Source organism: Porites lutea, chromosome 1 (genome assembly GCF_958299795.1).
Source record: "Porites lutea chromosome 1, jaPorLute2.1, whole genome shotgun sequence".
NCBI lineage: Eukaryota > Metazoa > Cnidaria > Anthozoa > Scleractinia > Poritidae > Porites > Porites lutea.
Window position 1 is genome coordinate 7,004,162 of NC_133201.1, and position 72,089 is coordinate 7,076,250.

A 72,089-nucleotide genomic window follows, 5' to 3' on the forward strand; every position below is an offset into this window, starting at 1 on the left:
TGCCATATTTATAGTACATGCGTTTTGTTCAGTGAGAGCAAGCTAGGTGAAACGGGACTACACATGTTTACGTTGTAATTAAATCAACTTTGTGTATTCTTCACAGGATGCGTTCAGCGGTTGTCAGATCCTGCCATGCTCTCACAAGGTCCATAAAGAGTGTGCTATTGCCATGATTCAGTACGGAGTGTAAGTGGCCAACAGCAGTAGATAAACAAATGATAAATAATCATGATTTATAGAATATCTACATAATGGTGCTTTATCGGCCATTTCTCATTTAATTTGAATCTGGAAGTGTAGTTTTTGAGGTGATGGAAAAACCGGAGTACCAAGAAAAAACCCCACGGATCAATAGAAGGGCGTGCACCAAAACTCAACTCCCTCTAGCGGCTTACGAGTGCTTTTACCACTTCGCAGCCCCTGCACGGCAGAGCCAGGGGGTGGAAGGGGTTGGGCGGATTTAGCCTTTCCCCACTATTTCCAGACAGACAGATAGCCTGTTCTAGGCTAAAAGATAGTGCAGTAGAAAGTGGTGGAAAAAATGCGCGGGGTTTGGAGAGAGAAGGGCGCCAGATCGGGCGCATCTTATTAATTTCCCTTGGTTTGTTTAACTATCGCGATGTCTCTTCCATCTGAAAGGTTGGCCAAGCTAACAGACAGAAAGACAAACAGACGGACATTTTATTTCAATACGAAGTTTCTTCAACTTTCTTTCTTGGACTTACAAAGAGGAGGGTCTCTGCAACCCCTTCTGACGTCAACCCCGATACCGAAGTGTTGCAGATAAATGTTAATTGGTTTGCTTTTCTGTGTTTCAGACGAAACTGTCCGATATGTCGCCACCCTTTGTTTAGCCAAAACTCACAGTAAAGATGAAGAACCAAAGAATCAGTGAACGTTCAGGAAAACTGTCCGGATTTTCAAAGATTTCTGTTACTGCAGTCGCCAAAGATGCGAATTGTACGATTAAGAGAAGAAGAAGAAGACAGTTCATTTGTTTTCAGAACAATGTCTGTTAAAACTTGAGTCCGGTTTTCTTTCGCAAAAGCAAAACAGATAAAAAGTTTCAAACAGTGTCAAAGTTATCCAAAAAAAGGCCAATATTCGAAATACAGCAGTTATCAGGTCTTAGCAATACTTTAACCTAAAATAAATATAGTTGTTTACTGCAAAGTTACGAGTCAAAGCTCACCAAACAAAGCAGTCCGCCTTGAGCAAAGCCATGACTTTATCAATTTAAGTAAGGAGAATAGCTCGAGGAACAAACAAAAAAATAAGAATAGAAAAAAAAAGGACGCCCTTTACTGTTTTTGGTACGTTGAGGTTTTTCAACTTTATCGTTGTGGTTTTATTGGCTGAAGGTTGGCTTAAGCAATTCTAAAACGAATAATTATCTCGCTTAATTATTGGTTTGTGGCTCTTGGTTTTAGTTCAAACTATCTGGAATTTAATTTGATACTATGGTATCTTAACAAGTTTACTACGAATATATAATAATTATATGTCAGTATTTATTATAGTAAATATAATTGATAAATAAATCGCATCAGATTTTTATTCAGTAAAGTATATTTATACACCCTTATATAAAAGAAGGTGAGATATCTCCACCTTACGGGCAATGGTTTCTCCAGTCAGGACGCTACGCTACGAAGAAAGAGAAACGTTTCGTAGTGTCCGGCCTGGAGAAACCACAGCTCGGAGGGTAAGATATACCTAAAGCGCCCATTATATCAGTTTGGGCGACAGCTTTATTCAGCCCAAATTATCTTCAATTTATTTATCTGTAATATATAGATTTAGCCAGGGCTAGAAGCGAAGCGCTCATTAATGAATTTATAATTTAAATCAAACAATAAACTTGAAATCAACAAATCAGTTAACTTAAGGGCACATTCATGCGAGGGAAATTAGGCTAAGTGATTTTGGAGTGAAACATCTTACATCGAGTTGATAGCCTTATATGTGCACCCAAAAAATAGTCATCTTCAATCACGTTCAAGAGCCATAACTGAATTTTGGCTCTTGATCACAGTAGATTAGGCCTTAAAACATAAACTTAAGCTTTAAGACTCAGGACTTTTAGAAAAACTTTAATACTTGTCTTCAGGAATGAAAATTGTTGTCTCTGTAAATGTTTCACCGAATTATATTTCTTTTATTGATTGTTAGTAGCCTCTCGCAATTTTAATCGCTGTGCCGTTTGTTTTCGGTCGTTCATCAACATCGCTTGCAGGAGTAATCAAAATGTCGCGCGTATCAAACGCTTTCTAAGATTACACATCGTTATAAGACAAAACCATTAAATAATAATAAAAAAACATAATAAATTCTTTATTATGTTGAAGCTTAACTCTATTAATGTTCACTGCAAATTTGGCGCTCGTCAAAAGTGAGAACTGGCTGGCCGTATAGGTGATTTTGGAAATTTTTTGAACGGTTTCGCTAAAAGCCCACGATTGATCGTCGTGAATTTTGACTGAGTGCAATTTGTCTCGAAAAAGTGTGAAATACTGCATTCTGTCCGAGGTCTGTATGATAAATAGCACTGTTTCGCCTCAGACTGTGTGATGTATAAAAAGTATAAAAGGTTGTTTTACACACCCCCAGATTTGTTGGCAAGATTTTGTAAAGCAAACTTGTCGAAAGCAAAAAATTCGGACTGATTTGTTTTCCAGGAATATGTTTTCCAGGCCTAATCTACTTTGATCAAGAGCCATCAGTTATGATTGTTTTTTGTTCAAGAAAATATTTGAAGCTTCTGGTTTTCCAGTAATTACGCCTTCCCTGCGTTTTCGCAGTTTAAAATTTCTTAACTTAAACGGAGGTCAAATGCTACGTTTATTAGTCATACGGCAAATCCAGGTTTTCAGGCTTTTAGGATGCATGCAGTAATCCTTGATTATATCATCTCTTGCTTCTCTAAAAGAGGTTAGTACGACTTAGTAAAAGCGAAAGCAATTGAGCTAGAAACGCCGTAGTCACTGTTTCTACGCCGCTTGCTTAAAGTTCCAATTTGGCGGGCGATGGTGACGTACTCTCCCCTGGACTCCGTATCCATGACCACCGTAGTACAGGTCGCCGTAGTGATTTGCTTTACATGCAAGTCCCTAATATTAAAAGTGAAACCACTGTTCTTACTCTGAATCCAATTTCTAAGCCAATGGCAAAAATATGAAGTACAGTCGAAACTCTCTACAACGGCCACCTAGGGAAGAGAAGAAAGTGGCAGTTGCAGAGAGGTTTTAAACAAGAGTCAATGCACGGATTTTTTGTCCGCCGGGACGAATAATGATAATAACAAAAAATCATCAAGATACTAGCTAAGGAGCCATGAAGTCAACAGCAGTCACATGAAGTCTGAATTGTTTTGTCTTTGTAAACTTGTCATTACAGGTTCCAACGCTTTTGTGGTTCTCCCGTGTAGCACTGTTTGTTACTCTGATTAGTGCATATAAAGCACCATCAGTAGATAATAACACTTTCACCAGAGAGTTGTTAAATGTTTTGGATAATGCTACAAAACACAGTGAGAATATTTTATGCGTCGGCGACCTGAATTGTGATATCCTTCACCCTACGATGGTAATAAACCTTGGGATTCTATCTTTACGTTCCTACTGAACCGCCATTTTACGTGATCACCCAAGCAACGCGATGGTCCAGCCGTTCGCAGAGCGAAGAGTACCTTCATTTCTCAGTTATTTGACGAACCTGATTATTAATGCGTTAACTTTCGTCATTACATATTCACTTACATGTTTCTTGAAGCAGGTAAATGTCGTACCCAGATCTTACTCTGTCTTAGGATCTGGGTACTATAGGTCAGGAACAGGCGTTAAGACTGCGGAAATGAATATTTTTTCAATTGTTATTTTCCTCAGAGATTTCTCTGGCGTATGATTTTTATAAAATTATTTGTCAAGTTTGCTGACTGGATGAAAATGTGGGGGGTAAAAGATCGTACACTTACTGCAGCTGATTAATCACGTTATCACGTAAGTTTCCACTGAATATATATTCTTCTTGCTAGACAGTAGTAGACAGTGTTTTCAATAACAGCAGGTGCATGTCTTGAGTTATTGAAAATCACTCACCGTTCTCCCTATATGATGTTGAACCTCTACTTCCAGTACACCTCGCCTGAAATACTTACTATCACTAAAGGCCGTGAAAACAATTTCCTTTCTAAGTCTTTAGTCGTTCTTTTTCTTCAGTTCATGTCAAAACCTCTCGCTGATTCCGCCTTTAGCCACGAGGAAGTTGCTTATGCAGTATTTATGTCTTGTATTTCACTTTCTACGTTAATTTTCTTTAATGCATGATCACAGGACAATCTTTATAATCAACTCCAGAAGAATGCATGCATTACAGTCCAATCTTAATCTTGGCATAACACGGCAGGAAAAAATATTTTTTACCTAGATTTCCGCCTCCAACTTTTGGGGTTTGGATTGTGAACGATATTAAACTTGTTCTTTAGAGATATAAAATCGCAGCAACCTTCAGGCTGAGGTAGGCGGAAATACAAAAACTTACTGCTGGAAGAGGGCGCGTGAGAGAAACTTTGTACTTTCCGACGTTTTCACCCACGTAGTCGTCGTGGTATCTTAAACTCCCTGCTTGAGGCATTGACGCCCGGCGCACATGCTGACCTGAACAGAAAACTCGCGTCGACAAAGGCATAAGACGTTGCTAAGAATCAGCGATTTAATTTAAGATCGGCTATAACAATATGCTTTCGATATAATCAGATTCTTACACAAGAGTAGGAATGGATGTCAAAATAGCAATTGTGCTCGACTAAATATTAACTCTGCAGCGAGGCGTTCTTTGCCGCGAAAGTAGGCTCGATTACCAGCCGCTGTTCGGGAAATGAGCCCGCGCTCCTCCCCCAAAATATGACTTCGCTATTGTCAATTACTTCCAATCAGATCGTTGCCTGCTCTTTACTTCTGGAGCAGATTTCAAACGACGGATGCCTAGGTGTAGTTTGATATGGCGTGCGATCGTGGTTTACAGCGTTTTAAGCTTAGAAACCTTAAGTATTTACAAAGAAAAGTATTAACTTAGAGAAGCTGGCAAATGGATGAGTTATGTTTTTGAAATTCAACCAACCAGAACTGGATCATTAATTATTTTTCAGTCTGTATCGATGGTTGTTGACATCTAACGTGAAAGTCTATCAGTAATGCAAGATCAATGTAAATACAATCAGTACGTGTTTCTGTTGCTTTTTATGGGAAATACCAAAGCGACGACGAGGCAAAGCACAAAAAAATGACATTTCCCACCCGGATTTCCCATTTCCGATGATTTGTAATGAGGCATAAATTAAATTTTGAATTTACGGTCACACTCACGCGTCCAGCCGTCTCTTCTGGGGAGGACCGAGAGAGCGGCGGAAATCCAGCCCTCCCCGTAAAAGCTGTTAACCCTTTCACTGCCAAATGTGGCCAAAGGCAAATTTCGACCAAATTTCCAGATTTCATTTTCTAAAATTTTGAAAAACAAATAGCGTCATGTGCAAGTACAGGCAGAGAGCTTTCATTTGAATGGTCACATCATAGGATTTCGTCTGCAGACTCAAAAGTTAGAATCGCCTTACAAAACTCCATCAAACACTCTGGCAGTGAAGGGGTTAATACGAAATGTATGATATAACAAACCTCTATCCGCAGGCAGGTCCTTGTCACAAAAACTATGGTGCATTTTAATGGCGACCCGGTGGAGAGCGGAAGATGGCATGCGAGAAGTGATTCCGTTGCTCTCACAACGTCATCGGAAGAAGTTGAAGTGGAATTCTCTGATTTCTGGAAGCTCATTGGCTAATTGAATTGTTTTCGGCTAAACATAGTTCATAGGCCATTTTTACTTTTGCACAGCAAAGCACTCATTGTGAATATCAAAAGGCTCAGAAAATTCTTGTTCGAGCTTCGCCGCCAATATAATGAAACTGAGGATTTTTGTTTCATGCCTTTTCATCCAACTTTTTCGTTTGAGTATGTATTCTCTCTCTTCCCCCAATGTTGGATTAGCGTTTACATAAATCAACATTGCCGGGGATAATTCAACATTGAAGAGGGGTAACAACTTGATTTTCAGCAAATGTAACGAGTATTGTAACTATAAATTCTTTCACTTCTTAGTCACTGTATCTTATAAGACTTTATCAGTATGGCTGAATCCGTGAGGGGGCAAGATAAAGTGAATATTACGTTCTGATTAGCTAAAGTGGGAAATCCCAAGCATCTTGTTCGATATCCTCGTCAATACCAAGGATTTTACATTACGTGGTCCCGCAAGAAAAAAGTTTTCTTGGCGGAAATATAATAAATCCTTTATTTCCAAGCTTGCTCGGTGAAAATAGACTGAAGAATAGTGGCCTATTTTCCTTTTTGCGTTTTTATTGACCTTGACTTCGTCTTAGTCCAATTAAAACGTAAAAAAAATCTTGGCCAATATCCAGCCATTTTGACCTCACGCCTGGTCAGTAAAGTACCGTAATAATACTTTTTCCTGCGGATATGATACGTACTGCATTTATGTAATAGCATAAATTGCAATCATGCTTTCATGAATTCATGTTCAACTGTCCATGGTTAAATACACTAAGCAATGGTGAGTTTTGAGGTAAGTTACATACATTCCTTCAAACGGAGAGTTAGACAAACTTTTATGAAAGTATCAGTGTCTTCCACCAATCAGGTTTGACTAAGCATTAACCAATAGGAAACTGTAAAGCGTAAAACGATTACAGTACCATTCCAAATCAGTATTTTAACGTCACTTCATATACATTAGATCTGCACGGTGAATCCACGCAACTAAGTTCATTAAATTAATATTTAGTGACTGTATGAGTAACTCGCTCGCTTAGCGAGAAGGTACTCAGAATCTTCTATTACATCTTTGTCTTCACTTGTTTATTTTTCTTTAACAGCTAACTCCTACAACTCATTACTAAACTCCTAACGACTCCTAATAAACTCTTACTGAACCTCTTACCAAATAAAAAGCCGAATAGTAGCGGTTAAAATAGCCAAACCTAGACATGGTTGGGTTAGCTGATCGTGAGATTAAAAACGAGGCAATCCTGCATGGCGTGGACAATGTTTTGGCATCACTGAACCTACACGGCTGATCGTGATCGGCAAGAAGCTGCAAACCCGCAATGAAAAAGCAGAAATCCTGGTTAACAAACCCGAACAGGAACTTCAACGGGACTGGTTGAACCAAGGTCAGATTTAACCTCCCAACTGCGAAAATCTTACATCCGGCAAGGCCAAGGCAAGACTGTTCAAAACTGACAAACTATGAAAAGTATATTGATTTCGCGAATTAAGCATAAATTCAAGTACGGAAAAATCAAAAGAAAAAACTCATGTGGAGAAAATCCTTACTAACCTCAAACCACCCAATAAACCAAATACCAACTTAAAAGATAAGATAGATTTTTCAAACAAACTTCACAGTACTTCATAACATTAGCTGGATAGTTATTAAGGAGAATAGTGTATTTATATGATGCACTTGCCGGGGTTAGTAAGTATTATTTGTGGATTTGAATTATAGTTTGGTACAGTTGACTTATTTCAATAGCAGGTGGTTGATGTAGTCTTTTAGACTTTTGTGTCGTAGCTGTTACAATTGGTTAGCTAAAGTTGATCGTGATATGGGGTTATTGTTGTAAATAGTTGTCCGGAAATACTTCAACGTACTATAATAACTACACTCACGTCTGTAAATCAACACGGCTTACGGATTATACCCTACTGGACGAAAAACGGATTTGCCCCGAATCTGCTCAGGGCAAAGATGATGCAAAAAAGGGGAAAACTGAAGAGTATTAATAATTATAATGCCATATTTGCTTCGCATAAACATAACAACTTTCTTTAATTTACCAGACATGTTTCGACGCTACATCTGTCATCTTCAGTGTTAGATATTTTGAAATCGCTGTTGAATTTAAATCGCGCGCGATGTTACAAAGTTCGTTACATTGCGACAGGCTGGCAACATTGCGTTCTGAAAAGTTTAAAATTAGTGACACTTAGCGACTTGCAGGGAGAGAGTCAGGTTTATGTGTTTCACCTGCTGGTTGAAGTCGGGTTTCTCCCATTTTATGAACATATAGATTTTTTGAGCTTCACTTGGTATTTAGTAGCTGCAGAGTCCAGCATCTGGAAGCAATCCAATCTCCAGGATGTTCGGCAAGACTCTGAACTCTGCAGATGGGGTCTAGAAAAATGTCGGCTGGTTTCACCAACATAACAAGCATTACAACTTGCAGACGAAAATTTATAAACCACACGGGTGCGAAAGGTTTTGATTAACCCCAGTTTGTAGCTAAAGGGGAAGAAACTCATATTTGCTTTCTAATAGACTACGTGTGCTAATGTGGCAATTACTATATTTGCCCCTTACACTCTTTTTTTTTAATAAGAATGTTGTTTTTCCGGCCCAGGCTGAATACCGGTATTCTTATTCTTCTGCCGATTTTAGGCTGAAAATATTCTAGTATTATTCTTAGTTTATAGCTCATGACATTTCCGTTTTAGACTATTTTGGGGGTATCAGTTATAGTTAGTGCATGTTTTCTCGTTTTGTTGCCTAGTTTTCCCCTTTAGAGAATGGAATAAGTGGAAAACATATAATTGTATTGTATTTACAGCTTTTGAACCCAAAAATATATCCTTTTCAATATCTCAGTCTGGGGTTTATTCTAAAAATATTCTTAAAATTTTGCGAATTTCAGCCTTGATATTCTTATAAAATATATTCTTATAGAAAAAAAAAGAGTGTAAAGACAAGCCTTACATCAATAGGTTTACTTAACTGATTAGCAAGTTTGCGAATACTTCTCCGTGCCGTGACTGAGAAATGCTCAACGTAAGAGATTTTAAAATAGAACTTAGGCGTTTCCTGGGGCTCGACTCCTGAGTGAGGTTGTGTTTTCCCTCCCTTGGCTACTGTCTGAATATATTAGAAATTTATTTGTTTATAAAGTTCTCAGGGAAGAGATTCCGTAGAATGACAGACAGTTTTTAGAGGTCAGTGGGAACCTCATCAAAGTGTTGTTTATCTTAAAGGTTCTATCAATCAAGGTTTTGATTAACCCCAATTTGTAGGTAAAAGGGAAGAAACTCATATTTGCTTTCTAATAGACAACGTGTGCTAATGTGGCAATTACTATATTTGCCCCTTAGTTCCTAAATTTGTACTTTTATGAGCCACTTTATTCTCTCGCCCGGAACGGACGCTTCTGCTAGCGCTCTACGTTCTCGCATTTGTGTGGCTGACGTGAGGCTATTTTATCAGTAGCCTCTAGTCGTTACTGTGAATTTTAGTTTTTTAGGTCTCTTGTCACTTTTAGTTGTATTTATTTCCCCAAAACATGACCCGCCTAGATTACCATAGCTACCCGTGGGCATGTTACAATTGTACTTCTATATTAAAATACAAATAAAGAAATGTATGTATTTATGTAAAGTAAGGCAAAGTGTCTTTGCCGTTAAGTGCCTTTCCAGTTACGTTTTGTCGACTTTAAAAGGGGAAACTGAAACTTTACCAACCCCAGCGTCTGCAAGCAATGTTGTATTGCTGTGCTGGCTACCTCCCTGAAGTAAGAACCAACACGCTAACTTTGAATAGAGGGGTTTGGACATGTTGAAGGGGGAGGGTGAAGACTGTTTTACTCTCCTAAGTACCCCATTTGAGAATAGTTGTAGATTAAGTCGTACACTAAGAGGCAGTCACAAGAGTGTTCGTCTAAGAAAGGGTTGAAGTTATTCAGTCGACATCCCAATACCAAGAACTTCTATATTATGAAAGTGCGGTTAATGGTAAAGCATGGCTGCCCATTTTGCGGGGAGTGGACCACCAGTTAGAGGAAATGTAAGTAGTAGTCATCAGAGCTGGGGCCCGTTTCTCGAAAGTCCCGGTAACTTTACGGGCCCGAAATCAAAGAATGAGAGCGCGGGTCCTGGCTAGCAAACTACTCCATTTTGTTTCATTAACTGACAGTTTTATCATGTTAGATGCAAAACTATTGAAACCTCGATCTTTAATGCAAACGGAGACAGCTTACCGGGCCCGTTAATTATCGGGACTTTCGAGAAACGATCCCCTGGGCTCCAAGAACAAGAGAAAACACACGCGACACGAGGTGATGCGCTTCGTCGACAAATTTGATTGACACTTCATCGCAGGGTAGGCTCGACAAAGATTTTATGTATCTTGCGCGCGCGGCGCTGCGCATTTTGAAAATTTACTGAAATTCTTGCAATTAACGTCATAACATATTAACAAATGTTTTCCTTATGAAGGAAGTATTGCCAAAACGCCGGGGTTTATATCTCAATTAACAGCGTCACGTTTGATCTTCAATTTTTCGTTACGTTCATAGCAATTTTGCCGCAATTGAAGTGAAATGTGTAGAGGAATAGATCCCTGACATAACGTATTAATAAAATCCAACTAATGGTCTATTATCAATGCTGCGTTCTGATTGGTTGAGGCTATATGTTATAGCCCACTAGTAGCGAGAAGCGCCGGATTTGAAAACCATACAATGGTCGCGTTTTGCTAGCTAAAGTTACTTTGTCTCGATATTTTGGACCAGCTTGTTGGATTACTAAAACAATTATTCCTCTCGCCCTCATGGCCTCTGAGTCAATGGCCCATTCGGGCTCAAGGAATAATTGTTAATTAAACGCCTTTTATATCTGACCGTGAAGGAATTTTCCGAGTCGACACCTAGCAGGGTTCGCCCAGTCTTGAAAAGTCCTTAAATTTCCAATAACAATCTTGTTCTACTACCCCACAGTGTTCCTTTCAAACAATTTTACGATCCTCAGGGCTTAAGTGAAAACTTTTCCCACCGACTAAGAAGCCTACGAAATACCCAGAAAAAGATTAAGATAGGGGAAGAAAAAGAAAGCCTGATATTTAGCATCAGAAACAGATTTCTAAATATAAACGGTGTTTCGGTAGAATTTGTCCTGTTGGCTAGAAAGTGACTAGTAAACGGCTCAGTGGACTAGCGTCAAAGGCGTTTCTCGGCAAAATCTCCGATGTGGCGAATGGGTTAGAATTAATCTTTTAGCTTTTGTTCAGCTTTCTCATCCCTTGCAGCCCCTACCACGAGGGTTCCATAAATGCCCACGAATTTGAAACCAGTTTTATTTTCAGGCGATTCCAATACTTGCTTAAAGTAGTATTCGTAATGCATATGGTAGTTCTTCAAACCGAAAGTAGCGCTGCATTTTGCAGCTCACCACTGTTTACATGAACCAATCAGCTGAGTGATAGTCGCTTCGATAACCATGGAGATAGGAGGGAGCTAGTTTCCGGTTCTTTTCTTTTAAGTTTTTCCAAGAAATCGCATCGGAAAATTGACAATTCGTAGAAATCAAGGAAACAAAATTAAAATACCGTTTATAACTCCTTACATTCTCTCTGTTGTGATATCTTTCGTCTCGTTAATTATTCGTTATTAGTGACTCCTTTCCGGAAAAAGGTGTGAAATGTAATTTGATTGGCTCGATGTTTGTTAGTGCTGGTTCGACTGGTCTTCAAGGAAAACAAAGGTAAGTAGAAATGTATACAGTCACCTGAAAATCGGTGATTTGCAAGGATAACTTTCAAGATCTCTATAAGGAGTTATAGGGACAGTTTTCGACACTTCTATTTATGCTGTATATTTTTAGTTCACTTTAGTTCACGTTACCATCTATTTATTAAGCTTAAAATATCCAAAAGCCGGAATCATTTGACTTGTACGACACAACGACAATCACATGAAATGATCATCACTCGTTGGGAAATCTTTTGATCCAAAACAGCCTTTTAGATATATTAAAATAGACAGCAATGATTGTGGTGACGATAGAAAACAGGGTCCCCAAAATATAACAGAAGTTTAAGACATTTAAGGACTGACTGGGTCCATATAGTAGTACAATCTTGTCACACGCGTTCGTTTCTGTAGCTGATGCAAGAGGAAATTCCCTTGCGTGAAATTTGATCTCAAGAGCGCTACATAAAAAGAGCAAAATCTCTAACGAGGAAATCAGTGTGTGAATTGTTAATATTCCAAAAATATCTTGATGAATCATTTTACTAAGCTGTGATTGTTACTTCAAGCTTTTATCCCCTTTAAACTGAACTTGTCTTCTCTACTCTGATGACACATTTTACCAGTATATCACCAGCCTTTGCAAACCTGACTACCGCCAGGTTTACAGGTCACACAGCTATCCAGTGGAACCCGGTTACTACGGACACCGTGGGGACAAGCCATAGTGTTCGTATTATCCGGTTGTCCGTACATGAAAGCTGGCACTTAGAAAAAAAATTCACGGACTCGTGATTAATTGATGTCAAGACTCAAACAGAATTTTTAAATTTTGTACCACTCAGAAAATTTTTCCTTCCTCCCGATCACTCCAAACAAACTAGTTTTCTTTCCAAGCTAAAGAGTGTACTGAAATTTACCTCTTTTCATCCAATTTTCATATACTTTTACACAGTTTTGAAATCCACTGTCTTAAAGAGAGAGATGAGAGTGGAACCTTCGGGAATTAAGAGAAAACATCAGCTTCGACTTACAGCGGTTACCACTAACACGCGCCCTCGAAGGGTTTTCTTTCTGTCTGTCAGTGCAGACCTGAGTTTTCTTGGACGTCCGTCAACTGTTTCCCTGGTTTTCTCACGCGCTCTGAGAAGGATCCCGCGTCGCTGAATGAAGGGCGAAGACTCATTCTCGACCCCAGTAGTCTTGATCTCTCTCCTCTACATGCGCAGAAGAGCTCTGGGTCCAGATTAAGCGAAGACTTTAAAGAATAATTTCGAATGACGACAGCGTTTTTATTATTTCATTAAGATGAAGGATTACATTGTTAAAACAACGAAGTCTCTGCGAGCTGAGTGAAATGGCCGAAACACTCTCTACAGTTTACGTAAAGATTTTCAGGTTCTTTTAGTATTTATTTGATTGAATGGAAACACAGGAGTCGTGGACGATTTGCCAAGGAGTAGAAATTCAAAGAAACGAAAGATACCACACCGACAAGGAAAAAAAGTTTCCTCTGAATGGAGGCTGTTTTCGAAAATGAATTACTACTTATCATTTTTCATGTTATCGAATAGAATCCAAGTACCAAGAACTCAGAGGACTTGCGAGCGTGTATTGAGAAAGCTTATGTTGTTGTCACTTACAGTGTGTAAAAAAGTCGATAATTTGAATTTCCTCCCACAAACACGCAACAAATTCGTACTCCTTGTAATCTTGACATGAAGCGGTGTCAGATCCTGTAGCATAATATTGCAAACACGGCATGAACGCCGACATTTTCCTCCGAGTGCTTGAGAAACGGGGAAAGAATCTTCTCTTGGCCAACGCGTGAAAACCATGGTAACGGTTGATTGACGTGCGGCAAACCGCAAGTTTGAATCGGTTGAATTTCTGAGTGAAATAGAAAAGACAATGACATGAAAGATATTGTACATCGTGGATAATGTGTATAAAGGGTTTCGTTACATATCGTTTGTCTCACGATTGTCACATGATATTGATCGGGACTCTTCGACCGCGTACTGCAGGGTCTTCATCAGGCGATAGTGTCGATTTACTGAGTAGAACTATATGCACCACCGTGGTTGTTTGTGATTGGTGTGTCACCTGAACCTCGCTCATGGTTGGTGGGTTTCCAAAGCATTGTTGGTATTGTCAGAGGAGGAAACTGATCCCTCAGCGGTCCGTTGTGTTAACGATCGGCTTCTATGCTGTCTGAATTTCGGCATCCACGCTTCAGAACAATTCCACTGTCCCTGTTGATGTTGTTAGGGTGCAGTCTTAGGTGAATGGCGTCTTTAGCTCTACGAGAGCGTTACTAGAGAGAGTCTAGGTCAATAAACGTAGCCTCGTCCCAGAGCGGATAATGCTAGGTCTTATTGGCATGTTCAGAAAGGGTTAAAGTTCGCGTATGCCTATATCCTTATCGTGCACGGCTATCCGAAGACGAAATACCTCAGAACATCCAACTAACTGAAAGGAAGAAATGTAAGAATACGCAAAATATATCGCTCAAAGTATGACTCTATCTACTGTTTGAGGAGTACGTGCAAGGAAAAACATGTGTTTTATATATCCTGAAACTGGGCCGAGAAATAGGCCAAAGTTTTATTAAAAAGGAAAATCTTCGAGAAGATAAGCTTGTTAAGAACATAGAAATATTTTGAATGAATGCTAAAACTGTTATTGAATTCGGCTTTCGTATGAAGAATTATGCAGATCTCGGAGGTTGTTATCTACCTCAGACTTCGGATCATGATACCCCATATACCCTCCTTGATCTTCAAAATTCTTTGTATCATACTCAGCCGCATTTAATAATTGAGAATTACCTTTGACTCGCTTGTAAATTAACATTTATTAAATTAACGCAAATGGGGAGGTAAAATCTCTCAAAATGGCGGAAATAGACGCAAACGAGAGGCTTATATTTCCGGATGAATAAGTCTTAATTGACATTATTTCAGTTCAGTACTCAAAAGTTCAGGATTGTTATCAGTACGTAATTACGCTGAGGATTATACTGCAACTTTTCAAAGGAAAGCAGAGGAGGTCTGGTATCCTGTTAAAGGATCAATATTTTGTTAATGTTGACTGAAAAACATCATTCTTGCTCCAGGACTTTCAGGTTTGACCGCTCTTGCGTTCTTGAAGCAAAAATATGGTCTGTTCTGCAGTGCACGCACAATGCCATATAACTTAAACTTTTTATATCATACAAAGAAACTTCATGTTACTTAAAACTTCGATATCATGCAGAGAAACTCAGTAAGAAACTTCATGAACAGGATTGTAAATGCAGCGGTTTAGTTTCGATAACATTAAATTAGTGGTGCGGATTATTGCCTTATTTTGTTGTAGGAATAATCACTGATTTATTGACTTTTTAATGCTTTTTTTACATATAAATGAAAGGAAAAAAAAACACAAAATAAACACATTTCGAAACTGAAAAGAATCTCAAAAGGCGAGGAAGTCTCAAGAAGCCATGAAGTCTTATAGGAGAGACTTACTCTTTACATAGATTTAGTTATCATTATAGTCATTTTAAATTAAATATATACTTATGTAAATATTTTAGGCTCGAAGTGAATTTGCCAAATATGTAACAATTTGGGGTAATCACCTATATCATGGCATGTGTGTAATTATCTGTCTATTTTAGGAGTGTAATAATTACTCTATTCGGATAGTGCACATTGATAAAAACATTCCTTTCACAGTCCGTTCATGTCGATGCTTTTCTCTACCAAAAAAGGCAAATGAAGGAAACTGAGGGGTAAATAACAAAAACAAAACAAATTTAAAGATTTCAATGTTCAAAACGAATAAGTCAAACCAAGAAACCATAGTTAACTGAACATACCCCGACACGGTTACTGCGCACGTCTATGGTACATTGTATGTCCTCATACACCAAGTTGCTACCCTCGCTAGGGGACCATCAGCTGACCGCAAAGCCTGAGGACTTTAGGTATGATTCCTCTTCACTGTGGCAGGCGTTGTAAACAACACGAAAGCAATATTTTATGTTGTACACTTTCTCATTGGAGACCAGAGCTTCTCTCGTGTAAACGCTTCTTGACTACTAACAGAGGGGTGCAAGAACTCATCCCAATTGTAAGCTGCGCCGTTTTCAGTTCTCACGGCTAGAACTTGTTCTTCTCTAATTAGTTGAACTCATATCGCCCCGATACAGCCCTGTTTATCTGTAGCTTTAATAAGCGCATAAATTTGTTTTGGGAGATTATCTTCATGCCTCACCGATCCATTCCCGAATACCCTGTTTTTGAAGGTATTAATGTTTCACTTTTAAACTGTCCCTAACTGCCACTGAGCCTTCACGAATTTTATGCTGACGTCCGCGTTGTCGATGTAAGTTGATGTAGATAATTTTCAGCTTCATCTTAACGAAAGCGTGTCATATCAATAATCCGGATTTGCGTGGTAACGGTACTAGCGCGTTTGAGCAACTTGACGATGACGACGGCAGAAACGAGAAACCAAAAAACAGCGTTGCATCAAAACCTAATTGAAATGTGCTTCGGTTAGCATATCGTGATTCTCTACGTGAAAGCGAAGCGACCGCGTGACCTTTAAACGTGACCATATAAATGTTAGTTAAAAACACCTGGATGAGTGACGTTATATCGGTAAAATCAGACAATGAAATGAAATGTACCTGCAAATTGAGATCAGTGCAACACAGTGAAGAACGTATGCATCTGACGCAATACAACTCACATTGACAAACGTCGATCTCTGTCAACAACAGTCCTATTCATGACTCGGCTACTATTCCGTTTAGGATTTTTTGAGTTGGCATTTTCACACTTCGCCCCTCTAAAGGGCCATATTGTTCGAATTCTTGAGTGGACGCATTTGCAGAACTTTTAATTAAAAACGCTCTGGATGACCTAAAACAATTAGAAAGTGACCTGGAATTAAGATGCGTGTCACGCTCGACCTTGCGCAGTATTTCGCAATTCATTACATAGCCTCCCACGCGGTCAAGTTCGTCTGTTTTTAATGGATAAAGGACAACAGCAGTTTCTTGCGAAACCTTACTTGGATAATGGTATTTACCATCAACGAGTATTTTAGCCTGCGTAGCTGGCGGTATTGTGTAATAGTCGAGTGAGATTTGGCGGCGGAGCGGTTGTAATATGGTCGAGTGAACACACGGCTCCGCCGACAAAACTTTAATCTCGCACCCACACTATACCGCCAGCTACGCAGGCTACGAGTATTTCTGATAATGCTGGCGACATTTCTGATAATTGCTGATACAGTTACCAAGGAAAAAGCGCCAAACTGATTTGAGGGGATTCCCATATGGATGAGCACTAGTCGAGCCGACGTGTAACGTGAGGTAATCCGGGCTTTGGTAGTCTCCTTCGCAGCCGCTTGGGCTGGAGTCCCGAGCAGCTGCGAAGGAGACTAGGACTTTGGGCGTTCATACGAGTTATGCCAAACTAGATCAGGATGATCTACATGTACTGTCACAAGATGTGTTTTTGCTTGTTTCGAAAATACTTCGGTTTTTAGTCACTGATTTGAACCGTATTTATTGTTCATGGCCCAGCCCCGGCTGTAAAAGAACTTGAAATGCAAGTAGCAAATCAGTTTTACGTAGTTTTTGATAAGCGCTCGATAAATGGACATGCAGAACAGTCATTGGGTCCGGACAATTATCGAGCTATGCGAGCTATGGGAAAAAATAGAGTTTTATGAAATTGTGAATACATGAAAAATGTTTCGTGCTTAGTTCTGAGGTTTTGCTGATGGGTGATTTGCAGAATCACGCAGTATTCAGTGAGTATTGATCGACTCTGACTGATTAGGGTTAAGCGCTCATTTTACTGACAAGGGTTAATCCGTAAAGCACTGGCTTTACGGATTAGGTTTAAGCGCTGTTTAGGAATAAAGACGTTTTTTAAGGATTAGGGTTAAGCGCTTTTTGGCGTTAAACACTCATTTAAGGTTAGCTTTCGGTTATTTTTTTCGTATTACTTCTTTTTTGATTTTTTTCGATTTCTCTTTCGCATGGCTCACATGGCTCGCCCTGTGTCCTAACTCCAGTCAATTATCGATTGGGTAACGCTATCTATAAGGACACTAAGACTAGGAGCGATCTGCTTACCACGTGTGTCGCACGAGGCTGCACAAAAAGCCGTGTTTAAACACTTTGTCCGGCTCACGTCTTTTAGGAATGCTTAAGAAAAGTTAAGAGTTAACATTTTTAAGGGTATTTAAAAATACTCCAAAGGAGGTATTACAGAGCGTTTGGGTGGCAGAGCAACGTGCATGATGAAAAGGATCTGCTACAGCTAACTACAACTAGTAAACTACGAAGTCTATAACTTGAACGGCTACTTTCTCTCTGGCGGTTTTAATCCGGGCTTTAAATTTCAGTCAATTCCAGCTGCGCCCAGCACCTCCCCCGGCTACTACGGGGCATTTGCAAATTTTGCGCTGGCCAGGGGCCGGGCATTTGCCCGGTTTGTCGATACCGAGCTCGAAATCCACCCATGCTCGGTCTTCATTGACGGTCTTCGATCAGTAATCGAGCTCGAGTTCCGATTACAATACCGTGGCCTATTATGCAAAATTTAACTTTCCGTGTCTGAAGGACTAGACAATCTATTTGTGCCTTGGTAGTATAAAACCAAAGAAGAAAAAAAGGCCATGTACAGTTTGCTATTTGTGAGTTTGTTTTGCGAAGTGGTCCTCGGAGTTTAGAAACTTTCTTGGATCAGAAAGACTTATGTGCGTTATGAAGGTCTATGAGGGGGGAAGTCATTAAGTGAATATCGCGCGTGAGGACATTTGACATCCATTCTGCATAGCGGGATAACTAATAATTTTTGATTGTAGTAAGTATGATGGTCTGTTAGAGAAGTATGTTTTGTTGACTGACCTAATTATGATTTTATTCTAATGTAACAAGACATCCCACCCGTGGAAAGCACGTGCGACGGTGCGAGCCGATCGAGGTTGATATTTTAAAAATAATACATGCAGCCGATCTCGTTTCTCTTCAATGCAAACCGTATGTTCAAAATGGATGGAAACCTAACACGCAGAATTTGTAACATTACTTTCCAGTGGAGCAATGGTACAATTTTGAATAGAGGATGTCGCAGAGGAGCTCTGCAACGTGACAATGTTATTGTTTCAAAGGAGAAAAAAGGAACAAAAACTTCTAAATAGTATTCATATCGAAACAACAAAAAAAAAGATTTACACAATTATGACACAACACTTACCTGAATAAACTCCATCGCTTCACATGGGTCTCATATAAGTGGGTGTCATGATATTGCACAATGTCATTATCTTCTTTCGCAGCATTACATCTATATGAAAGACAGCCAAAAAGGTTCGTTCTACCGAACAAAACATTTCGTAAAACTGAAATTCATGTCTAGGCATTTTCTTGGGAAACACTTTGGATCTCAAGGGACGGGGATGATGGAATAGGGGCAAAATCAAAACCCCAAAAAATCCCTAGGGCTTCCAAAAAACCACTGGACCAAAAATAAATCCCCAAAAATCCCTTAAATCGGATCCAATCGAAAATTTCAAACCTCGGGTTTTGGCAAAGAAAAACAATCCTTCGATCACCCCTGTCACTGGAAATCAGGAGTACTCCCCGGGGCTAGTGTGTTGCAGCAATGTGTGCGGTGCTCTAATTGGGACTACGTGGCACATTTATCAGCGGCGGGTTAGACAGTAATAAGAACGAAATGCCAGGGCCGATGTTGTTCAAAGCTTGGTTAAGGTTGAGCCAGGTTTAGTGCGCAATTTGAATTCGATTAGCAAATTCATTTTAATTCTTTTTGTTTACAATTTGATGATTGGTTGCTCTAAAAAGAATAGGGAAGACTATCCAAGAAAATGCTTTTGAGCAAAAGAAAAAAAACCCGGACTCAAATTTAACCCTGGGTTAGCGCTAATCGGTCTTCGAACAACTGGACCCTGGTGAATAACAAAAGGTATAGGTCTCATCCAGACCACAGGTTGTAAAACGATGCTCTGTTTATTTTCCAAGTGAAAGTTAAAGTAGATAATGTTGATGATGGTGATGATAATGATAGAGATCAAATGTTAAAGATGATAGTGGTGATGGTAGTAGTATTGATGATGATGACGACGCTGACGTTAATCATGATGATTGTTTGTATAACGAGGGGCTACAAATGGGTGGATTCATCATTCAATCAGCAAAAAAAAAGTTTCAGTTAGGTTTTTGTTTTCAATACCACTTTTAAGTAAGTTATCTTAAGACACAAATATTTGTAACCAATGGAAAAAATGCAAGACCAGAAAATGAATTCTATCATTTGCCGAAGCATCTCCAAGGAAAATATATTGTTTTAGGTCCTTTATAAGACACCAACCGTTCTTTCTTTTAATTTGAGGATCCTTCAGTTTTAACTTTGTTAATTCGGTTCTTTTAATAGAATTTATTTTGTTCATATTTTGTAGTCACTGAGACTATAATCAAAAGAGAAGTACCATTAAGCTGAAAGGAGGGGCTTAGTATTCTCCAAGGACAACGGAGCAAGCATCCCACCAGGGGGCCGAATTTGTTGCCAAAAGAGAACCTTTTGGTCAACAAACTAGTTGCGAAGAACGACCGATCAGTAATGGTGTTTGTTTCAGTGAAAGAGCAGTTTCCGAAAACTACCATGTACTGAAAGCTGAATATGGCCGAGTTCTGTTTGAGAGAGACCAGGCGCACAGAACTTTACAAATCGCAAATTTCCAGCGTACATCTGTGCTTAAGCAACGGAGAAATAATGGAACTTATGGTATGGAATTTTTTCCATTTTCGATAACCGTAGTTTTTCATCCCTATATCTACTTCAGGGTTGTTTAACAACTATACAAACATAAAACTGACGCCTGCACAATTTTTAACACCCGAAGACATATAATTATAAAAACAGAATGTTTACCAAGGAATATCTATATTACGCTTTGTGGTTATAGACCCACATCGCTCCCAAAGCACAGTTGTTATGGATTCTGACAGAGAGTCGTATATCAGTCTACGATACATTTGCTGGGAAGCTGACTTGAGAACCCACTTTGTTGTAACTTGTAAGACATACCTGCCAGGTTGAACACTTTTTATACACACGCATGTACTTTGTGGGCCTTTTCGGCTTCTTCACAACTTTCTGCTTCTAAATTATTGAATGGATGTATGTAAAAAAAAAAAAAGAGTTGCTCTGATAGCCGGTTAAATAGTTGCCTATACTATAGTGAACTCATGCCGCATGAAGCTCAAACTGAAGTTTGATATTTATCTTAAACTGTTTAATAGGCTCTCACCACTGCACCACCATTGCTCCCCAAGGGTGGCGAAATATATAATGATATGCTGTTTGGTTTAAGTCAAGGCTTTTGCTAAGACTTCAAGTTGTCGGATATATGCAATCATTAGGTGGGGATTTAAACAACAAGTTCACTTGGTCGTCATTTCCTTTTGCTGCCCATGAAAGTAGCCGGGGGTCATACGTAGTGTCCAGACTGATGATACCCCTTACTGATATCCCTGCGTTTTAAGTCATTCGCTGGTTCAGTATATTTGCTGGTTTTATTGCCGTTATTGCCTGTTAAACCTCACTCATTTCTCTTCCTTGCAGGGGCTGCCGATAATTCAACCAGAGAAGACAAAATGTGTGATGAACATGACACATCGGAACAATACTATTTACCGAGGTCCACGAAAGTATGCAAAAGAAAGCCCCACTTACGACAACAAATTAACCGCAGTAAATCTCACAGCAACAAACCTACATCTCCGCCTCTTGTTAATCGGCATACAAATTATTTCAGTCTAACAGGGGATGGTTGCTATGAGAATGGTCATGAAGATATTGACGGAGTAGAAGAAGATAAAAATTCTAGTCACACGAGCAGAGTTCTTGTAGATAGTGTTGCACATGCAGATTTTTCCTTTGATGAAGACAACGGTAACAGTGATAATGCTGTCGGCGAAAGTAACGGAAGTGAAAACAAAGATGGATACTGCATCCTGAATGGCGACAGCAGTAAGGATGCTGAATTTCAAACTGGTGGTGCTAATGAACTAGGCGATAGGCACGGGCACGATGTTGATGGCAATGATGACGCTAACATAGGCAATGGTAATGCTGACCACGATGATGATAATGATGGAGCCAATGCTGGTTCTACTGTTGAAAATGACGATGACAGTGATGAAGATGGTGACAATGACTACAGAGGATGTGACAACCATCACCACCCCCACCACCACTGTGCTCGTGACGAACATAGTGATGGTGGGGGTGGTGATGGTAATAAAGATAGCAGTGGTGACAGAGCTGATGTTAAAGACGATAGTATCCATGGAAAGTTTATCAGGGATAGCAATTTTGATAATGAAGATAAAAATGATGCTGCTGCTGATGATGATGATTACAATGTGACCAAACCAAGCTCGTTACCTGTTGACAGCATTGCACCAGGGAAAAGTATTAAAGATATTAAATTAGCCACCAAGGAAATAAATGTTAGCCTATCAGTTAACACTGGCTTAGGTGACCAAGTCAAATCTCGGACAATCGGGATTACAGCGGTGGACAACAATGGTAACAAAAAGCCACCTGGGGCTAGAGCGAAAACGGTGCTTACGAGTAATGAGTACACTGCAAAGGTACCCACGACGAATTATACACCAAACCTAGAACCGAAGACTTCGTCACTGAGGTTACCTCGAGTAAATGGGGCGGAATTAAATTACTTTTACAATAGCAGAATACCATCCCTAGATGCGACAGGTATCAATCAAAATTTTCTTGCGCGACATACGACAGATCAAAGTCTACAACATGCCTCACAGCCTAGTGATTTTAAACTAACGAGAGAATTGACTTCACTTACGGATTGGCCCGTATGGAGTCTACCACCTCCTGCAATGACTGAAACAAATGATTTGAGACATCGATGGCCTCAGTCAAGTGTACTGCACCCTTCCGTCGTCAGTTATCAAACTGGGAGACAAAGTAACTGGAATGATGAGCCACCTGCATTAGGGTTACCTAGAGTAAAATCGCCTGCGCCCGTGGTAGGTCCCAACGTCACTACACCAGTCACGGAGTTGCAGCCTTCTGCAAGTGTAACATCTCAGAGTTTACCTTCATACAGCTATCAATCCAGTGTGTTGCCTGAAAATTTGCAAGAACGTTTCATGGAGCCTTCCATACCCAATGTCGTTCCAGAAAACCAAGAAAATGTTCGTCCTATCATTTTATCTGCTTCAAGAAGAGAAGAGCAGAGAACTGGTACTGAGGCATTATCGCCGGAGTTCCCGGATGACCCCTCACTTGCCGCACTTGAACGCAAGGTGGCGGAGGCATGCGCAGTAGTTGAAAGGGTTATGAGAGAACGGGAAGAAAGAACAAAAGCGCAGCGTGAGGCAGCGCGAAAGAAAAGAGAGATAAGAAAACAAAGAGAAAGAGAGGCAAGAGAAATGAGAGAAAGAGAAGAAAGAGAAAGGAAAGAAAGAGAAGAAAGAGAAAGGGAAGAGAGAAAAATGAGAGGAAGACAAGAGAGAGAAATAAGGGAAAGAGAAGAAAGAGACAGGAGAGAAAACATAGAAAATGAAGACAGGGATGGAAGGTGGTTTGGGGGAGAACGGGCGCCTGTCCAAGAGAGCCCGCGATGGCAGTGCGAGCATTATCAGCGGCGTTGCCTTGTGAAGTTTCCTTGCTGTGGGATATTCTACCCGTGTCACCGCTGTCACAATACATCGGGGGCGTGTGATACTGATGACAGGAAGGCAAATAATGCGACGCATGTCAAGTGTGGCATATGTGGACACGAAGAAGAGGTAAGTAGCTTTTTTGTTCTTACGGTTATTCCAATGAATTGCTTTGCGCATTCTTGCTGCGCATAAATACACCCTTGATTATCGCGCACATGAAAAATAGCGGCTTTTGCTGTAAGGTTGGAGTTCGCCAGAGGTAAATCTTCATTTATCTCTTAAACGAGTATGCCCTCCTATCATTTTCTTTCCTTTATCAAATTGAGCGGCAACTTTCTTTCTGTAGGAGTTAGACAAATTGCGGGGCGAAAACAATGGTCAGAAATTTTCTTGTACTTGTAAATATAGTTAAAGTGATGTTGTAAGGAATTTAAGGTGCTGCTGCTCCTAAACGATAATTTAACGCTCCTCCCTCCACCACCGTTGTTGTCTCCATAATATTATCAAAAGCCTGGTTAAGTGGACAACTAATCGGCAAAGTTTGACAGAATTCTGTTTCAGAGGAATGACCTTTTAAAGGAAAGATCAGGAGGATATGTACTTTTGTAAGAGAGCCTATCACTTAGTGTACAACTGACAGTGTTTCATACTCTACTTCAAGTTATTTTATGACTTGTCAAAACTAACTGTTCATTTTCTGTCTCTCTCTCTTCTTTTGTAAAATTTAGATCAATGAGGGAAGTCATCATTGCAGCAGCTGCGGCGAACAAATGTCAGCGTATTTCTGTTTCATATGCAAACATTTTACCGGGGTGGAAAAGAACCCATTTCACTGCGATAAATGTGGTATTTGCCGGTAAGTTATTGCAGATAAGGAGTAGATAATTATTCAGTTATAACCATTTTTAAACCATTCCTTTAGCTCCCTCCTTTAGACGTCGATTCAGAAAGAACACAAAATTTGCCATCTCTTCTTAAAGAACCCAGGCTACATTCTGAGGACACAAGAGACAGGTTGAGACAAATTCAGTTTTTCTTCGTGGTTGCGGTTAGTTTTGCAGAGGCGTTGGTTGATGGTCTGAAAAACCGAAGGACGTGATACGATTGCATTTTAAAATAAACTTTCTAGCTTTGGTATTGTGTTGTTGATAGTTATTTAAAACTGCAGTATTCTGGATGAACGTTTCAAAAAACTAAGTCTAGATACGACTTCACTGAGTAGGGTGCATAATAGGGACATGGGCGTGCAAATTTGATATGATGGCATTGGAAATTAATACTTCTCTTCAGGAGAAAAATTAAGGACGATTTGGAAACATAAGGATTTAATGGCTCTGTAAGGGTTTCATTTACTTAAAGCTGAAGAAAATCTATCAATCTTTCAGAATCCTTTATGTTTTTTGTCTTGAACAGAATCCACAAGGACAAATCGTTTCACTGTGATGTTTGCAACGTGTGTCTGGACAAACGGCTTGAAGGGAAACATAAGTGCAGGCCAGATTCTGGACACGACGAGTGTTGTATATGCTTAGAGGTAGGTGAAGACTTACTATTTTTCACCAAGAAGACTTGATTACATGTACATCCGCGACAGTTATGCATCTGTCGAATAGTGAAACTTTTATTGTTGCTTAACTTTTATGAAGTTGACAAGGGAGGTGGAAGTAAATGACCTCTAGGGACTAAAGATCCTGTTGTTGATATGGTGGAACATCAGTGATGTTCCACTGCATCGAGCTTTAGATTTTTATAATTGATAGCTTAATACCGACTACAAATAAAACCTTTCTTTCTGAGGTACCAAACCTTCATGTGCTTCTAACAGATAGTTTTGACAAACCCAGTTTGCACAGTAGCAAAGAATAGTGTGCTGACATATACATGCGTTTTGTTCACTGAGAGCAAGCTAGATGAAACGGGACGACGCATGTTTACGTTGTAATTAAATCAACTTTGTATATTCTTCACAGGATGCGTTCAGCGGTTGTCAGATCCTGCCATGCTCTCATAAGGTCCATAAAGAGTGTGCCATTGCCATGATTCAGAACGGAGTGTAAGTGTCCAACAGAAGTAGATGAACAAATGATAAATAATAATGATTTATAGAATATCTACATGATGCCGCTTTGGCGGCCATTTCCAATTGAATTTGAATCTGGAAATGTAGTTTTTGAGGAGATGGAAAAACCAGAGTGCCAAGAAAAAAAAAACAAAACCAATAGAAGGGCGTGCACCAAAACTCAACTCCCTCTAGCGGCTTACAAGTGCTTTTACCACTGCGCACCCCCTGCACGGCAGAGCCGGGGGTCGGGAGGGGTTGTGCGGATTTAGCCTTTCTCTACTATTTCCAAAAAGACAGAAAGACAGTCTGTTCTAGGCTAAAAGATAGTGCAGTGAAAAGTGATGCAAAAATTGCGCGGGGTCTGGGGAGAGATGGGCTCCAGATCGCGCGCGTCTTATTTTTCGTTTGACGTCCCTACTATCTAAAAGGCTGGCCAAGCTAACAGACGCAAAGACAGACAGACGGACACTTTATTTCAACACGGAGTTTCTTCAACTTTCTTTTTTGGACTTACAGAGAGGAAACTCTCCGCAACTTCTTCCATTTCAAGCCCGAGACCGAAGTGTTTGAGATAATTTATTTTCTTATGTTTGCTTCTTTCTGTTTTTCAGACGAAACTGTCCGGTATGCCGCCATCCTTTGTTTAACCAAGACTCACAATAGAGATAGAGAACCAAAGAACCAGTGACCGTTCAGGAAGAACCTGGATTTTGAAAGACTTCTGTTAGTGCAGTTGCCAAGATGCGAATTGTACGATTATGAGGAGAAAAAGGCAGTTTATTTGTTGTCAGAACAATGTCATGTTAAAAGTTGGATTTACTTTTACAAAAGCAAAGTGGATACAAAGTTTCATGGTTATCCTAAAAAGTCCATTATTCAAAATACAGGCCGTTATCAGGTCCTATCAATACTTTAACCTATAATGAGTTGTTGTTTACTCAGTGGCTTGTAGACTCAAAATAAAAAGGATCAGTTCCTAGGGACATCAGTTGCAGCAGCCAAGAAAATTGGCAAAACAGTAGAGCAAAGACCTCAAGAAAACCTTAAGCGCCTTTCCTGTTTACCGCAAACGTACAACTCAAAGCTAAGCAAACAACGCAGTCCGCCTTGAGCAAAGGCATGACTTTATCAATTTAAGCAAGGAGCATAGCTCAGGAAACAAACAAATAAATAAAAATAGATAAAGAAGGAATCGTTAAGTTAATGTTTCGTGGAAACACTTACGCTCTTTATTGTTTTTGGTACGTTGCGTTTTTTCAACTTTGGTTTTATTGGTTGAAGGTAGGCAAAAGCCATACTAAATTGAATGATTATCTCGCTTAATTATCACTTTGTGGCTCTAGGTTTTAGTTCAAACTATTTGGACTATAATACCAGGGTATCTTAACAAGTTTAAATTTACAAATGTATTTCAGTTTTTATTACAGTAAATATAATTGATGTTGAAAATCGTATGAGATTTTTATTCATTGAAATATATTTTTGCGCCCTTTTATAAGAAGATTAAGACATCTCTACCTTACAGGCACTGGTTTCTCCGGGGCCGCATTTTACGGTACGAAGAAAGAGAAACGCATCGTAGTGTCCGGCCTGAAGAAACCACTGCTCGCAGGGTATTAAAGGTATATCTAAAGCACCTACTATAGCAGTCTTGGCGACAACTTTATTCAGCCTAGCCTGCGGACACAGGCGTATTTCCGGTCGTCGCTTCTCTTCACTCGAACAGTAACAATTAATTCACTTGTCTGTATTACATGTAGAAAAAATAAAGATGGTTTAAACCCAGAAAATCGGTCCATACCCTTGCTGCCCTATGGCAATGTTTATTATGCCGCACTGTGTACAAGGTGGTTCTAACTTTCGAGCCCGTGGGTGAAGTCCTATGGTGTTATAATACTAATGAAAGCTACTGAGCAGTACTTTGCTGTGAGGCTGCTTATTTCACTCTTAATAGTGATTCTAACTTTTGGACCTATCCATGATACCCTCTTAAACTTTTAGATGTGAGCATAAATAATGGAAATTGAACTGAGTGGAGTGTAATTTGGTCTGATGGCTTTGTTGAAAGCATTAATTTCACGATCAGTTCTTGGTTCTCGGAAATGCCGGTGTGATCATTCGAGTGACAACTTTTGCCAGCCTTTTTCATTTGTTATTGGTGTTACCAACTTGAACGAAGTTTTAGCCTGTTCCAGGCTCCGAGATAGTGGTGAAAAGTCGTTCAGTATAAAGAAATGCGAAAAACGCGTTGGGGCTGGTCGCACGTGTCTCATTTTTCGCTCTGCTCGTTTTAATACATCCCCACTATACTATCTGAGAGCCTGGCACAGGCTAACGAAGTTTAGGATTAGCAATATTGGATTTGTGCCCGCCTGGTCACTTGTCCCAACAAGCCTTCCTCGTTGATATCATTTTTGAAGGTATAGGGCATTTCTCGGGAAATTTCGCACCTCATTTTTTCAGACCTTAGTAGGTACCGGAACCTTACCCCAGCCTATTTGAGACAAAAACGATGAGAATCTGTGCCAAATTTCAGACAAATGAGAAAAGTTAAAAAAAAACAATATCTATTTCAAATATTCCTCTCCAGTTGTCTGGCTGGATTAAAGGAATTTTGCTTATTCTTCATGTAATTAACGCCGACCGTTGACGCTTAAAAGAGGTTTGCTATTATTCCCTAATTAGCGTCAATTTTATCCCCTTAGCGACCGACGTCATTGAGAGATAAAAACTAATTGTGAGCGACTGACGCCACGCAGGTAGGCGGTGCGAATAAGACGGAGGGTCAGTTGTTTTGGCAGTGTGGAGTTGGAGAAAATGGCGGCAGCTTTAATACGTTGACACGAAGAATTGCTAACACAAAAACATTGCGAAAGTGTAGGTAATTAAGGTCGCTTTTCTTGATACGTCCAATATCAATATCCAGCCATCTTGACCTCGATCACGCATGCTCTTGACCTCATACCAGTGAATAGCGTGAAGTGATTATACTTTTTCCTGTCTACGTGATTTTCATGTCATAGCATAAATTGCATTCATGCTTTCTCGAATTCAAGTTCAACTGTTAATTACATACACAAAGTAATGGTAAGATTTGAGGTGAGTTACATACATTCCATCAGAGTAGTAGCACAGTTTGACAAAATTTACTAAAGTATTAAGAAGTGCTACGACCAATCATGTTTGAGCACCACCAACCAATAGGAAACTGTAAAAAGCTACATTACTTTACTTTCCCAAATCAGTATTTTAACATCCATTTGAGTCACTTCAGATGCATTAGATAAACCAACAAGTTTTAGCCAACGAAAAGTGAGTGTACATGTAAGATCACTTTAGTGTTCGGGGTACGTTGTTCGAGCAACTCGCTCGCTCAGCGGATCGAAGGTAGTCAGAATCATTCTTCTTTTACATTTAATCTTCACTTCTTCCTTTTTTAACAGTTTACTCGTACTACTCACTTATCATATACTAGCTAGACTCCTTGCAACTACGAATAAATTCTTAATTATCTCCTCACCAAATAACACGGGCCGAATAGCAGCTGTTAATGTTTTGCACTCCGTTGACAGCTGTAATTAGTTTTGAGTCACGGTATTTTTTTTGATTGTTTTTATTAGCGATAAAACCGGACACGCAAGATTATTATTCTTTCTTAGAATTTAGCCAATCAGTTTTCAGCTCGCTCGTGGGACTAGCGTGATTAGAGAAATTGAAGGGTCTGTGAGAAAGAATCCTGTTATTGAAAACAGTGTCTTATACCTTTTCTTCAAATAAGATAGGAAAATAGCCGTGTCATCACGGGATAACGCCTTACAGAATTGTAAGTATGTTCACATTTGTTGAAGAAAGTTTGCTGATTTCATTTTCAGTTAGATTCGATTTATCAAGCTTTTATAGTCGATTCACAAGTAAGCAATGCAATGTATGCCTTTATTTTCAGTTGACTACGCATATACACATCTAGCTAGTTGTCGCGAGATTGGAAATTGTGACATTAAAGTAGTTCAAAAACAACTGGTAGATCCCGTTGACATTATTTTCCTGGTGTGTCTTCAACCCGAGTAGTACCCAAAACCGAGGTACGAAACAGTTAAAGTAGCTGGACATTTTTGGGTTAGCCGACCGTGAGAATAAAAACAAGGCAATCCTGGTGCGGATAATGTTTTGGAATCATTTAAACTGACCTACACGGCTGCGATCGACAAGAAACTGAAAACCAATGAAAACCCAGAAACGCTGGTTAACAAATGCCAAACTGAAACTTCAACTCTAGGACTCTTTAACTCAACGTCAGATCTAACCTCGCAAACACGCTTACTAACTGTAGCTGTGTAAATCTTATACCTGACAAGGACAAGATAAGAATGTTCAAAACGGAAAGTAAATTGGCAAGTAGAATCAAAACAGGAAAAACACGTATGTGGAAAAAATCCTGACTAAAGACTTGACCCACACAATGAAAAACAAAACAAACTTTAAAGATAAGACATCTAACAAACAACCTTCAAAGTTCTTCACAACATTAGTTGGTTTATAGATGGTGAGAACTGCTGAAATGCAAATTTAAATGAAGATATGATGGTCGCAGTGGTAATTGCAATTTAAGCAATTGAAAATTAACCCCCCCCCCACCCCCAAATTTTTTGGAGTTGGTTTAGAGTTGTTAAGAGGGTTGTACAGTACCTCAAATGACCCCCAGACCCGCAAATGATCCTCGAGCACAAGTGATCCAGCTTGATCACCATTCTCGACCGCAAGTGATCCTGTAAAAAGATATAAGAAAGGAATGGATTTTTGGCATGGATGGTGAATGTGCTGGGGACTTGAACATGGCGTAGAACAATGAAATGAATAAAGCTATAAATATCCGAACTGTTTCTTTTGCGGGTCCTTTCCACTAGACGCGGCATTTTCACGAGCTGTAGTTGCTAAGGCCCGGTTCAAACGTCGAATTTCACATGTGCCGAACTTAACGCGAGAGTTGAATGCTTGTGAATTAAATTCGACTGTTTAAATTAAATGCGACGTTTGCCGTATCTGCGACGGCGAACAAAGTTAAATTCGACAGAGTTCGACGTTTGAATCAAATGCCGTATTTAACTATTTTAGTCGACTAAAATAGGAATTAAGTTCGGCACATGCAAGTGTGAAATTCGACGTTTGAACTGGGTGTCTTTCGAAATAAACCGGTAACCTCTACAGAGTGATAAATACAGTGGTCTTATATTTCCTTAGGCGTTAAAATGGTTGACTGAGGACTCAATAGGAAACGAGGCGGCTAATTGGGAAAGCACATATTCATTACCATTTTGGTGTACTATGAAGAAACAAAACTGAGAGAGTTTCAGTTTAAACTTCTACATACTAGTCGAATCACATCCAATGATTTTCTATACAAAATAGGAATTAAACAGTCTGACTCCTGCACCTTCTGTGAAGCAACGGAAAATCTGGTTCAGTTATTTTGGAGCTGTAAATAGACCTCTAAATATTCTAACGCCTTTTGGAAAGACTGCTATCAATGGATAATGCAAAACACCTCCGAAGTAGAAAAATTCAATCTCTCAGGAGCTATCTTATTTGGCTTAATTAACGATGCAAAAGATTTACTACTGCAAAATTTACTACTTATTGCCAGGCATTATATCTACATCTGTAAGCAAAGAGATATGCGCCCAAATGTCCAAATGTACACACAAATAATTCAACGTACTGTGGAAATAGAAAGGCAAATTGCAAAAGACCATAATTCTTTAGACACTTTTAAAAAGAAATGGTCGCGATTAAAAACCTCCCCTATTTAAACGAATGTACTATAGACCTTATCACGGTTTTCGACGCCATCTTGACGAGTAGGCAAATGCGTGAGAAATTACAGTGTTTGTATGAGAATCTAATGTCGAATAATTTCCGTAAAACGGCTGTTCTGAACAAAATATCAATTGTAAACCAAAGCTACAAAGCAAAGGATTGTCCTAAAAAAATTTGGGGGCGTACCTGTGCTTAAATTTCTCCAGAGGCTTTCTTTAGATTTTCTATATATTTGTCTGTAATTTTACCGCGACTCTCTTACAGAGAAATGTATAGAAAATTTTAAAAAGTGGTTCTGGGTCTTCTAGTGCATGTAACACTCTCAAATTTTTTCAGGAGAATCCTTAGGAGTGAAGTTTTAGTTGACAAATCATATTTTTTTCAGAACAGCCGTTCTAAGGAAATTATTCGACATTAGATTCTCATACAATCATTGTAATTTCTCACGCGCTTGCCTACTCGTCAAGATGGCGTCGAAAACCGTGACAAGGTCTATTCTGTGGAAGTGAACCGTAGGCGACGCTCAGTAGATTAAAAGATTTTATACTTTAACTGTCCTTTTTAAGTTGTCTGTCTGTTTGTTCGTTTGTTTGTTTTGTCTTTTTTTAAAAGCTATTGTGGATACGTTTGCGTATAATATATGTGCAATAATTAATCATACTGGCAAACATAGTTTTCGTCAGTTACCTTACTATGTTAAGTCAAAAAAGAAACAAATGAATAAAAGAGTTACTGATTTTTCATGTACGAGGGTAAAGATAATTTAAATTGTAATTTTCAATAACTTTTGTAAACTGCATTTTTGCTCCCTTTAAATCTAGTTTTCTACAATTTTTGTAATTTTTCCTCTGTATGTAAATATGAAATAAAGTGTTGTTGAGAATAAATAATAATAATAATAATAATAATAATAAACAAGATGAAGAACTACAGTAGTTGATTTGTTTACCCGTTCGCACTTATAGACTACCGGTAATTTAATAGCTTCCCGGGACTGGCTTAAGACTACCTCTTCTCAAAACGTCTAACTGAGCCAAGACTTGTCAGAAATGGTATTGCACATTGATTTGCAGGTGTGGGTAAAAAATGTGTGCTATTAAATACATCAGTGTTAGCGCGTGGGAACTCTGGAGACCCCAGCAAGGTATACAAGGAGTATTACAGTGCTAAGATATCCCTCACTTGCAGCAGTTCTTGCAAAAACTTACCTTCTGCCTACTTTCTCTTTTTTTCTGTCTTTCTCTTGCTCTATATTCCAAATTTGTGGACATGACAATTAATCAAAGCTTAATGCTTTGGACAATACGGATACAGAAACAATTTCCACTTTTCGTTTTCGTCTTTATTGACTCTTTAAAATAACCTCGAGTTGCATTTGGGTTGCTATACCTGTTGATTGAGTTATTTTACATTGGTAGGCCTGTGGTGTGGACGGACGGGCGGGCGCGAGGTCGTACGATCACGTGATTAACAAATTTTCTCGGATGGGTAGATTGCTTCTGATCATTTTCTTACCCATGGTGCCCAGCTGCGCGCGCCTAGCGCACGAGAGCTCCGCTATTAATCCAGTCCATGTTTCGCCATTCCAGTCCAGCACATACTTACCAATCAGCTGATGGTCACCATGACAACTAGATGAAAGTGAACAATTTGTTTATATTAGTCAGTTCCGGGTTTTCATCCGGCCGAATTCCCGGAAAACGTCAACTGTTCGAAGAAAATAAGAGAACAAAAAAAATCGATTTAACTCCTTGAATTCTGTTATATTGACTCTGTTGTGATACATCTTTTCTATCCCTTTTTGTAGACTCTTTCTCGGAAAAAGGTGTAAAATCTTATTCGATTGGCCTGACGTTTGTTAATCCTGGTTCGACTGGTCTGGCAAGCAAAACAGTGGTAAGATTTAATCTAGAAAGTTACCTGAAAATCGGTGTTTCGCTGGCACTGATTTGAACGCTCTCCATAATAATAAGGAAAGGTTTGTAGCGGAGCTCTCGTGCGCGAAGCGCGCAGCGGAGCACCATGGGTAACAAAATGTGGTAAACTACCCATCCGAGAAAATTTGGTAATCACGTGACCGTACACCGACCGCCCGCCCGCCCGACCGTCCGTCCGCACCACAGGCATACCAACGCAAAATTTCGGGTAGTCTGTGGTGAGGGTTTTTTGGCGCGAAAACGAATGGCAACCCGCGTTTTGTGAAGCATAAACAGCTTAGAAGTTCAGGAAAGTCAACTCAGAACAAAAAGAAATTTTTCGTGTCGGTTGACATTTTTTATACATCCGTATTTTCTACATTATTTATTTATTATGCCCTCTAGTTTGGAGTATAGAGATAAAGAGATGCAGAGAAAACGAGAAAGTAGGCGGCAAGCAAGCCAAGCTCAACGAGAGAGAGAGCAACAAAGAGCTAGAGAAAGGAGGCGAAACTGCTCTGACGAGCAACGGGAGAGGGAGCAAGAAAGAAACAGAGAAAGGAGGCGCAATTTTACTGACAAGCAACGGGAGAAAGAGAAGGAAAGGGATAGAGAAAGGAGGCGCAATTTTACTGATGAGCAACGGGAGAGAGAACAAGAAAGGGATAGAGAAAGGAGGCGCAATTTTACTGATGAGCAACGGGAGAGAGAACAGGAAAGGGACAGAGAAAGGAGGAAACATTTTACTGAGGAGCAACGCGAGAGAGAGCAAGAGAGAAACAGAGAAAGGAGGTAAAATTTTACTGACGAACAACGGGGAAAAGCGCAAGAAAGAGAAAGGGAAAGGCGACAAAATTTCACTGAAGAGCAACTGGAGAATGAACGAGAGAGAGCAAGAGAAAATAGACGCCTAATAAGCGACGAGCGGCGACGAAGGGAGCGAGAGACAGCGAGGGAAAACAGGCGTCGTCTAAACGAAAACGAACGAGAAGGAGGAGAAGGTGAGCGAATTTTTGCCGAGGTTAGCTTTCTGTTATATGAATCGGGGATTTTACGAAAACAGAGGTAGCTTTTGTTTTGTTTGTTAATCAATAACCTCTTTGTATTTGTATCAGTTTTTTTGGACCAATCACCACACGTCATTTGTTGTCACGCAGTCTAGAGTTGATACCTTTTATCATCCATTGAAGTTGACCTGTGTCCTCCAAGTTCGTTGAAGAGAAACGATATGATTGAAATTTCACAGACAGTCGCGTCCAAGATAAAATTATAGAGTAACCTTATAATTCGTGCTCCTCGGTGTATTTTCGTTGTTTCTGGCGCGGAAAATAAGGTAATCTTAACTTGTATTAATGAAATTTTATCGAAAATTATAACCATTGCCATGTGTCCGATGCATCGCTGAATAAATGATAACTCCTTATGTAAATTTTAGGCCACTCTGGCCTCTGTGACAAGTTAAAATGGTTCAGTGTTAGAGGATTGTAAATTATACGGTCTGTGAAAGCGTTTTTATGTTTTCTGAAAAGAGAGCAGAGAGCACCTTGAATTTGAAGATTTTCAATGTCTGTTGAAAGAGCGTTTTGGTGCAGATTGTTCGAGCTTACCTCTATTTGTTTTATTCAGGGTAAACAGAATTTGAAGGATCTATTCTCCCCCTTGTAATTGAAATAACTTTTATTATTTTACTATAAATCTAGGCTTTTCCATTTTGTAGATACCTATCTTCGAGTGTTTAAGAATATATATGGAGATCTATGTAAATAAGGAGGGCAGCCAGGGTTAGAAATTATTTTTGAATGTTGACAGGCCAAACAAATTTAAGCTCGGTCATGTCTGGTTACTAACCGGTCAAAATAAATTATTACCTGCCAAACAAATTTTAGCTCGGTCATGTCTAGTTACTAACCGGTCAAAATAAATTATTACCTGCCAAACAAATTTTAGCTCGGACCGGTCAAAAGACAGTAAAAACTCGTGGGTAAGAACCTGGATTTTCCCATTGCATTAACAGGTACGTTCTTACAAAAATAGTTATTGGCAAAAAATTTGTCTATTTTTCTAAAATGAAAAGGTTCTTATTTTCTGAAGGAAAAAAAACATTGCGGCTTATGTCTCCCAAAGAGGTTCACCTGAATATTTTCCAGGTGTATAGAATTTTTTTTATAGATCTGAGAAAATAAAGATGTGTGTCAAATATTGGGCTAAACAGGTTCTTGTATAGAGGGGGCCTAATTATAACTGGCAAGTTTAGCCTAACAGGTTCCTAAAAACCAGGTTCTTAGTCACAGCTAGGTTTTTACTGTATTGAAGACATTGTACTTTGCAGTAATAGCCAAATTAAGACAAAAATTATGTGATCATAAATGCTCAAAAACTCCTTGTGTTGAGAGATGGGGAAATATTATAAACCAGTTTTGAGTGTGGTTATCAAGTTGTTCATTCATTGGAGGGTACAGTGTAGTAAACAATATTTCCAGGAATATTGTCAAGCTCAGCTCGTTTATTCTTAAAAACAATTCCCCATAAGAGTTCAACCAGAAATCACAACTTTTGGCTCAGTATTGTTCTGACATGTTTTCTTTGAACAAAAGGTGTATGAAGGGGTGAGGGAAACTTCTTGCCCAACTAAAGATTTTATCTTATCTTCTTAGCCATGGAAGAACATGAAAGTCAGGTCCTCCAGGTTGAATGTAGCATGGAATGCTCTCTGCTTGGTGAACAAGAGCAAAGTCACTCAGCAGGTACTGATATAGTTCATGGTAGATGGTATTTATTATAGAATTGCATAATTGAGTAAAATCCCGCATTCTGATTGGTTAACGAAGAGAGGTATTCAGTGTGGAATTGCGAGTTGAAAATGAGGCAAAGGGATGTTTTTTGGCATCTACGTAACAAGTATCGTCAAATTGTAACACATCAACTGCAAAAAAGGTTTTCTACAATGTCATTTTAAAATGTTTTCAAAATCATTGTCACCTTTGGTATATCCTTTCTTAACATACTGTAATGTCGCCTGGTCCTCCACCTCCTGTTCCAACCTAAACTGTATTTACCTTTTGCAAAAGCGTCTAGTGCGGCTCATAACAAAAGCTCACTATCTAGCAAATACCGCCCCTTTGTTTAGCCAGCTTAAAGTCCTTGACATATTTAGTATTAATTCATTTTCTGTCACTACTTTTATGTATTCTTATCACCATAATCTTTTGCCTAGTAGCTTTCGTGACTTGTTCTTAAGTAGTAATCAAAACCATCAATACCAAGATTCAACTGGCCTCTCAGTATAGACCTCATTTTTGTAGATCAAATATAAAGCAATTCAGCATCCTTTACCGAGGACCTAAAATCTGGAATTCGTTGCCTGTTTCACTAATTAGCTCTCCTTCTACATTTGTTGTTAAAAAAATTTAAAGAATTATCTCACTGATAGCCGATCTGTCGCTTAATTTTCTGATCTTGCTCACTCTGTACTCAGCCATGAATTTAGTTCTCTAGGTAGTTAAAGGAAGCCTATTAATATAAGCTTCAAGCTTCGTTAGACTTCCTTGTCACATTAATTTTATAATTTAATTAACACCTTTTGTTTATGTTGTATAAGGTTTTGTGAGTGACTAAATAAATAAATAGTTAAAAACAAACAAAAGCATTTTTTAAAGTGATCCGGAGGTTCTTCCTTGTTTTGAACTAAACTACCAATTCCTGGAGAGGTATAAAAAACCCCTTTCGCTAGTGACATTTGAGAAAACAAGAAAATCCTGTGAACACAGCCCAGAAAATGGCAAGCCAAATTCAAACAAACAAAACCGAGAAGCGACAATGGAGGAAGTGCCAGGGTCAATTGTCACATATACAGAAGAAGAAATAAATACCTTCAAAGATCACATTGTCCCTGAAAACATGAAAAAGAGTGCGCCACTTGCATTCATCCTGAATCGTGGTACTTAGAAAAGTACAAAACAGAGCTGAACTTGAACAGCATTTTAAAAACATTTCAAGGTACTTACCTTATATCAATCGCAACGTTAAACTTTCAGTGCTTTGCCTTGGACACTTCATTTCTTTCAGTTTTGCTACCGAAGAGGTAAAAGGTGTAAATTATTTTCCTTCGTGAGCAAATGACCAATTTGAAAAAGGATGTTGTAGATAACCGGCTTGTAAATTCAGTGAAATACCTCTATTTATCCTTACAATTAGTGTGAAGCTTGTTCATGTGTAAAAAAGTTTGAAAACAAATGTAAAAACAAGCACAAGGTACAAAAAAAGTTGTCAAAGGTTCAAACGTGTATGACTGACCTTGCTTCCTATTCGCTAACGCAATGATAGGTTTGACATTTGACTTTGAAATGGCTTTCTGGGGCGCGCGCTCAGGATAAAAACAAACAATATTATCGGTGTTTTCTTTTTTTTTCTGATTTTTATTTGATTATGTGATTCAAGGAAAATCCATTACCTGACTCATGAATTCCACGTTAAATTGCACTTGAAAACCGACATCGGTTTTCGTGTGCAATTTAACGTGGAATTCCCTCGTCAGGTATTGAATTTTCCAATAAAACTTAATAATATACGTGGAAAAATTTCTTGAATCAGATTGGCTTAGAGCAGTGCAGTCTTTAGTAAACACAGTACAAAAACAAGGAAACATAATGCAAAAATAAGGAAATAAAGTGCAAATTTCTCAGAGAATGAAAACCTGTGATTGGCTAATAAACAATCAGTGTTCTCCAGAAGCGCGGGCAACTGGCAGTTTCACTGGGAACTCTTTTCCAAAGTGCCAGCTACTCTTATGAGTCAAAACATAAAAAAAAACTGTCTGTAACTTTTATCTTGAATTTTTCGTAAGATCCATTTTTTTCCGCGAAGGATAAAACGGCACCCGAAGCAAATCGAGTTAATTCATTTCTTAGAATACTAGAACATGCAATTTCATCGGAAAAATAACAAACAAACAAAAAAGCCACAAGAGCTTGTTTGAAAGTTTATCGAAAAACACATGAAAATACATGGAACTAAAGTGCCTTGAACAGCTACAAAAGAAGACAGGTGTTGTTTATTCATGGTTGCGAAGCCACTCGCTGAGGCACTTGCCGATAGATAGCTGTGGCTTGTTTATCCGACATGAAGAATATAAATCACAAGCAACCAGAATACAGGCTATGCAGCCATTCACTACAGCAATCGAGGCGTCAGTAAAGCTTCTTTTCTTGTTCAGCAAAACCAGCTTGTGGCTTCAAACAAGGCCATAACAGGCGACCAAGGTAATAGTTTTTCTCCGTTGTTCTTACTTTTGTGACTGCTCCAAAAATCCAAATTCACAGTAATTTTGATGGCTGTTAAGAATTATTTTTCTTCACATTATCTGCCAGGTTTTTTTAGCTGTCCCGCTGTGTAAAATCCTAGAATCTCGATGAGTTTTTAAAAGTGTTCATCTTTACAATGTTTTGATTTTTCATTCATCCAGTCCAGGCGAGTCGGTTCACGCATTGACAGTTCTGATAGACATGTGACATGTGAATAGCGGAACTCCCGTGTCCTTTCTGGTTTGTTCTAACAAGATTCAAAGGGATTTTGTGGGCGTTTTTAATAAAATAATTATTCCACTTGCGCTTGTTGGATGAGATGATTATTGCCAACTTGGCGCTATGCGTCTCGTTGGCTATTTACCATCTCATATCCAACGTGCCCTCGTGGAATAATTGTTAATTATAAAATAACTAAGATAGTACGTGCATTCTGTCTGATTGGTTAAAACCAATAGTTTATTGTTCCGGTAAAATCATAGAAAACTGAAACATGCTTTAAGGTTATTTTATAAAAGTAAAAGACCACATTTTCTAAAGGTTTGCTGGTGTGATAACCTACTTGGGATGTTGGGAGAAGACTGGAAAAGCTTGTAAACCACCAGCTTAACTTCTCAGATCTCTGGGCCTCATGCCCCCAAACCCCCCCTTAGATACGGTACTCTCGCTTTACCAGCACTTGGTGTCAGGCACCAGTTACTTTACATTGGGAGCTGCCTACTCTAAAACTTCTGGAGAACACTGAACAATAGAAATATATAAGAACCAATGAGCCTCAGGTGTCACAATCTGCTTGCTTATCTTCTTAGCCATGGAGGAACGTGAAAGTCAGGTCCTCCAGGTTGAATGTAGCATGGAATGCTCTCTGCTTGGTGAACAAGAGCAAAGTCAATCAGCAGGTACTGATATAGTTCATGGTAGATGGTATTTATTATAAAACTTAATAATATACATGGAAAAATTTCTTGAATGAGATTGGCTTAGAGCAGTGCAGTTTTTAGTAAACACAGTAAAAAAACAAGGAAACATAATGCAAAAATAAGGAAATAAAGTGCAAATTTCTCAGAGAATGAAAACCTGTGAACAATCAGTGTTCTCCAGAAGCGCAGGCGACTGGTGGTTTCGCTGGCTACTCTTATGACTCAAAACAGTAAAAAAAACTGTCTGTACCTTTTATCTTGAATTTTTCAGAAGGTCCTAAAAGAAACAAAACAATAACTTGTCGTACAAAAAGCTCTTTGGTGTATGACAATTTGCCTTTTGCTAATGGTATTATCGATATATTTACTGAATGATTTTTGATGAGACATTGCCAGATAATATTTTTAATTATAAAATAACTAAGATAGTACATGCATTCTGATTGGTTAAAAACCAATAGTTTATTGTGCTGGTAATCTCATAGTAAACTGAAACATGCTTTAAAGTTATTTTATAAAAGTAAAAGACCACATTTTCTATGGATTTACCAGCATGATAACTCACTTGGTTCTTGGGAGAACTCTGGAAAAGCTTGTAAATCACGAGCAAAACTTCTCAGATCTCTGGGCTTAATGCCCCCAAACCCCTCCCTTAGATACAGTACTCTCGCTTTATCAGTGCTTGGTGTCAGGCACCAGTTTCTTTGCTTTGGGAGCTGGCTACTCTAAAACTTCTGGATAACACTCAACAATAGAAATATATAAGAACCAATCAGCCTCAGGTGTCACAATCTGCTTGCCCAACTTATTAAGATTATATCTTATCTTCTTAGCCATAGAAGAACATGAAAGTGAAGTCCTCCAACTTGAATGTAGCATGGAAAGCTCTCTGCCAGGTGAATAAGAGCAAAGTCATTCAGCAGGTACTGATATACCGGTAGTTGTTTATGGTAGATGGTATTTTATTATGAAAGTTAATAATATACATGAAAAAATTTCTCTGTGAATTTGATTGGCTTAGAGCAGTGTACTTTTTAGTAAACACAATGCAAAAACAAGGAAACATAATGCAAATTTATCAGAGAATGAAAAACTGTGATTGGGCTAATAAACAATAGAAATTTATCAGAACTAATTAAGTGCCACAATTTGCTGGTGGGAAGCATGTATACTTTTAAAACTTCCCCCTTTTTGGTGTAATTAATTATGCTCTGTTGTCTTACCTAAGTAATCTTTCCTTTTTCTTGTAACACTTTTTTTCTCAATATTTTATTTTATGAATTTACCTGATTATTTTTATTTATTTATTCATTGTGGGTTGTTTTGTTTTCATTTTTGTAACCAAGATTTTGAAATTAATAAAGGTGTGGGTGGGTGTGTGTGTGTAACAAATAAGAATGTTAAAACTTTCATATATATAATTTTTACATGGACTCAAAAGAGCAGTTATATAATCAGTGATTTTGTTACCTCTGCATTCTATCTATGTTCCTGACACATAAAAATCGCCAAAGACATAAAATAATTCATGGATATATCGATCTGAACGTGTGTATTTGTAGAAATATCTCGTACGTGTAATTTCTGTGGCAGTTATGGTTGTTGTTTAGTGATGCATATTTGTTTTAGCCTTTGTTGACTTCTGCTTTAAAATAGAAGAACTATATTTTAATTTCAGTACACTATAATACAGAGTTTTGGAGTGTGTCTTCAGATTAACTGTCTGCGGCTGGTACATAAAGGCCCAAACATTTTCCATTTTGGACTCATTTTTTTTAACTGGGACTCATTGGTTCTGGACTGGGACTCATGATTTCTCACAAGATGAGTCCCAGAATTCATCATATTTATTTGTAACAAAAACACTGTATATTTCATTGATTAGACCTGTTGTCGTGTAATTCAAGTGTTGTTGTTGTGGTAAACATGACAAGTCATCATGTCTGTACTTAATTCTCCATGACTGGATTGTAGGATTTTTGTTCTGTTTGTATTTGATCGTGCATTATTATTATGGGAAAACTTACCTTAGGGTTGTATTACTTTGACTAGAACAAAGTTAAAATACATTGAATTCTCATAGAGATAATTATTTTTTGGATTATAATAATGAGTTCATTGGTTGGGTCACTCCCATTATATTTGATGACTGATTTATGAAATATCAGCACTTAGAAAATGATTGTCAAGGTTGTTGTATTATCTGAAGTTTCAAAAGTAGAAATATTGTGTATTTTCTATTTGAAATCAGGTTTTGAGAACACTTCCACAGATACAGCTTTATAATAGTAATTCTTGTACAGTTATACAAGCATGCTGTACTAGGGTGCGAAGAAAAGGAGGTCAGTTTTGTGCTTGTCCTTCGGGAAGACTGTAGCTTGCATCTGTTAGCCCAAGAATCACAACTCTATTATCCCTCAGGCAAGATAAAAAATAGAATCCACTAGCCCCATAGCTTGTATGAATTGTGTAGTTGGTTAATACAAATAATTCATTTACTAGGAGAAGAGTTGGAACGACACACTCCTGTAGTAGAAAATGGCCCAATTGAGGGAGCAAGCAACGTGCAGGAATCACAGCAACCTCTTCCAGAAGTAAATAATAGTAGCCACTTAGAAGATGACCACCTAATTGCTAGAGCAAGGGTAGTTGGTGTGGACTATGAGTTTGCAAAGCCTGGTGAAGTGGAAACGGAGGATGACAGAAGAAAAAGACAGAGGCGAAACCAAAGAAGAATATCAGAACAAGAGAAAAGGTTGCGTGAAGTTGTTGGAGATCTACCACCTCCTCCACCAGCAGGGTCAAGTCAGCAAGAAGATAATGCGTACAGAGCTATTCGTGCATTTGAGGTGGAGCAGATGACTTATGCATTCTTTTTTTGTGAGGTCTGCAAGGAAAGGCGACTGGAGTGCAAGGGCACGAGAGACATGTGTACTCGCTGCAGAAGAGATAAGAAGGTGCCAAAAGTTTGGTCAGGTGAGAATAACATGGATCCAATGGCTGTTACTGAGATTTTGTGTAACATGTCAGATGCTGAACAGATGCTGATAGCCAGGCTAGCACCCACTGTGCATGTGCACCTGCTGAAGCATGGAGGTATCGCCTCAAAGGGACATTGCATTGCTTTCCCACAGGCTGTGCAAGAACCCGCCACTATTCTTCCACGCCTACCAGCAGAGGTGGATATCATACGCGTGAGAAGACAAGGAAAAGATGATACCCATAAGGACTTCAGGGTTAGAAGACACCATGTTGAAGGAGCCCTTCGTTGGCTCAAGGACAACAATCCTGCTTACGGTGATGTTGTTATTGATGGCACTCGCATAGAGAATTTACCAGAAGATGGTGAGTTGCCCAATTTGAGGACTGTTGAGTTCTCTGAGACAGAACGCATAAACGACCAAGGCCCTGCACCACAACAATTGGATGTTGGGGAAGCAGACAGTACTGATGACTCAACAGTCTCTGGAATTATTCTTCCTGAGCCGGGAGTGAATGTGCAAGCACAAGTAGAAGCAGCCATAAATGAAGTTGTTTCTGAATCTAGGGAAGGTGAAGCTGGAGAAACACAATGAAATGTGCAACGACCAGTGATCCCGTGGCCGACCACGAGCACAACACCAGCATCGGAGTTTACCACTCCCTATTTTTTTACCATGGCATTTCCTTGCTTGTTTCCCTATGGAAAGGGTGATTTCCACATAAACCGTCCTGTGACGTGTCCCACACTGCATGACTGGGCAGAGCACCTGCTGTGGTACCAAGACGGAAGGTTTGCGAGGCATAAAGTCTGGAAGTTTGTCGTCCACAATATGATCATGAGGAAGCGTGCCCTGGAACAGAGTCGGTTCTTTGTTGACCAGCAACTTGGTGACCCACAAATAACTGTTGCAGACCTGCAAGAGCGACTTGCAAGAGGCGACACTTTCACCGACAAGTTGTTGTATTTTGGTGCAAATCTACGTGGTACAGCTCAGTATTGGCACCAGAGACGTAGAGAGCTTCGTGCATTGGTTGAGTTCATGGTCAATGAGAAGCATGGGTTACCTTCATTTTTCATGACTGGAAGCTGTGCCGAGTTTTACTTTCCTCCTCTTAGAAGACTACTTGAAGAGTACATCTTGCAGACCAAAGGAAAAGAAGTCAACCTTGCTGAAGATAGTAATGCCCGCTTCAAGGCAGTACAAGAAAATACTCATGTAGTGGTGAGTTACTTTGACCTACGCACCCAAGCATACCATGAAAAGGTACTGAAGCCAGTATTCGGTGTCTCTGATTATTGGTACCGCTATGAGTTTGCCAAGTCCCGCGGTCAAATTCATTGGCACCAACTCAGCTGGAGGGAAGACAGGCAGCCGCATAAGCTATTGCATGAAGCTCGTGAAGGTGGTTGCGAAGAGGAAGAGTATGCAGCTAGACTTAGTCAGTGGGCGGATCAAACCTTTGCCATGACAGCATTACATCCAGCTGGTAATGACGAAGAACGGCAGCCGAGAAAAGACCTCTGGCCACCACCTGAGGGAATGGCTCAGCCCATATCAGATGATAGGGATCCGTTAGTTAAGATGCTAATGCAAATAGCTGCAACACAAGATGCAATACTGGAGAATCATTTGCTTTTAGTAAACCGGGTTGGACTCCACAGTTGCTCTGATTACTGCTTGAGAACTCCTCGCCATCCGGAGCAAGGATTGCAGCCGAGAGAACGTGTATGTTGGATGGAGTTTGGAAGCGAGTTCTGCCCAGGGAAAAAAATTCATGATAGTCCGGAAATTGTGGAAGATCATAATGGAGCACCCCGCCTAGAGATGCCACGTGACCATCCACGTGTGGTTCAGCATTCTCGTTATCAGCTACAATCATGGAGAGCAAATGGGGATGTAAGCTTGATTCTTTCCAATTCTCCTCCAGATAATCCGAGTACAGATGATATCATTGCCATAATTGACTATGTGTGTGGATATGCTTGCAAAGATAGCGAACCCACTGGTGCAACTTCTGATCTCTTTAAGGACATGGTGAATGCTGTTGATGCAGGTGATGCAGACCAAGTGACAGGCAAGTCAATGTGTGCTAAGATGCTGATAAAGACGGTAGGAAGACGAGATATCAGTGGACCGGAGGCATCCTTTGAACTGAGTGGGCTCGCACTTTGGCGATGTAGCCGTCCATTTACCTACTTGTCAATGTCAGGGTCAAGGAGACTTGAACGTGATGGTGAAACTGCAACTCGCAGCACCCCACTGGATAAGTACCTTGCACGACCGCAAGAGGAACTCTGTTCTTGGTACAACTTTGCATCGAAGAATGGTAATGTCCCGGTTGTAAGTGGTGGTTCTACGCATGCAACATGGCCATTGAATGAAGACTACTGTAGGACCATGCTCCTGTTACACTGGCCAAGTTGGTTTGACAACCAAGAAGTGAAGGGGGATGCTGAATCTTGGATTGATCGCTTTAAGGACTTTTTTGCAAGTAACCACTGTCCAACATTTGTGAAGGCCCAAGTTGCTAAGGCACGGCGTTTTGCAGACCACCCACAAGAAGCAGTGTTTGAAGAGGATGAGGAAGATGATGCTGTTGAAGCAGAAGAACAGCCAGCCTGGGTGGATGTATATGCAGGGCAGAACCAAATATATGAGGGTGTAGAGAAGGACCTTGATTATGATGATGGTGGGGAGGACTATGACTGGAGCAGCACTCGTATCATTCTTCCTGAAGGAAAAGACCCAACAAAATGGCTTCAAGAAAGCATTAAAGCAGATGAGGAACGGGAGACAGAAAGTAGAGACCTTGATTTACCTCAGGTGTGTCCGTTGTCTCTAAATGAGAATCAGAAAGCCATAGTGGGGCTTGTGTTGCACACCCTGTTCAACTTTGTTGAAAACACTGAATATTACCATCCACTGCGGCTTGTTGTCTCTGGAACTGCTGGTACAGGAAAGTCTTATGTCATAAAGTGTCTCCAGAGGTTAGTGCGGCAAGTTTTTGAAGCCAATGATGCAATACAGGTGATAACTCCAACAGGGAATGCTGCCTATCTCGTTCAAGGCAGTACAGCGCACAGCTTTCTTGGAGTACGAACAGGTGGAAGGTCTTGCAATGAGTTGACTGTACCTACAGGTCCCTTACTAGAGAAAATCCAAAAAAAGTGCAAAAATCTGAAAGTTCTGGTTGGTGATGAACGATCAATGTTTGGACGCACAACAATGGGCTGGATGGAACAGCATGCACGTTATGCAATCAACAAAGGAGCCAATGCAGATGAGTTATGGGGAGGGATTCCTGTTGCAGTGTTTATGGGAGATGATGTTCAGCTTCCTCCTGTGTGTGACACCCCCGTGTATATCTCAGATTGCCGTAGTGCACCATCTAACCATGGTCGCTTGGTTTGGACAATGTTTGATAGTGCTGTTGAGCTTACTCAGATTATACGGCAGAATGAATCTGAGCAACAGCTGAGAGATGTGCTGATGTCACTAAGGAATTATACGACAACACCCCAGCAAATCCATTGGCTACAACAGTTTCAATGGCACAATCTCCGCATGTCGCATGGCCCGGAACTCCTTGCTAGGATGGATGAGCAAGGTCTGTACGTATTTCCCACGCACCGTCTTGAATGGCAGCGTAATAAAACAAAGCTGCTTGAGTGTAACAGACAGCCAAACCACCCAGTAGCAAAGATCAAGGCAGTTCACAATGGCAGACATGCAGTGGATGCTGACAGTAATAAGGCGGGGGGATTGTTACCTCTACTGTATCTTTGCCGTGACAGCAAAGTAATGCTGGTAGTTAACTTAAAGGCTGATTGGGGTTTGTACAATGGGGCAGTAGGCACAGTCGTAGACATTGTGTATAAAGATGGCCGCAGACCTAGTGATGATCCTGCTCCAGTACCTGATGTGGTTCTGGTGAGGTTTCCAGGATATAGGGGGCCACCATACATTAATGAAGATCCGACAGTTGTGCCAATTGTACCAGTAAGTCGTTCCACTGAATACACATGCCGATGCAAGCGTCTGCAATTCCATTGCGACTGGCATGGGGAACAACAATCCACAAATGCCAAGGGATGACTGTGGGTGCCGGAGAAGCATTCAGGTATGTAGTGGTTCACCCCGGGGACCATGGCTTTGAAGCCAGAAACCCAGGAGCTCTATTTGTGGCATTGTCAAGAGCAAAATCAGCTGGTGGGGAAGGAAGAGATCCTGATTTTGCTTTTCATGAAGATGTACTGATAAACAATGACAGATTCAGACCTGTGGACACTCCAACTACAAGAGCTAGAGCAGTGGAGATTGAGAGACTGCATGTCTTAGCAACTCAGTGTCGGCAGAGAAGGGTGTTAGCACCAGCATATAGGGAGGAAACCTTTCTCAGACTCGTAGAGTGGGCTCAATCACAAAGTCATCATTTAGACAATGCTGAATTAGTTGGATCATAAGTGTCTGATCTATGTGTTTTTCAAATACTCCATCTGGCTAACTCATAATTACCCTGACAATAGCCAATGATGTGGTGATGTTTCATTTCAAATGAAGGGCTGACGCCTGTTTTGCTGTAATCGGTCTAGGTGACTGAGGACCTTAGTGGTCATGCATAACAATAAAAGGACCGTTGTGCTGTAATTGGTCTAGGTGACCGAAGACCTTAGTGGTCATGCATAACAAATGAAACGGCTGTTGTGCTGTAATCGGTCTAGGTGACCGAGGACCTCAGTGGTCATGCATAACAAATTAGTGAAGGACCGTTATGCTGTAATCGGTCTAGGTGACTGAGGACCTTAGTGGTCATGCATAACGAATGAAACGACTGTTATGCTGTAATCGGTCTAGGTGACTGAGGACCGTAGTGGTCATGCATAACAGATGAAAGGAATGTTATGCTGTAATTGGTCTAGCTGACCGAGGACCTTACTGGTCATGCATAGCAGATGAAAGGACTGTTATGCTGTAATCGGTCTAGGTGACTGAGGACCTTAGTGGTCATGCATAACAAGTGAAACATCATTATATCTTGTGGTCATGGACAACTAATAGCTTTGTTACTCTGTTTTCAGCCTGTGTGACAGAAAAGATGAAGTAGTTATTTGGTGTGGCCTTCTCTATTTAAAGAGCTAACTTAAGCTGTATGGAGTACGTGTTTGTCAGCCTGTACCATGGTAACTGTATTAAGAAACAGCCCAGTTGAAGAACAGCCAAGGAGTTTTAAAAGGTACTGCTGTCATCTTTTTTTCTTAGCCCGGCGACACGAGTGAAGGTGGTCCCTTCATGATACCCCCGCCCTTTTGAGCGGCTAATACGGGGCGAGATCTTGTAAAGATCTTCAAAAATGCCTCGGGGGACCGGGAACCCTCTTGTTTGTCCAGCAACTTGTCTTATTTAAGAGTAGGATGACAAGACAAATAAATATAGTAAGTAAGATAGGGGGACATTTGAGAACAACTAAACTAAATGAACTACAATACAGTGGAACCCCGTTAATGCGACCACCGTTGGGCCATAAAATCCTGGTCGTAATAACGAGGTGGTCGCATTAACGGGGTCTTCAAAATAATAAAATGACTCAATGGTTTTTACGTCTGGTTTGAAAGAATATAGCCGTAATAACGAGGTGGTCTTAAGGCGGGGTTCCACTGTAGTATAGAAACCTGCAAGAACCTGCACTTTCCCAAATTAGTGAATATGGGAATCAGCTAAAATAAAAGCTTTTAGGTTGTTTTTACGTTGTAGCTAATGCCAAAATTTTATTTACTTGAATCCAGTCTATTCCTTTTTCCCTCCAACAACAATGATATATTAAGAAACATTGTTATTATAGCTGGAAATTTCTTTCCAACCATTTGCACACTCATTGGTTATTTCAATGTCACTTGACATCTAACAATGAAACTTTTTGGTGTCAATATTCTCTAAGCAGGCAACATCGCAAAAATCATTCACATCAGAGGGTAACAGTGCACTATTACCCGTGAATGACCAACAACTGACATTCCAGGGAGGTTTAATGAATTTCCATGCAGCTATAAATTTTTTAAAATATTAACATCACAAATCACTTAAAGACTTGGCCCATGAGAAAACAGTTAATTTTGTTTTCCAAGAATCTAAATATTTCCCAGCACTATTCTCATTAGTTACTTCGAGGTCACATGACATCTAACTGTTTCCCACCACAATCTCTGAGGAATTGCCAGGCTAATTGACCAGCTGCTGTGGAAATTGGAGAATGACTATATGAATGGTTAGGTACGTTAGGTACAGTGCCAAAGTTGCATTGATAACTGTGGTGATCTTCCCTGAATTTATTTCTTCATTCTGCATTTCCAGTATATGAAATTAATGTATTTATTATACCATATATAACTTTGTTGTGTGAATTCACCTTGGATAAGTTAATCTTTTCTTGTGCTGTTTTAAAGTTATAGAGTTTTAGTTTTAGTTTCAACTTTTAAGACCTTTTTCTTTCCTGCTCTTTAGACCTTATCTAACTGCGTTGTACTTTTTTCGTAGTTTTCTTTGACTCCTCTTCTTCCTTTGTCGGGAGTGGGTTGCGGCTACACGTAGGCTAGACTACATCCCGATACCGACTGGGGGGTATCAGTATTTGCAACGAGGTTATATCGTATTGTGTACCAGTGTGAATAAAACGATCTTCATCATCATCATTATTATCGTTATTATTATTGTAATGAAATCGGGAGCTCCGCTTTTAGGCTTGGCTAAATCTATATATTAGTCTTGTATTTGTGCTGTATTTTTCCGTCTGGGTAGATGCCACTGAGAAGACATCTTTCGTGCTGCGTACAGCCCAACGCTTAGGCTGCGTGCAAACGGACGCAACATTGTTGAATGTTACATGTTGAGTCCGTTTGCACACCCTGTTGCATGTTGTTGGAGGTTGTTACGTGTTGTTGTGCAAAGTTTGAGACCGGCCAAACTCTTCAGCCAACAACTCCCAACATTTCTTTTGTTCCGTGATCGCCGAAGCGTAGCGCAACAATGTTGGATCCGTTTGCACAGCTCTTCCAACATTGTTGGGGCCACGCACGCTCATTACGCATGGTTTACAAAGACTTATGGGTTGTATCCTTCCCACGATGCACTGCAGGTCCCAACATTGTTGGGAGTTGTTGCATCCGCTTGGACACCATTGCCAACACGCACGCAACAACTCCCAACATTGTTGGTGCAACGATGTTGGAAGTTGTTACGTCTGTTTGCACGCAGTCTTACCTCTCATCCCAATCTATTCCATCTACATTTCAAAGAATTCCTCCGAATTAAACCGCCTCTTTGCTCTTCAGTGAAGTGCCTTTACGTAAATGCGTCCCTGCCCAGACCCTGCTCGCAGGCTAAGGACTTCATGATAATGCATTTCGGCGGCGTATTCAAGATGAACGGCCTTGGAAAAATTCGCTTGAAGAAAATATTGCCTTTTGAATCGAGTACAGATATATATCGCCCTTTCATTGCACCGCATTTTAATTACTGTTCTGAGTCGTGGCATCATTGTAGTAAAGGAGGTTAGGGAAGCTTGAAAAAATCAATGAAGGAGCCCTTCGCTTTGCTACCTGTGACACTGACAGTGTCTGCACGAAGTCTTATTATTTAATCGAACATTAAATCCGTGTTCAATGACCAAAGGCCGTTGAGATGCAATAGAAAATAATGAAACAGCTTAAGACGGAATCCATCAGGAAATTGAGCAATTTTTAATTTTCAGTGGACAAAAACCTTGTACCAGGATAATTTAAACAATGGTGCATTCTTTTTTACATTTTTCAAGGGCTATAGATGTAGTTAGTTATCTGTTATAACATTAAAGAATATTTCTGATGAGAGCCCGAGAAACTGTCAAATTTCACAAAATGACATCCCACACATGAAATTTTCAGAATTTTACCTGTGTTTTCACAATTCTTGTGAAATTTGACATTTATTTCCTCGGGCCCCCACGAGAAATAGTCTTTGGTGTTATTACAGATAAGTAATTATATCTATAGCCCTTGAAAAATGTAAAATAGATCAAAATAAAAATCAAAACCGTTCAATTGATAAAATCGGGAATCTGGGAAATGAAAGGAGGTAAATATACAAAGACCCTCGCCAATAGAATTTGATTTTATAAGAGAATGTATAAAAATAAACAAAATACGATCTTTTGAAAAAAAAATTGGCAATAAAAATGACTCAGCTTGTGTTTGTGTTGTGTGTTTTACTGTCTGTTCGCGTCTAGACCCATTTGGAAGCCGTTTATCGAGTTTTAGATTTCGAGTTGTACTTATTTCTTATTGTAAGTAACACTAATAAATGAATCATAAATGTTTCACTCTCACATCAGACACTCTCACATGATATTATATGTCATGCAATGGTCGGCGACAAGGTTATGTGGTGGCCTGAGTGTGCACAGCCGCCACGTCCCCTCAGACAAAAATCGCCCCTTGGCAGCCCAGTTAAAATCGCCTTTTGGCGATTCTTGTTTGACAATGATTCACACTCTGTATATATTAAATTCCGCTTAATTATGCTATTCCGCAATTCATGCCAGACTCATCCCTCCTTTTGCCTTCATCGAAAAGGGGGGCGGGGGTTCCAGAAACAAGCAATCAACTATTTATGTAGTCTATGTAGTCTATTCGGCAAGTCATGCCAAATGCATTTCCGCAAAATCATTCCCCCTTTTACCGTCACAACTCAGAATATACTAGTTTCCAATTAGAAAAATTCATACTTGGCTCCGAGGTAGAGGGGTTTAAAACAGAAGAAATCGTCTTTAGATTCAGGGATGCACGATGTCTTGCCTATTTCCCTCAGCCTCGTAGCAAAGTATGAATTTTGATTAGCAACTTATAAAACAGCCTTATGTTGATAACGTTTCAATGGAAACGGTAATCACAAACACGAACCTCATAATCAACAATATCAAACAGAAAAACTACCTGAGAAGATTCCCGAAATTTTCGTTTTAGATAACACTAAAGTAGTTATAAACTTAAGTATGCAGTATCATAGAGATATGATTTCCGTGCCACTACTTAGCTAGAATTCGCTTTGATCTCCTGATCACTGTCTTTTTCTTTAGCGGAATGTGTCATATTATTCATAACGTGCATTCTGATAAGTTATACCATACCTGTTTGACCATGCCTATTTTTGTTTCTTTTTTGATCGTTTCTTTTCCAAAAAAGGTTAATCGAAAAGGCAGGAATTAAAATATTTTAAACAAACAGTACGTTAAAACAAAGATAAACTATGAAAATCGCCGTTTGTACTAGATCGAAATTTAGCATTGAGACTACATTTTTTCACTTGTGACCTGAGATTCAGTGTGAATTCTAGCAAGGAGTCACAAGAAAACCAGCTGGTAGAATTCGTTTCTGAACTGTAAACCGTTTCGAGTTGTTACGGCTAAAGCTTGCCTGTTTTAATAGCAGGGGCACCCAACTAGAATATAGATGAAAAGCCCTTAAACATAGCATTGTTAAACGTATTTTAGTATTTAAACGGTAGATATTGGCATATTTTTATCCCCTAAAAATTTTTCATCTGTTCGGATTTCCTAGCTGAAAGTCTGGTGATCCGAAACTGATTAGGGATCAAAACATACCTTTTCGAAAATTTCAGCCAGAAAAAAGGCTCCCGAAAATTCCAGGTGGCCTTTTTAGGGTAAAATCCGTTAAAAATGGGCATACCATTTTTTAGATGTTCGAAAATGCTAGGAGAGGCAGGCAAGCAAGAAATTTTACAAAAAATGTTCCGAAAATTCTAGATCTCAAATCGTCTTCCGAACAGATATTTTCCGAAAATTGACGTTGGGTGGCCCTGTAATATGCACAAAAAAACATATGGCCCGTTCTTTCCATATTTCTATTTGGATGTTCGTTCAAGCATACGCACTTACTGAAACAATGAATGAATGAGTGAATAAATAAATGCTATCAAACAATTTTTTTACACTACAGCTGTTGGACCCTGTCGCCAAGCCTGTAAATTTTCGGAATGTCGAATACCTTACGCTTGAAGAAGCGCTGTATGATCTAAACCTCGCATCGCTTTCGTAATTGACAATATTTTAAGTCCACTGGCCCTTATCATAATCAACACACACTTCGATTTTACATCTACGACGTCATGACTGCGTAGCTTTTACAAACCATATTCTAGAAGCATTCTTGTATAAAAAAGGGGCCATTAAAAACTACACAGATTATTTTCACCAACTGGCAAGATGGTATCTATGACACAGGCACTCTAAAATTGAATCTGCGTGTTTACGTGGTGAAGAAACGCTGAAGTAAACAGCAAGCAACATGCAAATGTGCCGAGGTACGCACTTCAGTATTTCGTGATTTTTAACATGAATACATAGTAACTCCGTGACATTTGAACGTAACCGAGTCGAAATCGGATATTTTCTAAAAATAAAAATAGACAAATTTGTAGAAAGAACTTAATGAGAGATGTTATGTTGGTTTGGGTACAGTAAAAAAAAAAAATGAGTAAAATGGAAAAGCATAGTTGTGTATCAACTGGGTGTTCGTTTAATGGTTAGGTTACCGTAGCCGGCAGTGCTGTGAGAACTTAACAAGGAAAACACTGCGAAGAGGCCCCGGCTGAAGTCGGAGGATTACCGATATACGAGATTTACGACCATGTCCACCTCTTCTTGTCGATACTTGGCCAAACCTGAACGTTCCTGACTAGTAAGCAGGGCATTGTTATGTACTGGTTATATCCATGATTAAACCGGATCTACATTACACACAGACAACTAGTTTTCAGTCACGTCACTTTTGACCCAGCACAATTGTTTCGGCAAATAAGCAAGATTTCGCAATTCAAGAACAGTATCAAATGAGATGGTCATTGAGTTTACCTTAGCAGCAGTTCCTTGCGAAGCTTTTCTTGAATCATTTGTACTTTAATTAGATTAAGGGGTATTTCAATGAATCACAAACGCTTCTGAAAGATAGCTGGTACGTTCACCGAGGAAGAGGAAGAAGCCAAGTCCGTGGGGATTCCCATCCTGCATGATACGAAATGGGCCGCATGGAGCACGTGAGTAGCATCACAAGTTACGTTACAAACATGATGACCAGGACCTACATGTACTCCACGGCGTTTTTCTGTTAGAGGATGTGTTTCGAAGGTACTAATCATGGCTATCACCTCAGTTACTTTACAAAAATACAGATAGCGGATCACATTGCTAACCACACAAAATATCTCTATCCTGCGTATTACAAGGATCGTATCATAAACTGCTCAACAACTGGATAAGGCCAGTGAGTTTACTAAGTAGGTAAGGCTATCCATCATTTGGAGTAAAAAAGAAGACCGGGACTACTTGCCTCGTGTGTAACACGTGGTTGCACTGTGCTCGAACACTTTATATCGATCACAGATTGTCCAACCTTTTGAGTAGGTAAAATCGGGATATTTTTTGAGAAGTGCGCCGAAGGGGCGAGCCAGTAGGGGGCTCTAGAATCATTCTCCCCAAGAAAAGTTTGAAATCTTGATACTCCGAGACGCCATTTCTAGTTTTCTGAGAGCACAATTCTTGTCTAAAATGTTCGCTAATTCGATTGTGATTTTAGTCTTATTTACGTGGCTTCGCGCGCAAGTATTCCATTTTATTTTACATTTCATGAAATTTTTAAAGTTTTCTGGTGTACCAGTTTTCATTACTTATACTCTGATATGCATTCTTGTGTGAATATCACAAGAATTCGTCTGGAATCATCAGAACAGGTTTCAAAAACAGGATTTTTCTTATTCCGGTTGGGATTCGGGATTTTCAAGCAAAATCGGGATGGTTGGACAGTCTGCGATCATGTCCACACTTGCGTCTAAAATGGAAACCTTCATCTCCCAAAAAGGTATTGCATGCCTTTCCGTTTCAGCGAGTCAGACGGAGCTACATACATGATGCAATGATGCAGTTAGCCTGCGAACACAGACGTATTTCCGGCCGTCGCTATGATGCAATTAATCTCCAATCACTGACCCAGGCCGACCCGGTCACTAATCACTAACTGCAAAATCGCGTGTAAAGATGGCTAGAATCACGGTGAATGATTATGTTCTCTCGGGCGATGTTTGTTGTGACGACGCTTCACTGTTTTGCGTACAATGTTACGTACTTTTACCTGTTAAGATTGGCTAAAGCGCGAAATATCTTGGTAGATACAATAAGCGATGCAAGTTAGCCGGAGAAAGTACAGTGTAACGTAATAGCTGAGTTATACGACCTGGAAAGGTTCCGGTGGTGGCGTTTACCAGGCAGTCTTTCCAAGAATATGCAATATGAGCATAATTTTTACCTCGAATCTCTTTATGTAACAGAAATTACAAACAAACAAAAAGAAAAACGTGAGGGCACGCTGTGCTTCATTTCGCAACCATAATTGTAAACTTACGCATTTCGTCACGCTTTCTTGGAGGAACGCGTGACAAGCGTGGGAGGTTCCTAGTACGTGAGACATTTTTCCTATTCGCTAGATTTAGGTATGATGAAATAGGCCGTAAGGCCCTTTTTTTAACTTTCTTGAGAAATGACTGTTTTCTGACTAAGCAAAAAATAAAAATAAAAAAAATTGCAACGAAGACTTTGCATGAGACTCCTGGAGAAAGCCTGCCATGTAGATGTCATTGGTTCGAAAAGCACCCCATTTTCCAATCAGTCAGGCTCGTCCACTTGCTTAAAGTTCGTTTGAGGAAAAAGAAGTTAACGTCGGCTCTTGAACCAGGGTATTGATAATGTCATTAAAACTATAGTACTGTTCTAAAAGAATTGATTCTCCCAAAATCGATTTCCTCTCACAAATCTTACAAGCATGCAGTATCAGAAAACGTAGTGTTATTTTTATAGCTAAAAGTTCAAAATTTTCAGTTTCTCAGCCGAAAATTCGTATGAAAGCGTACCATAATCATATTAGGTCTCATGCCCATCAGTCGGTCATGGGACATATGTTTACAAACTTTTTATTGTTACAATTTTGCTGTAAGGTATCATTACAAATTCCATTAGCTGAACCGTCAACGTCAAATCATAACCATGAAAATAAGAACTATACCACATTGCACTGAACTACACAGATGTGATTTGTGTTATCTTGCTCTATAGGAAGGGTAGAGAAAAAACTATTTGTATGGCACTCTAGAAACACGTAGCATAATCAGCCATTCTTCACAAACGATCTTTAAGTTGTAAACACTGCTCTCATGTATGGTAATATACATATGCAGAGAAAAAGTTGATTTCATCATGCACAGACAAAGTTCAGCGGAACTAAACAAGGGTCTGCTGTTAGCTTAAAAGCGTGTGCCGATTTTCATCGTTTAAGTCTTTTATATAAATTCAGGTACTTCTGATGAATTACGTGGCATTACCTAAATAACAATAATAGCTTGAGGTAAAAAAGAAATATATGTATCATTTCGTTTTGAAAGACGTTTCACGTCTAATTGTTATCATGCAGTTGAAAGATGAAAGCAGAAATACTAAGTCTACATACAATATTATTGAAAAGGAATACTGTTTTTGAGCCAAGGTTGAAATCTTTGAAAAAGGGATATATTTATTACAGTATGAATAAAAATCCAGGCGAATATTATTATTAAAACTTCAGGAAAACAGAACAGGTCTTTTATCTAACCTTATAATGCTTTTATTGTTTTTAAGGAAAGGTTTAACGAGGACGTATAGAGTTAACTGATTTGAGAGAAACAGGAAATTTATAGCACGCAACCACGGAGCAAAAATCTCGCTCAGACAATATTCAGAACGGAGAAGTCATCCCCAAGAAGTTACATTGCTGTGAGCAACCAGTTAACGATAGTGCAGTTTACAACGAAAGAGCATCAATGTGCAAAAACTGTCAGGCGTTGAAAAGAGACTACGGCCAAGAACTGTATGAAAGAGATCTACAGATTGTGAATTTTCGGCCTGGAGATGTGTTGAAACATGACGAAGCTGATGGTATGGACATATTTCTATTTTCATTAGTACAGGTTTATTTTAATATTGACAGCAACTGCACAGAGCTGACAATGGTAATGGTAATTGCTCTCAATTTCAAACTTGGCCATTCCCCCTTCTCCGACCCACTCCTTAGTGCATTTCTTGCGCATTTGGCATTTTTACCTATGTTCGTAAAACAGAAAATGTCCACACTGGGGCCAGCAGATTCATACTAAAACCCCACAGTAAGGCTTAAAAATTCTGAAAATATTTGGGAAAAAAGACCCAGCCTGGAGACAAGGCAAAAGGTGTGTTTCCTTGAAAGGGGCGAAAAATGGAATTTCATGCAGCCGGAATGAATGGACGAAACCGTGTTAACTTCACAACACCAACAGTACTTAATAAAATCAACACCTAGAGACAGAGAATGCCTTCAGAATATGTAGACAGAATAACTTACAAGCCATTTGAATATCTACTTACATCGGTAATATCGAGTAGCACCATTATAATTCATCTATGCACAACATTGTTTAGCACTTTAACCATGATTAAGCACGATTGCCATCAATTTTGTGCGAAGTGTTACCTCATCCTCATAAAGCGAGGAGCGGGTGGTCGCGTCAAATTTTCATAGGTCACTGATTTGCGACAAACCATAGGGCCCGCGGTTATGCGCCAGTTTCCAACAAAATTAGAGTAAACATAGGAGCGAATGCTATGGAGCGGACGAAAAACCCTACGAGTTTGGTATTATAAAGTATCTGTAAAACTAAGATGTTACTCGCTGTTATCTTACCAGGGAACAGGTTAACTCATCTATTTCTCAATGCCGACAGGTGTCCAAGATATTCATTCAACTACTTTATAAGAGTCTGGTGTACTTGTATTTAAATTCCGACTCAGCTCGCCATTAGAGTTAGCAGCACAGTGGTAGAGCGTCTGAGCTAGAACTCAGAGGATCGTGAGTTAGATTCCCACCTGGAGCACGGAAAATTTTTCTGAACTTTCTGGTGTTTGAAGAGGCCATGTCCGAGTTTCGGGCCTCTGTATCAAAACGAGGTTAGGTGCTCAGCCTTTGGTAAGGATATCACTTTTCATTCTCGTGCAAATAAAACTCATTTTCACAAGAAAGGTTGTGCACTTGGCCTCATTTTAAAAGCGAGGGTTTTTGGAACTCCGAACGGTAATGGGTTCATGATAACCGTCACGAATATAGAGACATTAAGTGACCACTAAGCCCACTATGAGAATGTTGATCTAATCGCTGTAGTTACTGTAGTTGGTGTAGTAGCTGTAGTTGGTGTAGTAGCAGTAGTTGGTGTAGTAGCTGTAGTTGGTGTAGTTAGAGTAGTTGGTGTAGTAGCTGTAGTTGGTGTAGTTAGTGTAGTTGGTGTAGTAGATGTAGTTGGTGCAGTAGCTGTAGTGGGTGTAGTTAGTGTAGTTGCTGTAGTTGGTGTAGTTGATGTAGTTAGTGTAGTTGGTGTAGTTAATGTAGTTGCTGTAGCTGGTGTAGTAGCTGTAGTTGGTGTGGTAGCTGTAGTTGGTGTAGTACCTGTAGTTGGTGTAGTAGCAGTAGTTGGTGTAGTAGCTGTAGTTGGTGTAGTTAGTGTAGTTGGTGTAGTAGCTGTAGTTGGTGTAGTTAGTGTAGTTGGTGTAGTAGATGTAGTTGGTGCAGTAGCTGTAGTGGGTGTAGTTAGTGTATTTGGTGTAGTTAGTGTAGTTGGTGTAGTTAGCGTAGTTGGTGTAGTTAGTGTAGTTGGTGTAGTTACTTTAGTAGCTGTAGTTGATGTAGTTGCTGTAGTTGGTGTAGTAGCTGTAGTTGGTTTAGTTAGTATAATTGCTGTAGTTGGTGTAGTTAGTGTAGTTGCTGTAGTTGGTGTAGTCGATGTAGTTAGTGTAGTTGGTGTAGTTACTGTAGTTGCTGTAGCTGGTGTAGTAGCTGTAGTTGGTGTAGTAGCTGTAGTAGGAGTAGTTAGTGTAGTTGGTGTAGTTGGTGTAGTTGGTGTAGTAGCTGTAGTTAGTGTAGTTGGTGTAGTTAGTGTAGTTGGTGTAGTTAGCGTAGTTGGTGTAGTTAGTGTAGTTGGTGTAGTTACTTTAGTAGCTGTAGTTGATGTACTTGCTGTAGTTGGTGTAGTAGCTGTAGTTGGTTTAGTTAGTATAGTTGCTGTAGTTGGTGTAGTTAGTGTAGTTGCTGTAGTTGGTGTAGTCGATGTAGTTAGTGTAGTTGGTGTAGTTACTGTAGTTGCTGTAGCTGGTGTAGTAGCTGTAGTTGGTGTAGTAGCTGTAGTTGGTGTAGTTGGTGTAGTTAGTGTAGTTGGTGTAGTTGGTGTAGTTGATGTAGTTGCTGTAGTTGCTGTAGTTGGTGTAGTAGCTGTAGTTGGTGTAGTTGGTGTAGTAGCTGTAGTTGGTGTAGTTGCTGTAGTTAGTGTAGTTAGTGTAGTTGGTGTAGTTGCTGTAGTTGATGTAGTTGCCGTAGTTGCTGTAGTTGGTGTAGTAGCTGTAGTTGGTGTAGTTGGTGTAGTTAGTGTAGTTGCTGTAGTTGGTGTAGTTGGTGTAGCTAGTGTAGTTTGTGTAGTTGCTGTAGTTGCTGTAGTTTGTGTAGTTGCTGTAGTTGCTGTAGTTGCTGTAGTTGGTGTAGTTGGTGTAGTTGGTGTAGTTGGTGTAGTTAGTGTAGTTAGTGTAGTTAATGTAGTTGCTGTAGTTGCTGTAGTTGGTGTAGCTAGTGTAGTTTGTGTAGTTGCTGTAGTTGCTGTAGTTTGTGTAGTTGCTGTAGTTGCTGTAGTTGCTGTAGTTGGTGTAGTTGGTGTAGTTGGTGTAGTTGGTGTAGTTAGTGTAGTTAGTGTAGTTAATGTAGTTGCTGTAGTTGCTGTAGTTGGTGTAGTAGCTGTAGTTTGTGTAGTTGCTGTAGTTGGTGAAGTTAGTGTAGTTGGTGTAGTTGCTGTAGTTGATGTAGCTGCCGTAGTTGCTGTAGTTGGTGTAGTAGCTGTAGTTGGTGTAGTAGATGTAGTTGCTGTAGTTGGTATAGTCGATGTAGTTAGTGTAGTTGGTGTAGTTACTGTAGTTGCTGTAGCTGGTGTAGTAGCTGTAGTTGGTGTAGTAGCTGTAGTTGGTGTATATGTAGTTAGTGTAGTTGGTGTAGTTAGTGTAGTTGGTGTAGTTACTGTAGATGGTGTAGTATGTGTAGTTGGTTTAGTATGTGTAGTTGGTGTAGTATATGTAGTTGGTGTAGTGAGTGTAGTATATATGTGTAGTTGGTGTAGTATATGTAGTTGTTGTAGTTGCTGTAGTTGGTGTAGTTAGTGTAGTTTGTGTAGTTGGTGTAGTATATGTAGTTGGTGTAGTATGTGTAGTTGGTGTAGTTAGTGTAGTTCGTGTAGTTACTGTAGTTGGTGTAGTATATGTTGTTGGTTTAGTATATGTAATTGGTGTAGTATGTGCAGTTGGTGTAGTTTGTGTAGTTGGTGTATTTAGTGTAGTTTTTACCCAAAACTACACCAAACTACACCACCTACATCAAACTTAACCAACTACACAACACCACACGAAAGAACACCTACTAAACCAAACTACACCAACTACACAAAACTACACCAACTACACAAAACTACACCAAACTACACCTACTACACCAAACTACACCAACAACACAAAACTACACCAACTACACAAAACTACACCAAACGAAACCTACTAAAGCAAACTACACCAAATTACACCAACTACACCAAACTACACCAACCACACCAAACTACACCAACTACACTTAACTACACCAAATTACACCTACTACACCAAACTACACCAAACTACACAAAACTACACCAAACTACACCAACTACACAAAACTACACCAAACTACATCAAATACACAAAACTACACCAAACTAAACCTACTAAACCAAACTACACCAAATTACACCAACTACAGAAAACTACAGCAAACTACACCAAGTTCACCAAACTACACCCACTACACAAAACTACACTAACTACACCAACTACACCAACTACAGCAACTACACAAACTACAGCTACTACACCAACTACACATACTACACTAACTACACCAACTAAACTAACTACACCAACTACACTAACTACAGCAACTACACCAACTACAGCAACTACACTAACTACAAGAACTTCACTAACTACACCAACTACTGCTACAACACCAACTACACTAACTACACCAACTACAGCTACTACACCAGCTACACCAGCTACAGTAACTACAGTAACTACACCAACTACATTAACTACATCAACTACACCAACTACAGCTTCTACACTAACTACAGCTACTACACCAACTACACTAACTACACCAACTACACTAACTACATAAACTACATTAACTACACCAACTACACTAACTAAAGCAACTACAGCTACTACACCAACTACAGCTACTACAGCTACTACACCAGCTAATGGAACTACAGCAACTACAGTAACTACACCAACTACACTAACTACATCAACTACATCAACTACACCAACTACACTAACTACACCAAGTACACAAACTAACTACAGCTACTACACCAACTACAGCTACTACACCAACTACACCTACTACAGCTACTACACCAACTACAGAAACTACACTAACTACAGCAATTATCGCTCCTACACCAACTACAGCTACTACTCCAACTACAGCAACTACAGTAACTACATGATCTACAGCAACTACACCAACTACATTAACTACACCAACTACAGCAACTACACCAACTACACTAACTACACCTACTACAGCTACTACACCAACTACAGCAGCTACAGCTACTACACAAACTACAGCTACTACACCAACAACAGCTACTACACCAACTACAGCAACTACAGTTACTACATCAACTACAGCTACTACACCAACTACACTTACTACACCAACTACAACTACTACACCAACTACAGCTACTACACCAACTACAGCTACTACACCAACTACAACTACTACACCAACTACAGCTACTACACCAACTACAACTACTACACCAACTACAGCTACTACACCAACTACAGCTACTACACCAACTACAGCTACTACACCAACTACAGCAACTACAGTAACTACATGATCTACAGCAACTACACCAACTACACCAACTACATTAACTACACCAACTACAGCAACTACAGTTACTACATCAACTACAGCTACTACACCAACTACACTTACTACACCAACTACAACTACTACACCAACTACAGCTACTACACCAACTACAGCTACTACACCAACTACAGCTACTACACCAACTACAGCTACTACACCAACTACAGCTACTACACCAACTACAACTACTACACCAACTACAGCTACTACACCAACTACAACTACTACACCAACTACAGCTACTACACCAACTACAGCTACTACACCAACTACAGCTACTACTCCAACTACAGCTACTACACCAACTACAGCTACTACACCAACTACAACTACTACACCAACTACAGCTACTACACCAACTACAGCTACTACTCCAACTACAGCTACTACACCAACTACAGCAACTACAGTAACTACATGATCTACAGCAACTACACCAACTACATTAACTACACCAACTACAGCAACTACAGTTACTACATCAACTACAGCTACTACACCAACTACACTTACTACACCAACTACAACTACTACACCAACTACAGCTACTACACCAACTACAGCTACTACACCAACTACAGCTACTACACTAACTACAGCAACTACAGTGACTACATCAACTACACCAACTACAGCTACTACACCAACTACAGTAACTACAGCTACTACGCTAACTACACTAACTACAGCAACTACAGCTACTAAACCAACTACACCAACTACACCAACTACAGCTACTACACCAACTACAGCAACTACAGTAACTACATCAACTACAGCAACTACAACAACTACATTAACTACACCAACTACAGCAACTACACCAACTAGAGGAATTACATCAACTACACCAACTACACCAACTACATTAACTACACCAACTACAGCAACTACAGCAACTACACAAACTACAGCTACTACACCAACTACAGCAACTACAGCTACTACACCAACTACACTAACTACACCAACTACAGCTACTACACCAACTACACTTACTACACCAACTACAGCTACTACACCAACTACAGCTCTCACACCAACTACAGTAACTAAATCAACTACAGCAACGACACCAACTAAATTAACTACACCAACTACAGCAACTACACCAACTACACCAACTACAGCTACTATACCAACTACACTAACTACACCAACTACAGCTACTACACCAACTACTGCTACTACACCAACTACAGCTACTACACCAACTACAGTAACTTCAGCGATTAGATCAACAGTCTCATAGTGGGCTTAGTGGTCACTTAATGTCTCTATATTCGTGACGGTTATCATGAACCCATTACCCTCCGAACTGGCCTATTCTTCTTCTTTATTATAGAAGCTGTTGGCGTCGTAACTGGAGAAGACACGATGTGTACTGATCATAGCCGAGAACAAAATGATCGTAGCAATTCTGGCAGTAACACAGAGGGAAGTACTCCTCTTACTAACGGATATAAATACCACATCAACTTGAGAGGAAATTGCCGATATGAGAATTCCGAAAGATACGAAGAAGATGATGAACTCGACGAGGATAAAAATCAAAGATATTGTCGCAGAAACAAAGCTGCTGATGGCAATGGAACGTATGCATCGGCAAGATGCTCATTTGTCGAAGGCAACGGAAATGGTGATGATGATGTGTACGATGAAGATGAAAGCGAGGATGGAAATTATGTCATGAATTGCAACAACGGGAAGGATGCTAAATGTTACACTGGTGGTGCTAATGAACTCGATGGTAGGCACGGAGACTTTGATGTTGATTGCAATAGTGATGAAGATGATGACGAAGACGATGACGATGATCATGATGGAGGCGATGGTGATAAAAAAGACGGTGATATTGTTGAAAATGCTGGTGATCGTAATGAAGAGGGTGATAAAGGCTGCGATAACCCTCACCACCCCCACTACCACTATGCTCTTGACAACCGGCATAGTGGTGGTGGAGGTGGTGAGGGTAATATTGATAGCAGTGATGAAAGAGTTGGTGATAGAGACGATGGTACTCATGGAAGATTTTTTGGGAAAAACAATTTTGGTTATGAAAAAGAAAATAATGATCCTGATGACGATAATTACATTCTGACCAAATCAATATCGTTACCTGTAGACAGGAATGTGCCAGGGAAAAGTATTCAAGATATTAAATTAGATACCAAGGAAACAAATTTTAGCCTACCAGTTAACACTGGCTTGGATGACCAAGTCAGATCTCAGGCAATCGTAATTACAGCGGGGGACAACAGTGGTAACGAAAAGCTGCCAGGGGCGAGAGCGAAAACGGTGCTTACGAGTAATGAGCACACTGCAAAGGTATCTACGACGAGTTATCTACCAAGCCTAAAACCGAAGATGTCGTCACCAAGATTACCTCGAGGAAATTGGGCGGAATTAGATTACCTTTACAAAAGTAGAATACCATCTCTAGAGGCGACAGGCATCAATCACAAATTTCTTGCGCGGCACACGACAGATCTAAGTCTACAGCATGCCTCGCAGCCTGGTGATTTTAATCTTCCGAAAAATTCCACGCCGCCTGCGGAATGGCCCATGTGGAGTCTGCCGCCTCCTGACGCTTCTGAAACTGGACATCGATGGCGTCTCTCGAGTGGACTGCACCCTTCCGTCGTCGGTAGTCAAACTGGGGGGCAAAGTAACTGGCAGTTTTGGAATCAACCTTCGAGGGAGATGAATAGCTCAAATTTTGATCTACAAGAACAGAAGTCGTTTAATCTTATCGATCCGTGGTTTGCAAGTGGCGCTGAGGCGTTCACTGGTCTCAGAATATCCGATAGCCTTCCAGCCACAAATGGCACCATATCTGGTAGCTTATTTAACACACATGCTGCGATGGCAAGCGCTTCTGAACCCAAGTGGCGTTACTCGGCCAATCATTCTTATGGGTTGCATGTAAATAGTCCCACTTGTGGTGGGATTCCTGTACGCGATGGGCCACCTGTACCAAGTTTGCCTACAGTAAAATCGCATGCGCCCGTGGTATGTCCCAGCGTCACCACCCCAGTCACGGAGTGGCAGCCTACTGCGAGTGTACAATCTCAGAGTGTACCTTCATACAGCTACCAATCCAATGTGTTGCCTGAAAATTTGCAAGAACGTTTCATGGAGCCTTCCATACCCAATTCCTTTACAGAAAACCAACAACCTATCATTTCATCTGCTTCAAGAATAGAGGAGCAGAGAGCTGGTACTGATGCATCATCACTGGAATTCCCGGATGACCCCTCACTTGCCGCACTGGAACGCAAGGTAGCGGAGGCATGCGCAGTAGTTGAAAGGGTTATGAGAGAACGAGAAGAAAGAACAAAAGCGCAGCGTGAGGCAGCGCGAAAGAAAAGAGAGATGAGAGAACAAAGAGAAAGAGAGGCAAGAGAAATGAGGGAAAGAGAAGAAAGAGAAAGGAGAGAAAGAGAAGAGAGAGAAAGGAAAGAAAGAGAAGAAAGGGGAAGGGAAGAGAGAAAAATGAGAGAAAGGCAAGAGAGAGAAATAAGGGAAAGAGAAGAAAGAGACAGGAGCGAACAGATAGAAAATGAAGACAGGGATACAAGGTGGTTTGGGGGAGAACGGGCGCCTGTCCAAGAGAGCCCGCGATGGCAGTGCGAGCATTATCAGCGGCGTTGCCTTGTTAAGTTTCCTTGCTGTGGAATATTCTACCCGTGTCATCGCTGTCACAATACATCGGGGGCGTGTGATACTGATGACAGGAAGGCGAACAATGCGACGCATGTCAAGTGTGGCGTATGTGGACACGAAGAAGAGGTGAGTGTCTGTCACAATTAAATCTCAACAGTGATGAATACTGCAGAAAAGCTCTTGGAAAGATGAGGATATGAACATTTCTAACAGAGCGTATCACTTAGAGTGTGCAGCTCACAGTGTTTCATACTCTACTTGAAGATGTTTTTGCACTTGTCGTAACTAACTGTTTCCTTTCCGTCTCTTTTTCTCTCTTTTTTGTTAAATTTAGATCAATGAAGGAAGCCAGTATTGCAGTGGCTGCGGCGAACAAATGTCAGCGTATTTCTGTTTCATATGCAAACATTTTACCGGGGTGGGAAAGAACCCATTTCACTGCGATAAATGTGGTATTTGTCGGTAAGTTGTTACTGACAGGAGTTCCGATAATTAGTTATAACCAATTTTAATTATTTCTTTACCGCCCGTTTTAGATGTCGATTTATTAAGGACAAACAATTTGTGAGCTCCTCTCAAATAATACAGGCAATATTCAAAGGACTCAAGGGATTGGTTAAGACAAATCAGTCCTTCTCTCTCTTGATTGCGGTTAGTTTTGTAGAGTCGTTGGTTGTTGGGCTAAAACAAAGGACGTGATTGCATTTTGAAATAAACATACTGGCTCTGGCACTGCGATTAAGTCAGCGTTGATAATACTTAAAACTGCAAACATCTGGGCCGGGTGAAAGTTTTAAAATATTTAAACCTAGATACGACTTCAGTCAGGTGCATAACTGGGACCTGTTTTTGTGCGTCACTACAAATTTGATGAGATGTCATTGAAGTTTTTTTGGCTCTGTAAGCGTTTCGTTTACCTAAAACGGACGAACATCTATAAATCTTTTGTTTTTTGTCTTGAACAGGATACACAAGGACAAATCGTTTCACTGTGATGTTTGCAACGTGTGTCTGGACAAACGACTTGAAGGGAAACATAAGTGCAGGCCAGATTCTGGACACGACGAGTGTTGTATATGTTTAGAGGTAAGTGGAGACTGACTATTTTCCACTTTGGAAACAGAACTGATAAAATGGCATGACGAGCTAAGGTTCAAACTTGTATCGTTGCTTAACTTGCATGTGCGGAAGTTTATAACGGAGACGAAAAAAAAAGTGACAAGTAAGTGTGTGGCAGAGACCAAGTTGTGTTTTGTTTGGTATGGTGCACTGCAGTAATGACTCCCTTTAAATATTTCAAATGTCTTCAGGGACGGTGAAATGAGCGCTGTTAAATTCCCTTTAAGTGTCGTTTAAATGTTCCGTTATTAGCATCCCTGGTATCGTTTTTTCAACTGACAGTTGCATAAACATTGACTGCTTAATTTCAACCACAAATAAAACCTTTGTGTTTGAGGTAACAAACCTTTATACGTTTCTGACAGATAGTTTTTGCAAACCCAGTTTGAACAATAGCAAGGAAGAGTGTGCCACCATATTTATAGTACATGCCTTTTGTTCACTGAAATCAAGCTAGGCGGAAAAGAGTCTTAACTGATGTTTGTATAGGTAATAGCATGATTTGTAGTGATATTTGGCATAAATACCACGAGCGATATTTCGAAATTGTTATACGTAATTTCACGAGCCGTTAGGCGAGTGAAATTTGAGACAATTTTGAAATATCACGAGTGGTATTTATACCAAATATCACGTACAAATCATGCTATTATTTGTTTAGACTACTACCCACAAAGGTTTTGTAATTTCCACATGTAGGCATTTCAAATTAAGCTGAAATACCACTGCTCTAAGCCAATCAAATTGCAGAAATTTCTCAATTAGTAGTATATATTGAAATTAAATCAACTTTCTGTACTCTACACAGGATGCGTTCAGCGGTTGTCAGATCCTACCATGCTCCCACAAAGTCCATAAGGAGTGTGCCATTGCTATGATTCAGAACGGAGTGTAAGTGGCCAACAGCAGTAGATAAATATAAATAAATAATAATAGTAAATAGTAAATAGTAATGATTTGATAGCTAATGATAGCACGCTTCATCTACCAGGCCATTTCCGATTGAAATGGAATTCGGTAATGTTGTTTTTGAGGAGATGGAAAAATCGGAGTACCAAGAGAAAACCCCAAGGATCAAGGGCGTACATCAACTCTCAACCCCCTATATCCCGCCTCCTGTATCTAGTAATAATAGTAATAATTATTGTTTATTAAAACTCTCTTGCAGAAAAAAAACTGAATTAATCATGCTAGTTAAAATATCGAAATGTAAAAAAGTTATCTGCCCTCTTTGTGCTACCGGTAATAGACTGATTAAACAGATAGAATTTGTCTGCGTTTTTCCTTAAATTGTATTCGGGTTGATCATCTCCAAAAAATGAAGACTCGCTAAGAGGAGAGTCTCCGCAGCTCTCTCCACTTCTTTTCAAGCCCGAGACCGAAGTGTTAAATTTAATTTGTTTGCCTCTGTGTTTCAGACGAAACTGTCCGATATGCCGACATCCTTTGTTTAGCCAAGACTCACAGTAGAGATGAAGAACCAAAGAATCTGTGACTGTTCAGGAAAAGCCTGGTTCTTGAATGATTTCTGTTACTGCAGTCGCTACGACGCGAATTGTACGGTTGAGAAGAATTTACTTGTTGTTAGAGCAATCTCATGTTAAATGCAAAAGTTCAGTTTACTAGACAAAAGAAACTGAATACATAATAGCCTCAAAGTTATTCAAAACGAGTCCCATTAAAAAAAACAACAACAACAACAAGAAAAAAAACAAGCAAACAACAACAAAAAAAGAGCTGCTATCAGGTCTTATCAATACTTAACCTTAAACAAAAAAAGTATTTGTTGTTAACTGAAATCGAAAGTTATCAATTATACAAAACAACGCAGTCCTCTTAGAGCAAAGCCAAGGCCACGTTTATAAGTTTAAGCAAGGAGCTTAGCTCGGGAAACAAATAAATAAATAAAAATACGTGAAACAGCTATCGACAAGTTAAAGTTTCGTGGAAACGCTTTGGCCTGAAGAATTATCTCGCTTGATTATTGGTTTTTGGCTATTTGGAATTTTTAAATTTGTTAGTAGGGTATGTTGACAAGATTTTAATTGACGGATATATTTCAGTATTTATTACAGCAAATTTACTGTCTGATAAGTAAATCGCATGAGATTTTCGTTCAGCAAAATATGTTTTTACCAACTTTTATAAAAAGGTTTAGATGTTTTTTAATACATCCATTATATCAGCCAACGATATTCAGCCCAAATAAACTACAATTAATTTATGTGTATTACATGTAACACGTAAAGAAAAATAAAAACAGCTTATCACTGAATATAGCTCACAGTCTTACTTTCTCGAGACAGTGTTGATTGTTCTAACTTGGAATCCTAAAATGTGACTTGCAGTGTACCCTCCTGTAGTGCTGTACATTACACTGCAAATAGTGACCATTTTAACGGTCCTAACGTTTAGGCCCGTTGTTGAAATACGTAGTTAAATGTGAGCATCAAAACGATAATCACTGGGCTCCTTTTGTAAACAGGCCCAAACAGGCCCTGCCTAGTACGTGATCGATTGAAGAAAAACACCTCATGCTCATTTGCATCTCATTGTACAACAAAAGACCCCGCAAACCGCATAGCCTTGAAATAAATTTCTTTGGAAGCAAAGCAATCTTACGCGAAAGATTCCGATTGGTGTTAAAACAACAGGCGACTGTCACAAGCACAGCACATGGAGGTCAATTCCTGAAGACGAGTCTTTGATGTCAGCTTCAACCTTGTGAATGGTCTTCGCTTTAAGAAGAGTATTGATGAACTAGAGAGAAATTCCAGACTGTAAGCTTCTTTAAGTAATTACGAGAAGAGGTGCGATCTTCACAAATTTTAGCAACGCCAACGTAGCGCTCGTTTAGCCTGTACAAACAGGAAAATCAGGGGCACCCAACGACTGTTTTCTGGGAAATGTCTGTTCGGAGAAGCAAATATTACCTAGAATTTTCTATATTACTTGAGAACAGCTAAAAAATTCCAGATGGCCGTTCCATTCATTCACTTCTGAAGTTTAATTTCCCTAAGTTAGGCTATTTTTGGCAGCACAAAACAACTCTCACTTTCGTAATACGTTGTAAATTGCTCTAAAAATTTCTTGAATATAATACTGAAGCATTTGTAATTTCGAGTTCCCCTAGGATAACCGAACAGATACAAATTTTATCGCACTGCTTAGAATCTAAAAGTACTCTGGACAGCCTAAAAAGTGTATTTAATGTATTTGGGCGGAAACCGTCGTTGGGTGCCCCTGGAAAATGCTGCCTGATCGCACAGTCTATCTTTATTAACGCAGTGAAACGCAAACAGACCCTTTAAGACGAACAGCTCTTCTCCATACGCTTATGTTTAACCTCAATCAGTCTTGCTACAGTAGTCAGTGTCAGTGTCAGTGTCAGTGGCCTAAGCGTTTGTATCTTTGTGGCATTGTGTCGGGGGCACCCAACGACCCTTTTCGACCTTTTTTTGTAAAATATCTGTTCGGAGAAGCAAAAATTGCCTAGAAGTTTCTATAGCTTGAGGAAGGTTAAAAACTACTAGACCGTTTCGTTCATGTGCAATTTTCGAAGCTTATGTAATGAATTCCCGACGATTTTCCAAAGTTCAATTTTCATATTTCACTTCCCACGTTAGGCTATTTTTTGTGGAAAAAAGGAAACCTGAAATTTTCCTGATTCAAAAATGTGATGGAGAGGGGAATCCGAGATTGTTTCACTTTCGTACTACGTCAAATTGCATCAAACATTTTCGGGAAAACAATACTCAAGATCTAATATAATTTCGAAAAGACTCAAGTTCCCCTAGGATGACCGAACAGATGCAAATTTTATAGCGTCACTTGCAATGCTTTTCAGACAGATCTAAAACTACTCTAGATAGCCTAAAAAGTGTTTTCAACGTATTTAGGAGGAAACTGTCGTTGGGTGCCCCTGTTTGTGTGTTCGGATGTCAGGGGCCAATAAGGTTGAAGGTACTATGAGTTGATGCCTGGGAACCAATGAGATTTTGGCATCTAAACACGACAAACAAGTGCACTTTGAGACCGCCATCTTGATTCTTCACAATTTGTTTCCACTTTTATTACGGCTTAAAGTGTTTAGGAGCATAAACTGAAACATCTTCATGAGTATCAAACGGTGAGTGTAGTAATGCAGCTGTTTAAGGGTTCATATGTTAGTGTGGGTACTGCTTCAAGACATTTCTGACCTACTTCGGCTATCGCGAACGGTACAACGCACGTATTTCGTAATTTATAAGTTCTGTTTTACCGGCTTCAAGGTAGAATATAAAAGATGGCTAACGTTTACAATTTTCCCCTTCTTAATAACGTGTGTATATGGCCCACGCATGCGTTTTCGATAGTTATCCATATTAGTTATCCACATCGAAACATAGCATTAAGAATTTAATCCAAAATATTTGCCACCCATTTTATTCCATAATCCAATATCATTGTTACATAAGTAGGATCTTCCCATCGTTTTTCCTCGTTTTCCGAAAGCCAGGAGGTTTTCAATTAAAGTTTGACGAGAAGTTTCTCCGTTCTCCAACAAGGCGATGAGAGGTTTCTGCTTTTAAGCGCGCGCGGTAACGAACACGATATTACTGGGTACTTCGGGGAAAACTATCTCGGAGCGACTACACATTTTGCTCGTAACTTACGCGAGTTTGGCGTCGCTGGCTCGGAGGAATTGGAGGTGAAACAGTGAATAGTACTGGACAGCCTGACTTTGAGTAGCCAATCAGAGCGCGAAACTATCCATTGTTAAACTATCATTGTTTTAGTATATACTAAATAGCTATATATCCCAATACATGGTTATACGTTGCAATACATGGGTATACATGGTGATACTGGCAATGCATGTTGATACATGGGAATACATGTTAATACATGGTTCTGCATGGCAATACATAGTTATACATGGAAATACATGGTTAAACATGGCAATACATGGCCATACATGGTTAAACATAGCAATATACGGCCATACATGGTTATACTTGGCAAAACATGGCAAAATTAAACATAGCAATACATGGTTATACATCGCAATACATTGCAAAACAGTAATACATGGCTATACAAGGCAATACAAGGCCATACATGGTTATACGTGGCAATACATGTCAATACATGGCAATACATGGCCATACATGGTTATACAAGGTTATACATGGCAATAAATTGTTATATACGGCAATACATGGTTATACATGGCAATACGTGTCGATGAATATATGAATGAAGAGTCGTGGATGAGAGGACGACAGACGTGCCCTCTTTCAATACATTTTAACATGTGAACAGTAAGCTCGGACGTCAGCATACAAAGGCGCCACTGGCAGCCGCTCTAAGTCTATTTGTGAGCTCACTGTACCCACCCAACCCATGACGTGAATGATGTGATGAGTGAAGGTTGACCACAACACCGGAGTCTACGTCCCCTACTCTTTTAGAACAGTGGTGTGGGTTCTTTTACGATCAATTGAAGAACGTTACCAAATTCAAGTATCTTGGAGTGATCATAAACTAACATCTTTTACTTGGTATGACCACATTGAACAACTACAAAGTAAAATAGCAAAGAGAGTAGGTGTCTTAAAACGTATCAAGCATCTTCTCCCAGTTTATGCAAGAAGGATCTATGTGTCAACAATGGTCATTCCTATTCTTGAATATACAAGTATCATATGGGGTGACAAAAATAACAAAGTTTTAGTGGCTTCTATTCAAGTTCTTCAGAATAAATCAGCCAAGCTAGTTCTGGATCGAGCGACGCATTCTTCTTCAACTCAAGCACTTCTAGATCTAAACTGAATGAATCTATCAACCAGAAGATTAATGCAACGGTGTTTTTTTTTTGCATAAT

At 39.7% G+C, this 72,089-nt stretch overlaps 5 protein-coding genes across 6 annotated transcripts in view; all 5 read left to right on the forward strand.

Annotated features, from left to right (window-relative positions):
* Nucleotides 1–1,560, forward strand: part of LOC140943886 (uncharacterized) — a 10,891-nt gene extending 9,331 nt beyond the window's left edge. Inside the window, exons 4-5 of one of the 2 annotated variants that reach the window (XM_073393004.1) lie at nucleotides 107–189; nucleotides 822–1,560. In XM_073393004.1, the coding sequence (XP_073249105.1) occupies nucleotides 107–189; nucleotides 822–873 (135 nt within the window). In that variant the 3' untranslated portion in view covers nucleotides 874–1,560. Of the gene's footprint in view, nucleotides 1–106; nucleotides 194–821 lie in introns of those variants that run through there. The other variant, XM_073393011.1, reaches the window with a different exon arrangement.
* Nucleotides 1,561–15,570: 14,010 nt separating this feature from the next.
* On the forward strand, nucleotides 15,571–26,840 carry LOC140943902 (uncharacterized). Its single transcript, XM_073393017.1, has 7 exons — nucleotides 15,571–15,703; nucleotides 20,075–20,400; nucleotides 21,241–23,450; nucleotides 24,053–24,180; nucleotides 24,738–24,858; nucleotides 25,295–25,377; nucleotides 25,998–26,840. Exons 3-7 carry the CDS (start codon nucleotides 21,273–21,275, stop codon nucleotides 26,047–26,049), a joined length of 2,562 nt encoding a protein of 853 aa, XP_073249118.1. The 5' UTR covers nucleotides 15,571–15,703; nucleotides 20,075–20,400; nucleotides 21,241–21,272; the 3' UTR covers nucleotides 26,050–26,840.
* A 15,547-nt stretch (nucleotides 26,841–42,387) lies between these two features.
* Nucleotides 42,388–43,699, forward strand: LOC140939605 (uncharacterized). Its single transcript, XM_073388857.1, has 2 exons — nucleotides 42,388–43,583; nucleotides 43,673–43,699. The coding sequence occupies exons 1-2, from the start codon at nucleotides 42,993–42,995 to the stop codon at nucleotides 43,697–43,699; spliced, it is 618 nt and encodes a 205-aa protein (XP_073244958.1). The 5' UTR covers nucleotides 42,388–42,992.
* An 85-nt stretch (nucleotides 43,700–43,784) lies between these two features.
* LOC140939767 (uncharacterized) lies at nucleotides 43,785–46,415 on the forward strand. The gene has a single exon (XM_073388866.1). The coding sequence runs from the start codon at nucleotides 43,785–43,787 to the stop codon at nucleotides 46,413–46,415; it is 2,631 nt and encodes an 876-aa protein (XP_073244967.1).
* Nucleotides 46,416–62,770: 16,355 nt separating this feature from the next.
* Nucleotides 62,771–67,847, forward strand: LOC140943925 (uncharacterized). The gene is made up of 5 exons (XM_073393037.1): nucleotides 62,771–65,230; nucleotides 65,439–65,566; nucleotides 66,070–66,190; nucleotides 67,032–67,114; nucleotides 67,642–67,847. Exons 1-5 carry the CDS (start codon nucleotides 62,816–62,818, stop codon nucleotides 67,691–67,693), a joined length of 2,799 nt encoding a protein of 932 aa, XP_073249138.1. The 5' UTR covers nucleotides 62,771–62,815; the 3' UTR covers nucleotides 67,694–67,847.
* The last annotated feature ends 4,242 nt before the right edge of the window (nucleotides 67,848–72,089 follow it).

Bases quoted from the DNA above. Each gene is read 5' to 3' on its own strand.
- LOC140943902 (XM_073393017.1), top strand. From the start codon at position 21,273: ATGTGTGATGAACATGACACATCGGAACAATACTATTTACCGAGGTCC. The intron at 24,181-24,737 runs GTAAGTTATTGC...TGTCTTGAACAG, and splicing joins GATAAATGTGGTATTTGCCG to AATCCACAAGGACAAATCGT. The intron at 25,378-25,997 runs GTAAGTGTCCAA...TCTGTTTTTCAG, and splicing joins GCCATGATTCAGAACGGAGT to ACGAAACTGTCCGGTATGCC.
- LOC140939605 (XM_073388857.1), top strand. From the start codon at position 42,993: ATGGCATTTCCTTGCTTGTTTCCCTATGGAAAGGGTGATTTCCACATA. The intron at 43,584-43,672 runs GTACTGAAGCCA...GCACCAACTCAG, and splicing joins CCCAAGCATACCATGAAAAG to CTGGAGGGAAGACAGGCAGC.
- LOC140939767 (XM_073388866.1), top strand. From the start codon at position 43,785: ATGACAGCATTACATCCAGCTGGTAATGACGAAGAACGGCAGCCGAGA.
- LOC140943925 (XM_073393037.1), top strand. From the start codon at position 62,816: ATGTGTACTGATCATAGCCGAGAACAAAATGATCGTAGCAATTCTGGC. The intron at 65,231-65,438 runs GTGAGTGTCTGT...TGTTAAATTTAG, and splicing joins TATGTGGACACGAAGAAGAG to ATCAATGAAGGAAGCCAGTA. The intron at 65,567-66,069 runs GTAAGTTGTTAC...TGTCTTGAACAG, and splicing joins GATAAATGTGGTATTTGTCG to GATACACAAGGACAAATCGT.